This window comes from Lycium barbarum, chromosome 11 (assembly GCF_019175385.1).
Source record: "Lycium barbarum isolate Lr01 chromosome 11, ASM1917538v2, whole genome shotgun sequence".
Taxonomy (NCBI): domain Eukaryota; kingdom Viridiplantae; phylum Streptophyta; class Magnoliopsida; order Solanales; family Solanaceae; genus Lycium; species Lycium barbarum.
In genome coordinates this window covers 41,876,394-41,948,482 of record NC_083347.1, presented here as the reverse complement: position 1 = coordinate 41,948,482, position 72,089 = coordinate 41,876,394, and the positions used below count along the sequence as shown (strand labels likewise).

At 39.4% G+C, this 72,089-nt stretch overlaps 2 protein-coding genes and 1 long non-coding RNA gene across 12 annotated transcripts; 2 read left to right on the top strand and 1 right to left on the bottom strand.

The window, feature by feature from the left end:
* Positions 1-34,528: 34,528 nt before the first annotated feature.
* LOC132616735 (protein WEAK CHLOROPLAST MOVEMENT UNDER BLUE LIGHT 1-like) lies at positions 34,529-42,147 on the top strand. 10 transcript variants are annotated; one of them, XM_060331353.1, is made up of 6 exons: positions 34,596-34,673; positions 34,891-34,917; positions 37,141-37,194; positions 37,303-37,688; positions 38,837-39,807; positions 39,933-42,147. In XM_060331353.1, exons 5-6 carry the CDS (start codon positions 38,872-38,874, stop codon positions 41,799-41,801), a joined length of 2,805 nt encoding a protein of 934 aa, XP_060187336.1. In that variant the 5' UTR covers positions 34,596-34,673; positions 34,891-34,917; positions 37,141-37,194; positions 37,303-37,688; positions 38,837-38,871; the 3' UTR covers positions 41,802-42,147. The 10 variants fall into 10 exon arrangements, with proteins under 10 accessions (XP_060187341.1, XP_060187339.1, XP_060187336.1 ...); XM_060331350.1 differs by lacking the exon at positions 34,596-34,673 and having other exon boundaries at positions 34,711-34,917; XM_060331352.1 differs by lacking the exon at positions 34,596-34,673 and having other exon boundaries at positions 34,711-34,917; positions 37,270-37,688.
* A 6,332-nt stretch (positions 42,148-48,479) lies between these two features.
* Positions 48,480-50,630, bottom strand: LOC132617137 (photosystem I chlorophyll a/b-binding protein 5, chloroplastic). The gene is made up of 6 exons (XM_060332064.1): positions 50,360-50,630; positions 49,703-49,835; positions 49,486-49,598; positions 49,286-49,390; positions 48,883-48,971; positions 48,480-48,809 (listed from the first exon to the last, which is right to left on the bottom strand). Exons 1-6 carry the CDS (start codon positions 50,572-50,574, stop codon positions 48,667-48,669), a joined length of 798 nt encoding a protein of 265 aa, XP_060188047.1. The 5' UTR covers positions 50,575-50,630; the 3' UTR covers positions 48,480-48,666.
* An 8,880-nt stretch (positions 50,631-59,510) lies between these two features.
* On the top strand, positions 59,511-62,479 carry LOC132617200 (uncharacterized). Its single transcript, XR_009573654.1, has 2 exons — positions 59,511-59,671; positions 60,170-62,479. It is a non-coding gene; the product is annotated as an uncharacterized LOC132617200 (long non-coding RNA).
* Positions 62,480-72,089: the final 9,610 nt, after the last annotated feature.

Sequence of the window (72,089 nt, the reverse complement as noted above, 5' to 3'; positions counted from 1 at the left end):
CAAATCTGTACTAAGTTCATTGTATACCATTATTCTACCCGAGTAACTGTTCTCAGAAAATATCATCAAATCCATTAGAAAACCCTGACAAAGCTCGGTAAATCGGTCATACCTCAAATCTGAGCCTAAACGCATCGAATCCTTAATATCTTCCTGGAAATATAATCATAGACCTTTAAGCTTAACTCGAATAATGTTGACCCTAACTGAATGCGCAACTCTCGAATATCACCGATAGTCAATAGAACTGACGCTGAATTTCGAAACCAAATCACAGTCGTACCCTGCATAACAAATCCTATCTGTCACCCTCGACTCCACAAGTTAAGTCTAATCCAAGTTATCAACTTAGTACTGAACAGCTATACCTTACGATTTCAATCTTCATATTTCTCAACCTTTACCCGATACGCGAATCCGATACAACCCCGAACTTTTCGACACAAAACCCGAAGCCTCATATAATATAATAATTATATAACCATTGAACCTCTCATAGTATCACCTCGATATACTCATAAATTTTCCGAGAGTATCCAGTCTTACAATTGTCGATCTAAATCACACGCATTTACTGCCAAGTCCTTAATACCCAAAAGAGCTTACCCAAACTGTCCAGTCGATATTACTTGCAATCACACTATATTACCACGAGTAGGGTCCCACCCCAAAAGTATAACTTGAGCCTCACATGATAGGAATTCCACAATCCTTTCTCTCAACGCACGCTAACTCATCCACTGTAAAATGTTACAAACTTTTCAACGGTGTACCACCAAGCCACTTCTTATAAATCTCAACATATAGATTCACTGAAATATGCTTATCACTAGCTGCTGATCACGAATGTCGCGCAATTTTCCTCATATCACTTAGTCTATTTCTGTAGACTTCCTTCCTTAAGCTCACACAATCACACCCGATCTGAAATATGCAAGAAAACAACACCACAAACCATACTGGCCCAAGAAATCCCTAAGATGTACCTTTTTCTTATCGATTCTCAATCAACTATACCTTTTCTTGACTCTTCAATTCCCCAATTTCTATCAGTTCACATACACCGTCATTGTCTGACAATTACTTGAACCCACTCAGTAGTTTATCACATAGCCATAAGTCTCGTACACTAGCTGAATCAACACCTGCAGATAATGGTAGGCCAAACACTCTATACATCATTGTTTCCCCTTAACTCACTCAACTCTAAACTGAAAACTCTCCAAAACCAGCGTATCACACAAACAGTCTCACTAATATCGTCATGTATCTCACTGAAGCATCCTTGCTCGAATTGTCTTACTCAATCTCTAAAATGTTATCCCGAACTTAATCCTGTTAACCAGTCATTGATCTACCATTTCAAGTATCCATGTTTACTAATCCCTTACTCAAATCCTTAACATTACTAGTCCTCGAAAAATCACCCCTTACCTCAATTATCAAATCTGAATACCTCTAACCACTCGCACGACTATCCTTTTTTATTCAGTCCCATAAGCCGAGTAATAACACCGCTAGTAGAAGGATCTAGCCAATTTACACAATGAATAAAAGGTTCACACCCTTAGTCCACCACTGACCTCTATTAGTCTATGACATAACTGAACATACCCGCTCATCCATAAACTCTCAAGTCCACTCTACACTGTACAATCGCAACCAAGCTCTCACGTCACTAACTCTTGTTCAACGATTTCCTTTCTGCCCTTGATCTAAAAGACACCAATCAACCTCACTGGTCACACCCCTGACTACACGTCATGATATAATAGCCCCACAGTCCAAACGCGACTCGAGTACCCATATTATCTCACCTCAAGTCTTATGAACCTTAATCCCCTAAACCCGATAGCAAGATGTCTCATTGTAATCATTGAATCACTATATACCAACAAACACTCAATCCACTCAATCAACGAACCACAACAATATCAATGCTTCTTCTCGAATCTAAGTAAAACAACAAGTAACTCCTCAAGCCATTAACTTCATCGCATACGCCTGTATTTTAAGTCTTTTCCATCAATCAATTACCAACTCCTCGAAATTCTACAATCCATACAATTTACCAATCAAACGATGTGCCCATGGCATACCCTTAATAACAGAGTAGTCCTTCAACATCAACGAGCTTATATCAAGAATAACCTTTAGTACAATATACCAAAAATATCACGTGAACCTGTAAGTATGAACATTACCAAACCATGCCTAATTATTCCCACAATATTCGATACCTATAATAACCATAGCTCAGATGACCACTTCCATCTGTGCCATTCTGTCATGCCGAACCCTCTTTACCTTCCACAACCGAACATGAAATTTGCTCTCGCATCAACTTCATCCTTATCCTGACAACCATGTCAGTTCCCAATCTCACAAAAAGTATCCATATCCAAGACATTCTAAGGAGTCTACTTCGCTACACGCTTTCCACAAAAGTCTTCCCTTATGTCCTTATTGTCAACTTCTTTTCTTTATTACACCCGATCACAGTACGTTTGCCTAAATTTGATGGTCATTACTGAACTTACACTTGTCCTTACATACTAACGTCTAATACTCTATCGCTGCTAAATCATCGACCAATCATTGGTACACCAGTGTCACGCACACCATCATAAAGCCTTGACAAAGTTGAAGTTTTTCCCAAACCGATCATATCGTCGAGCAACCCACTATTGCTAAGCCGTCAATGCACTTATCACTTCCGAGCAACCCAACGCTAAAAAACGAAGACCATGTAACCCTCCGAACTATCTTTCCCATTTCTCACGAACTCCTACAATAAACGAGTCTAATCGTGACTTCATACAGCAACCGAGTCCAATCGCGACTCCACACAATCAAAACCTCGGGCTATAACTAGTGACTGAACTAGGTCACGCGTCCAAATCATAATAACACATCTCGTACCACACCATAACACGTTGTAGATCAACCATTCGCGTAAGAATTTAAGAACGGATTTTCATCTTCCGAGGATGATCAAGATAAGAAGATTCAGATACTAATTGGAATCGACCAGATACCAATTTGAATAAAGTCCATGAGAGAATGAAAGAATTGAAGTTTCCTAAATGCCTTATATCCTCTCGCAGTTAAGTACGGAGCTCATCGTACCGATCCATATGACTCTACTAGACACGCTCTTGTATTATAGATCGGTAACCTAGGGCTCTGATACCAACTTGTCACGACCTAATTTAGGTAAGTCGTGTGGGCACCTACCTTTTCCACCTTGATAGATGAACCCTTATCCGAACAATCTCAAAACATGAAATAATAAAAAAATAAAAAAATAAATAAGCGGAAGAGATAGAAATACGTAAGTCTGACATAACAATAGATAGAATATGAGGAAATACATTGAAACCACCCCAGAAATTTGTCTACTCATACAAGAGCATCTAGCTAGAATCTACAAGTCTGGAAATGATAATAATACATCAATAGTCTGAATATGTCTTGGAATATCAAATAAGACATAAAATAAAGGAAGAATCTTCAAAGAGGCAGACGTCCCCGTGTTCACCCTGTAAGACTCTAAGCAGCAACTCTCGTACCACTATCAGTCACGAGAAATAGAGGTAGATCCCAGCTGGAACTCTGCATTCATAAAGGAATGTAGCAAGTGCAGGTCAGTACAAACAATAAGTACTGGTAGGTATCATAGGCCGACTAAGTTTAGCTAACACATATAAAGGCAATAAAGTAAGATAAATAGGTAAATCAACAAGGTATAAGTCAAACACGAGCCAGAATACAAGTACACGTCATCACCTATGTTTAGCATCTAAACCCAAATATGCCAAGTCTCAAAATACTCAGTCCGAATCCGTATATCACAAATATATCACAAGAATATCACAATAGAAGCCATAGTGCAATGCAATGCAATAATGTATGAAATGTGAATGCAATGCATACGCTGTGTACATCAATGTATCAACAGTATATCATGATGGATGAGAATGCGTGCAATGTATGAGTTCAATGTCAATAATCAAATCAATATCACAAGTACCACGCATGGGCACACCAACAATATCATGAAAAAAACACACAATAAGCCATAATAGAACATTATCCTCGTATCAAATGTCAACAAGTAAGATACTAGAATATCATAATCAAGTTATATCAATAGTCTCCAATATCTACTCTCTCCACGTGGCATCAAGCCAACAACAATAGAACAAGATAAGTCACAACACAACGGGGTGGCTAAGCCCAATCACACAACAGGGCCCAATAATCGAAAAAGATAAGTCACAACACAACGGGGTGTAAATTGAATTTCAAAGAGCCTTCTTTCCAATAAAACAAACCGTTCGGTGATATCATATCAGAGTAGAAAGTTATGGATGTTTCAAAATTAGCCGTCAGAAGCCTATTCGAGAACGCGAAGGGCAATTTTTAAGTCGGTGGAACCGACTTTGGCAAGTATAAAAGGGCCCTCTTGGTCATTGTTTTGATCATTTCCCAACTATAGAACATTCTACAACATAGATACATGTTGCTACAAGTCCATATGCAAATTTTGGTCATAAAGTGTTAAAGTTAGCCATCAACGAGGTTCGGAAGGTGCGTATAAGCTCGTAAACTTTGTTTTCATGGTGGTATTGTGTTAGTGAAGGTGAATTTTGGGTTCAAGCTAGTGCCAAGGACTATCCCGCTATATTGAGGTAAGATTCTTTGGTGAATCTCGCTAGAATTGTCTCATATTAAGTTAAATTGGTTAAAAGACGAAACAAACCTTGTGCTGGATGTTGTTGATGAAGTAATAAGAATGATGATTATATGTTATTGTTGTATATGTTGAATTGAGTTGGTTTTGGAGGATTTTTAATGGTTTAAAGTGAAGGAAAAACATATTATAAAGGTTGTAGTTTGATATGTTGATGTTGTTGGCTTATGGATTGATTTTTTAAGGAAGTTCTGGACGGATTTGTATATGATTGTCATGTAGTATCTTGATTATGTTATTGTTGATCGTATGCTATTTCATATGATATCTATTATGCTTCTATATTGATGTTGATCATAATTTACATACTCAGTATATTCTTCGTACTGACGTCCTTTTGTTTGTGGACGTTGCGTCATGCCCGCAGGTGCACAGGGAGACAAACTTGATCCATAGCTGCTTATTCAGAGATTGCATAGCAGAGCTCCATTTCTTTCGGAGCCGTAGCTTTTGGGTACTTATTCTTTTGTGTATATAATTATGGGCATAGCGGGGTCCTGTCCCGCTCATACGATATGTCATACTCTTAGAGGCTCGTAGTCATGTGTATGTGGGTAGAGATGTTCGGCCATGTCGGCCCATGTTTTGTATGTCTTTTGTTAGCCACGTCGGCCTTGTACTTATGATGTGGCATAGATGCCTATGATATGTTAAATGATGATGGTCATCTAATGGGATCAATATGATTAATGATAAGAAAAGCACGAATTGACTTATGGTTCACCTAGATGTTATGATATGTACGATAAGGGGGTGCCCGGGTGGGGTAGCACCGGGTGCTCGTCGCGGCCCCCTAGCCGGGTCGTGACAAAAGTGGTATCAAAGCAGTTCAGTCCTAGGATGTGTCTACGAGCCGTGTCTAGTAGAGTCTTGGTTATGGGTGTGTTGCGCGCCACACTTATAAACAAGAAGCTGCGGACATTTTAGGAATATATGACCTTCTTTCTTCATAAGAATCGTGCGATAGAGCTATGATGTAAGAAATTCTTGTTCCTCAATCGTGTGTAGTGTATTTCAGAGATGCCTAAAAAGAAAAAGGCTACAGCAGCCCAAAAGGGCAAGACGGTGGCAGAAAAGCGGGCTGAAAGAGCACCGCCACCGGTAGTAGAGGAAGATGAGTCCCAGCGTGCGGCTCAATCTCAGTCTTCCTAGACAGTGCCTATCACTGAGGAGCGTGAGGGAGCCTCAGCCCCAGCTCCAGCACCTCCAGCTCCTCCACCAAACGCTTCGGGTCAAGATGTCAAAGAGGCCATTAATTTGTTGACTCAGTTGGTTGCGGCCCAGACTCAGAGGTAGAGTTCAGGGCATGGTGACAGGGTTGTTAGTGCAAGGGCCCGTGACTTCATTGCTTTGAAACCCCCGGAATTCTTTGGGTCGAAACCGGAGGAGGATCCCCAGGACTTTATTGATGGTATGCTAAGGACGCTCTGGTTGATACATGCTTCAGACACTGAGTCGGTAGAGCTAGCGTCTATAGATTGAGGGATGTCTCAATCAAGTGGTATACGGTTTGGATGGCTTCGCGGGGAGCCAATGCACCTCCACCGGTATGGCAAGAGTTTGTTGATGCTTTTATCCGTCATTATATGCCCCCAGAAGTTCGGCGAGCTAGGGCCGATAAATTCTTGAATCTGAGGCAAGGTAGCATGAGTGCTACAGAGTATAGTCTCCACTTCAATTCCTTGGCTAGGTATGCTTCGGCCATGGTAGTGGATATGGGCGATCGGGTGCACCGGTTTGTGAAAGGCCTAGGGCCACACTTGATGGATAAATGCTTAACTGCGTCCCTTCAGGATGGCATGGATATTGCACGCATTCAGGCACATGCTCAGGAATTAGAGGAACACCTATAGCAGCGGAGAAATGAACGTGAGCAAGATAGGGGACATAGCAAGAGAGCTAGACCTTCGGGTTCGAAGAGCGAGTCCAAGGGTGGACACAGACAGCAGCTTCCCAGCCATTCAGGCTATTCTATGACCAGTCCACCTCCACGGTTTTCAGGCCAGGGCCTTGATAGATCTGCTCGTTCAGGGCCGAGTCCGAGTTATACAGGACCTCAGTTCAGAGGTGATTTGGGCCAGTCAAGGCCACCCGTACCATCGTGTTCCCAGTGTGGGAAGATGCATTGGGGTCGATGCCGATTTGGTTCAGATGATTGCTATTCATGTGGTCGGCCAGGCCATATTATGCGTGATTTCCCCTCAGTACATGGTAGAGGTAGGACCCAGCCATCAGGGTCAGTAGCCGGATCTTCGGCATCTGTACGCCCTATGGGGCCAGGTTCACATGCGCTAGTCGGCCATGGTAGAGGTAGAGGCAGAGCTCCCAGTACTAGCGGTCCTCAGCACCGTATTTATGCTTTGGCTGGATGCCGAGATCTTGAGTCTTCTCCTGACGTGGTCACAGGTATATTATCGGTATTCTCTCATGATCTATATGCTTTGATTGATCCGGGCTCCACACTATCATATGTTACTCCATATATTGCGGGTCGATTTATAATTGAGCCGGAGTCTATCAAACCTTTTGAGGTGTTTACACCCGTGGGTGACTCGGTAATAGCTAGTCGAGTATATAGGAATTGTGTGATTGTGATTTGTGATCGTCGTACCATGATTGATTTGCATGAGCTAGAACTGGTAGATTTTGACGTTATTATGGGCATGGATTGGTTGGCTTCTTGTTATGCCAATGTTGATTGTAGAATGAAGATGGTTCGTTTCCAGTTTCCGGGAGAACCAGTCTTAGAATGGAAAGGGAATGCGGCATCACCAAAAGGTAGGTTTATTTCCTATCTAAAGGCAAGGAAGATGATCATGAAAAGGTGTATTTATCACCTAGTGCGAGTTCAAGATGTAGAAGCTGAGTCGCCGACTCTTCAGTCAGTTCCAGTAGTGAATGAATTTCCGGATGTGTTCCCGGAAGAGCTTCCAGGCCTTTCTCCCGAGCGGGAGATTGATTTTGCGATTGATGTGTTGCCAGACACTAAACCCATATCTATTCCTCCCTATAGAATGGCGCCCGTAGAACTGAAAGAGTTGAAGGAGCAATTGAAAGACTTGCTTGATAAAGGCTTCATTAGGCCTAGTTCGTCCCCGTGGGGAGCACCCGTATTGTTCGTCCGGAAGAAGGATGGCTCCTTGAGAATGTGCATTGATTATCAGCAATTAAATAAGGTGACGATTAAGAACAAATATCCTCTTCTGAGGATTGATGATCTATTTGATCAATTGCAAGGTGCCAAGTGGTTTTCAAAGATCGATTTGAGGTCCGGGTATGACCAAGAGTTAGGGAGAAAGATATCCCTAAGACAGCTTTCAGAACAAGATACGGTCATTTTGAGTTCCGAGTGATGTCGTTCGGGTTAACTAATGCACCGGCAATGTTTATGGACCTAATGAACAATGTATTCACACCTTTTCTAGATCTATTTGTAATTGTATTCATCGACAACATCTTAGTGTATTCTAGATCCGAGGACGAGCATGCAGATCATTTGCGAATTGTCCTTGGAGTTCTTCGAGCTCGAGAGTTGTTTGCAAAATTCTCCAAGTGTGAGTTTTGGTTGAACTCAGTGGCATTTCTAGGCCACATTGTTGCAGCTAACGGTATTCGAGTGGATAACCAAAAGATTGAGGCAGTGAAGACTTGGCCAAGGCCCACGACCCCTACGGAGGTTCGTAGCTTTTTGGGCTTAGCAGGATATTACAGAAGATTTGTTGAGGGTTTCTCTTCTATTTCTGCACCGCTTACAAAGTTGACTCAGAAGTCAGCTACGTTTCAATGGACAGATGCTTGCGAGCGTAGTTTCCAAGACTTGAAAGACCGATTGACTTCAGCCCCAGTCTTGACACTTCCAGAGGGATTGGAGGGATATGTTATTTATTGTGATGCTTCATTCGTCGGGCTAGGTTGTGTATTTGTTACATCCGGCATTTTTGCATGTTCGAAAAAAAAAATTGAGATAATTTGACTTGTAATGAATAAGGCCATATTGGGACCTTACTTGGTATGAATGTGTCGGCTATGAATATATTGGTGTGGAATAACGAAAGGAGGCCAAGGGCAAAATTGGAATTTTGAAGATTTGCTTCATGAATTACAAAATGTAACCAATTGGACTCAAAAAAAATATAAGAGAAATGAGGCCCAACAAAGGGAGCCCAACCGGCCAAACAAGGGCCCAAGTCCATGGAATTAATTAAATTTCCATGTGATAATTACAAATAAGGGAGCATATTATATAATGAGCCTTATCCTTTAGAGCTTTCAAGAAACAAGGAGAAAGAACAAAGCAAAAACAAGAACAAACATAAGGGACCATTCGGCCCTCTCTTGAAAATTCAAGACCAAGATTTAGCCATCAAAAAAATTGATTCTTCAAGTAAACTTACTAATTCAAGGGTGCTAAGTAACGTGGAGTCGTTGTTTCGGACGATCGGTGGTTCGCTTTCTCTAGCTACCAACTTGGGTCAAGTTAAGAAGTGAAGAATAAAGGTGAGTTTGAATCTTGTTTTATGTGTTATGCATGGTTTGGAGATGTTGTAGTAAGCTAAAAAGGAAGAAATTCATGATAAAAATAATGTGGAAGTTTGGCCGTATGTATGTACATGTTGTATGTTTATGATGACTTGAATTCATGTTGGAATCTAGTTGTGGTTATGGTGGAATTTGTATTAGAAATGAAGGTCGAATGAATTAGTGAAAGTTGGAAATTATAAGGTATGGCCGTGTGGTGCTATGTGTAGGATGGAATATGAACTAAATTCCATTAGTATGTTAATTGTGTTATTGTGAAATGAATGGATGAATAATGGTTCTTGTTGTCATGGAAAAATGGTTGCTATGTTGTTATAAGAAATTATGCAAATTTATTGTAACTTATGTAAATGTGGAAATGAAAGTAGGAAGATGCAAATTATGATTATCATTGATGAAGTTGGAAGATAGAAATATGTCATGAATATGTTTGCTAAAAGATTGGAAGTTGTGGGTGAATTATGCCTTTGGTAGGAGACTTGTATATGGTGTATACTTTATGTATATTTGGTGAAAACGATATGATATGCTTCCGAATTATGTTGTAGTGATCTTGATAAGTGATGAATATGAAAATGGTAAGATTGGTTTGGAAGTGTAAGGTCGGAATGAAAGATGTTATGTTAAGCCGGAAAGATGGCTAGTTATGCCATATTATGTGTTTTGTGATATTTGATGTTGTTATCGATGTTGTTGTTGAATTGTTGGGTTGCTGTGTTGATATATTAAGCCGAGCTAAGTCTCGGGGATGCTATATATATAGGGGAAATGCTGCCGAAATTTCGGTAGGCAATTATGTGATTAAGTATGGAATCCTAAAGGCTTGAATTGACAATTGGTAAACTTGACCATTTGTAGATTTTGGACGAAATTGGAATCGACGCCAAGCGAGCGTAAGGCGCTATCGAGGTATGTAAAGCCTACCCCTTCCTTCTTAGGCATGTTCTGAACATAATAGGCTCGGCCGCGAGCCTTAAGTACGACTCCGTTCCTCGGAATTCGAGACGGAAAACCGCTCCAATTCCTTCAGTACAATTGAAACCATTTTCTTACAAGTTGCCTTTAAAGCGAACTTTTGTACGAAACTTCCCTAAACGGAGTCGGAACACTTCCAAACGATTATGGATGACCTCATAAGGTCTATTATCCGTAATTTACATATGTTGCCTCGAGTTGGTCCGAGGCGGGCCCACAAGGCCCGATATCTTCTGTATAACTTTAAACACTTCCGTTTTGTCCGATTTTCTCAGAAAACATCTGGACTATTATTTTGGTTATGATATGACTATTTTTATGCAATTCTTACAAAATGACTTCTGAACATCTGAGAATCTGATTCTGATAATAATCTGTCGTGCCTTCCCAAGTAGGATATAGGCGCATATTATGAATGATATCCGAATACTCTGATTTGACTCGCCATTTGGCCTACTTCAGTTTGATTGGGTCTGTACAATGATCCGTATGTATATGGTTTCTCATTAATCAGTTCGTGCATGTGCTATGATTCCTTTCACCGGATCCCGGGCCGGTTTATATCGTGCGGATGGGCCGCCGAGTCCCTTGTCGGGGGCCGGGTCCCACGTATGAATTCCAAAGTATGATGTGTCCGGTTCCGGGGTACTGTGGTATATGTCGCCCCGGTTACCGTGTATATGTTACGGAGTATGATGTGTCCGGTTTCCCGGCGTGTGATCTGTCCCCGGGGTTACCGTGGTTATGATATGATGTGTTATGTGACGGAGATGTTCGAAGGTGTGAAATCTTCTGAAATATGATATGTTGTGGCGCCAAAGGCAGGAGTGGCGACCACGTTCTTGTGCCCTAATATGATTCTGTCTGTCTGATTGGATTCTGATTATGTCTGTCCGTATGGATTGTGATTCTGTCCGGTATCCTTCCGTCTGTCTGCCTGGACTACCACTCTGTCCGGTATATCTCTGTCTGTTCGTTGGATTACGATTCCGTTTGCTATATTTCTGTGCTTCCGGTTCAGACTATGATTATGTTTGTTATGTTTCTGCTTTACATACTCGGTACATTTTTCGTACTGACCCCCGGTTCTTCGGGGGCTGCGCTACATGCCCGCAGGTACATACGCACTTAGAGACACGCCGCCAGTCTAGGGCCCAGATTCTGCTATTTTGGAGAGCTCCTTTGATCCGGAGCGTGTACTTTTGGTATATATATCTTCTGTCTTCTGTATATTCTGTATGTATGGCAACTCCGGGTACAGCGGGGCCCTGTCCCATCATATGACTCTGTATGTCTGTTAGAGGCCTGTAGATATGTTTGTGGGTTAGGGTCTTTCTGTACGGATGTGTGTATATGTTGTGTTTGGGGCGACCCCATTCGCCGCGGCTGCCGGTCCGCATACGTTTATAGGTTGCTTTGTTGGCCGGTGTGGCCTTTGTTGGTATTTTCTGTGCGCAGGGTTATTTTGGATAGTCTGTAAAACAAAGGAAACTCTGCCAAAATCTTTCTGGAAATTATCTAAATTTGAAATATAGCCTTGACGGCTTCTGCTTTATACTTGAATGCGTTTGATAACAGTTGAGATAGCATTGGATATATGTGTTTGGGTGCCCAGATCGGGTACTAGTCACGGCCTACGGGGTTTGGTCGTGACAGAAGTGGTATCAGAGCGGTTATTCCTCGGTATGTCTACAGGCCGTGTCTAGTAGAGTCTTGTTTATCGGTGTGTTGTGCACCACATCTATAAACAGGAGGCTACAGGGCATCTAGGATGTTACCTCTCTTTGAATCTTAGATCGTGCGATAGAACTGTATTAGTAGGATGATCCCTTCCTGACGATTTGTTATGTTTTCAGCGATGCCTCCAAAGAAGGCAACAGCCGCCCAGAAGGGTAAGTCTACAGCGGCAGGTGAGACCAGCCGAGCTCAGGTGACTACTAGGGCTCGTGCCCAGATTGAGCCAAATGTTGTGCCTTCGACGGCTAGTTCTATTACGCCACCAGTATCGGAGGGACTTGGAGCAGCCACAGCTGCAGCACAGGGGGCGGCTCCACCGCCAGCTCCAGCAGCACCAGTACCTGTACCTCCGGCCCCCCAGTCAGGGGCGGAGGACAGGGCCATGCGAGATGCGGTTCAGTTATTGACCACACTGATGACAGAGCAGGTTCGCAGGCATGGGTTTGGGGGTGGCCGTGCGGACAGATATGAAAGCTCACGGGCTCGCGAGTTCTTGACATGTAATCCTCCAGAATTCTCCGGGACAAAACCCGAAGAGGACCCCCAGGAGTTTATTAGAAAGATGGAGAGCACGATACGGTTGATTAAGGCGTCGCCGACTGAGTCCGTTGAATTGGCCTCGTATCGATTATATGAGGTAGCGGCGAACTGGTATGAGTCCTGGCAGCTATCTAGGGGTGACGATGCTGCCCCAGCAGTATGGGCCGAGTTTACTAAGGGCTTTCTTGATCATTTTCTACCTCCAGAGCTACGGAGAGCCAGGGTTGATCGATTCTTGCATCTGAAACAGAACGGTAGGAGTGTTCGAGAGTATAGCCTAGAGTTCGACTCGTTGGCTAGGTATGCACCCACTATAGTAGCCGAGATGGCCGATAGGGTGCACCGGTATGTGATGGGGCTAGACCCTTATTTGATCGATGGTTGCCTGGCGGTGGCTTCTCAGCCAGGGATGCATATTGCCCGGGTGCAGGCACACGCCCAGGGCATGGAGGACCGGCGTAGGGAACGTCGGCCTGATAGGGGCCATGACGGGAGCCGGCCTAAGAGAGCCAGATCGGCCGGGTACCCAGGGGGATTTCAGAGTGAGTTTCCTCAGCGGCAGGGTAACAGGTATTCGTCCCAGCCAGCACACAGTACGCCCCCACAGTTCTCGGGACAGGACTCCATGGCTTCGAGTTCGCAAGTAAATAGGAGTTTCAGTCAGATGGGACCATCCATACCTCGGTGCCCTTATTGCAGGAGGCGTCACCCTGGTGAGTGTTATCGTGCCACTGGTGCCTGCTTTTCTTGTGGCCAACAAGGCCATACGATGAGAGAGTGTCCGTATAGGGGTGGTCCAGGTGGTTCAGCCAAGCTTACCGGGTCAGTTGCTGGCTCGTCTTCTCCTTCGGCAGCCATACGCCCCACAGGGCGGGGATCACCAGCACCAGCGCCAGCACCAGCGAGTCGTGGCCGAGGTCGAGGCGCAGCTTCTGGTTACAGTGGTCCTTCGAACCGCGTATTTGCTTTGACCGGCCGGCAGGACCCAGGAGCGTCTTCAAGTGCACACCCAGGTATGTTAGTGATGTTTTCTTGAGGGATATGTGTATGGATGGGTATATACTCTATTACATTATGTGACTTTCTTTTCTGCGCATTAGTAAGGGTAAGGTAATTTTTAACCTAATAGATACTAAGGATTCGAAAGGGCGATATAATAATTGTATGGTTTAGCCCGGGTTGGGACCCACTATGAGAATTTTTCGAAAACTTACTAAGATCCCGATCTGCCCTAAATTACGTGACGAAGGTCGTGCGGGGCAGTCGACGAAATTATACTGGCCTTAATGGGTCCAAACGCATGAAAGTTTCGAAGTTCAGCGTGCTGGAACCAGAGCAATTCTAGGATGGGTGACCCCCCTGGGAAGTATACCCAATTTTCATAGATATTGCTATAAAAGACAAATAGGAACTCTGGAGTAACCTAAAGAAAAGGAAAATGTATGGAGTAGTCAGTACCCTTACAGGGGTCGCGCAGAGCGAAGCAGACCTATGGGTGAAAAGAAGAAAACGCAATATCGCTCGGGAATTTGGGGCGAGGTTGATCAACCGTCGGAAATATTTGTAAGTAAGATAGTAGCGGGCGTATATATGTGTGCAATTCTCACCTGGTGACCAAACTAGCTAAGAAGTACGTTCCAGCAACAAATGTTGCAATATACGGAAGGCATCAATGAAAGTGGTCTGACTCTGACTATTATTCTGTATGTCATACTTCTGCGCCCCTGATATGGACGAGGCTTTGTCTCTTATGCTTTCGTACTTCTGAATCTGATCATGTTTTTGTCCGATATGCCTCTGTACGTCTGACTCTGATCTCGGATCTGTCTGATACCCTCCCATATATCTGACTTTGACTACGAATCCGTCTGCCATAGTTCCGTACATTCGACTCCGATTTCGAATCTGTCCGATACGCTTCTACGCGTCTGATCCCAGTTATGAACCTGATTGGTATGATACGGGAATATGATAATGTGGTAAGGGACCGAGGAGTGTAACAAGAAGTGATATTGATTATGATGTTTGAAAAGCTTTGAAGGAAAGCAAGAAGGGACACAACGTCTGTGAAAGAGCGAAAAGCATTCATCCGTTACTAGAATATAGTTCATGGCCCAATGACTGTGTGGGATATGAGACAATACGTTATGAAAGCATATGAGTCAGTAATGTGAAGAATTACTCCATCATTTTGGTAAAGAATCCATATCGGAAAGTCAACAAAGGATGATTATAAAAAGAACCCTCCCGAAGTAATATGACGCCCCATGAGGTCAACTTAACATTCGAGGACGAATGTTTTAAAGGGGGGGAGGATGTTACATCCGGCATTTTTGCATGTTCGAAAAAAAAAATTGAGATAATTTGACTTGTAATGAATAAGGCCATATTGGGACCTTACTTGGTATGAATGTGTCGGCTATGAATATATTGGTGTGGAATAACGAAAGGAGGCCAAGGGCAAAATTGGAATTTTGAAGATTTGCTTCATGAATTACAAAATGTAACCAATTGGACTCAAAAAAAATATAAGAGAAATGAGGCCCAACAAAGGGAGCCCAACCGGCCAAACAAGGGCCCAAGTCCATGGAATTAATTAAATTTCCATGTGATAATTACAAATAAGGGAGCATATTATATAATGAGCCTTATCCTTTAGAGCTTTCAAGAAACAAGGAGAAAGAACAAAGCAAAAACAAGAACAAACATAAGGGACCATTCGGCCCTCTCTTGAAAATTCAAGACCAAGATTTAGCCATCAAAAAAATTGATTCTTCAAGTAAACTTACTAATTCAAGGGTGCTAAGTAACGTGGAGTCGTTGTTTCGGACGATCGGTGGTTCGTTTTCTCTAGCTACCAACTTGGGTCAAGTTAAGAAGTGAAGAACAAAGGTGAGTTTGAATCTTGTTTTATGTGTTATGCATGGTTTGGAGATGTTGTAGTAAGCTAAAAAGGAAGAAATTCATGATAAAAATAATGTGGAAGTTTGGCCGTATGTATGTACATGTTGTATGTTTATGATGACTTGAATTCATGTTGGAATCTAGTTGTGGTTATGGTGGAATTTGTATTAGAAATGAAGGTCGAATGAATTAGTGAAAGTTGGAAATTATAAGGTATGGCCGTGTGGTGCTATGTGTAGGATGGAATATGAACTAAATTCCATTAGTATGTTAATTGTGTTATTGTGAAATGAATGGATGAATAATGGTTCTTGTTGTCATGGAAAAATGGTTGCTATGTTGTTATAAGAAATTATGCAAATTTATTGTAACTTATGTAAATGTGGAAATGAAAGTAGGAAGATGCAAATTATGATTATCATTGATGAAGTTGGAAGATAGAAATATGTCATGAATATGTTTGCTAAAAGATTGGAAGTTGTGGGTGAATTATGCCTTTGGTAGGAGACTTGTATATGGTGTATACTTTATGTATATTTGGTGAAAACGATATGATATGCTTCCGAATTATGTTGTAGTGATCTTGATAAGTGATGAATATGAAAATGGTAAGATTGGTTTGGAAGTGTAAGGTCGGAATGAAAGATGTTATGTTAAGCCGGAAAGATGGCTAGTTATGCCATATTATGTGTTTTGTGATATTTGATGTTGTTATCGATGTTGTTGTTGAATTGTTGGGTTGCTGTGTTGATATATTAAGCCGAGCTAAGTCTCGGGGATGCTATATATATAGGGGAAATGCTGCCGAAATTTCAGTAGGCAATTATGTGATTAAGTATGGAATCCTAAAGGCTTGAATTGACAATTGGTAAACTTGACCATTTGTAGATTTTGGACGAAATTGGAATCGACGCCAAGCGAGCGTAAGGCGCTATCGAGGTATGTAAAGCCTACCCCTTCCTTCTTAGGCATGTTCTGAACATAATAGGCTCGGTCGCGAGCCTTAAGTACGACTCCGTTCCTCGGAATTCGAGACGGAAAACCGCTCCAATTCCTTCAGTACAATTGAAACCATTTTCTTACAAGTTGCCTTTAAAGCGAACTTTTGTACGAAACTTCCCTAAACGGAGTCGGAACACTTCCAAACGATTATGGATGACCTCATAAGGTCTATTATCCGTAATTTACATATGTTGCCTCGAGTTGGTCCGAGGCGGGCCCACAAGGCCCGATATCTTCTGTATAACTTTAAACACTTCCGTTTTGTCCGATTTTCTCAGAAAACATCTGGACTATTATTTTGGTTATGATATGACTATTTTTATGCAATTCTTACAAAATGACTTCTGAACATCTGAGAATCTGATTCTGATAATAATCTGTCGTGCCTTCCCAAGTAGGATATAGGCGCATATTATGAATGATATCCGAATACTCTGATTTGACTCGCCATTTGGCCTACTTCAGTTTGATTGGGTCTGTACAATGATCCGTATGTATATGGTTTCTCATTAATCAGTTCGTGCATGTGCTATGATTCCTTTCACCGGATCCCGGGCCGGTTTATATCGTGCGGATGGGCCGCCGAGTCCCTTGTCGGGGGCCGGGCCCCACGTATGAATTCCGAAGTATGATGTGTCCGGTTCCGGGGTACTGTGGTATATGTCGCCCCGGTTACCGTGTATATGTTACGGAGTATGATGTGTCCGGTTTCCCGGCGTGTGATCTGTCCCCGGGGTTATCGTGGTTATGATATGATGTGTTATGTGACGGAGATGTTCGAAGGTGTGAAATCTTCTGAAATATGATATGTTGTGGCGCCAAAGGCAGGAGTGGCGACCACGTTCTTGTGCCCTAATATGATTTTGTCTGTCTGATTGGATTCTGATTCTGTCTGTCTGATTGGATTCTGATTCTGTCTGTCCGTATGGATTCTGATTCTGTCCGGTATCCTTCCGTCTATCTGCCTGGACTACGACTCTGTCCGGTATATCTCTGTCTGTTCGTTGGATTACGATTCCGTTTGCTATATTTCTGTGCTTCCGGTTCAGACTATGATTATGTTTGTTATGTTTCTGCTTTACATACTCGGTACATTTTTCGTACTGACCCCCGGTTCTTCGGGGTTGCGCTATATGCCCGCAGGTACAGACGCACTTGGAGACACGCCGCCAGTCTAGGGCCCAGATTCTGCTATTTTGGAGAGCTCCTTTGATCCGGAGCGTGTACTTTTGGTATATATATCTTCTGTCTTCTGTATATTCTGTATGTATGGCAACTCCGGGTACGGCGGGGCCCTGTCCCGTCATATGACTCTGTATGTCTGTTAGAGGCCTGTAGATATGTTTGTGGGTTAGGGTCTTTCTGTACGGATGTGTGTATATGTTGTGTTTGGGGCGACCCCATTCGCCGCGGCGGCCGGTCCGCATACGTTTATATGTTGCTTTGTTGGCCGGTGTGGCCTTTGTTGGTATTTTCTGTGCGCAGGGTTATTTTGGATAGTCTGTAAAACAAAGGAAACTCTGCCAAAATCTTTCTGGAAATTATCTAAATTTGAAATATAGCCTTGACGGCTTCTGCTTTATACTTGAATGCGTTTGATAACAGTTGAGATAGCATTGGATATATGTGTTTGGGTGCCCAGATCGGGTACTAGTCACGGCCTACGGGGTTGGGTCGTGACAGTATTGATGCAAAATGGTAAGGTGATTGCGTATGCTTCTAGACAATTACGGAAACATGAACAGAACTATCCAACCCACGATTTAGAATTAGCCGCAGTGGTCCATGCATTAAAGATATGGCGACATTATTTATATGGTGTCCATGTGGATGTTTATACAGATCATAAGAGCCTTCAGTATATCTTCAAGCAGAAAGAGTTGAATTTGCAATAACGACGATGGTTGGAGTTGCTAAAGGATTACGATGTTGATATCTTGTATCACCCCGGAAAGGCTAACGTTGTGGCTGACGCTCTTAGCCGCAGATCCATGGGAAGTCTAAGTGATGTACGACCAGAAAAGAAAGAGATGGCCCGTGAGCTTCAACAGTTAGCGAGCCTAGGAGTCCGAGTAGTGGACTCAGGTAGCAGCGGAGCTACTATTTAGAATTCAGCAGTTTCATCGCTAGTAGCGGAAGTAAAGGAGCGACAATATGAGGATCCCATGCTAATGCAGTACAGAGATACACTCCCTCAGAAGGAGGAGTCATCATTTGATATTTCGGAAGACGGAGTTCTCCGATGTCGAGGCAGGTTATGTGTTCCCGATGTAGTAGGTCTACGTCACCAAATACTGAGGGAAGCTCATTGTTCCCGTTACTCCGTTCACCCCGGAGCGACAAAAATGTATCATGATCTTAAGTCTATATATTGGTGGAATGGGATGAAGAAAGATATAGCGGAATTCGTAGCTCAGTGTCCAAATTTCCAACAAGTGAAGATCGAGCACCAAAAGTCGGGTGGCTTATTGCAAGCTATAGAAATCCCAACTTGGAAGTGGGAAGTGATTAATATGGATTTCATTACAGGGTTACCCTGTACTCGACGTAAGTATGATTCCATATGGGTGATTGTGGATAGACTCACAAAGTCAGCTCATTTCTTACCAGTCAGGACGACCTATGTGGCAGAAGATTATGCAAAGCTTTATCTTAAAGAGATAGTGAGACTCCATGGCGTTCCGGTATCTATTATCTCCGATAGAGGGACTCAGTTTACAGCTAAGTTTTGGGAGTCCTTCCAAGAGGGTCTAGGGACCCAAGTACGCCTAAGCACGGCATTTCACCCACAGACCGATGGGCAAGCTGAACGTACTATTCAGACTCTTGAAGATATGTTACGGGCATGTATGATAGATTTTGGAGGAAATTGGGATGACCATTTGCCACTCATTGAGTTTGCTTACAATAACAGTTATCATTCTAGCATTCAAATGGCACCGTATGAAGCTATATATGGGCGAAAGTGTAGATCCCCAATTGGGTGGTTTGAAACCGGAGAAGCTAAGTTGATAGGGCCAGACTTGGTCCAGCAAGCAATAGAGAAAGTTAAGCTCATACAAGATCGGTTGCTAGCGGCTCAAAGTCGTCAGAAGTCCTATGCGAATAATCGCCGAAGAGACTTAGAGTTCGAAGTGAAAGATTGGGTATTCTTGAAAGTGTCGCCGATGAAGGGCGTGATGAGATTTGGCAAAAAGGGGAAGCTCAGTCCCCGGTATATTGGGCCATACGAAATTGTGCGCAAAATAGGCAAAGTAGCTTATGAGCTAGATCTACCTCCAGATTTGGAGTCAGTCCATCCAGTATTTCATGTCTCGATGCTTTGGAAGTGTGTTGGAGATCCTACGAGATCGTCCCAGTGAATGATATTCAAGTGACAGAAAAGTTAACTTATGATGAAATACCCATTGCCATATTAGATAGGCAAGTACGGAGGCTTCGAAAAAAAGAATTGGCCTCAATTAAAGTTCTGTGGAGAAATAACAATCGAGAGGAAATGACATGGGAAGCGGAAGAGAATATGCGATCCAAATACCCACATTTATTTCAGCCCTTGGAAGAAGTCCAAGATGAGACGTCAAAATCATAAGGTATGCATGTTTTCCCTTTTATACATTCAGGTCGTGTGTGGCCAAATTTCTAGTGTTGTTGTATTATTGCCCTATGAGGCATTGTTATTGTGGGTTGTTGTGACAGGGTGGTAGTGCCACATTACAGAGGAAACTCTGGCGAAATTTTTATAGAATTCCCCAAGCCTTTAACATTCGAGGACGAATGTTCCTAAGGGGGGGTAGAATGTTACACCTCGGAAAACTTTCCGTTGGTACGCAAGAGAACGAACTAGTGATGAATATGAGTGCATGATGTCCATGAGCAAGAAACGACGTTTGATGACCTTAGGCGAGATTTCGAAAGTATCCGATGTGAGACGAGGAAGTTGGCTAAGTTAAGATGAGATACAAGGTGAGCAATGCATGTGCATGGACGGGGGTGATTGAAATGAGAAGTCTAAGAAATATGGGAAGTTGCAGAATTTCAAATGCCCAGTGGTCGTAAATCGCAAAATACGGACCGTAAAGTGAAATACGGTCCGTAAACTGGCAGTCGTAAACTGCCATGCAAAAGCTTCAGCTTTCTGCCCAGTGGTCGTAAAGTGCAAATACGGACCGTAAACTGGTATACGGTCCGTAAACTGCCAGTTCGTAAACTGGCTTGCCAAACTTCAACTTTCTGCCAGCCGAGGAAATGGTTAAATACGACCAGGTGGACGGGCCGTAAAGTGATTTACGGCCCGTAAACCATGGTCGTAAACCACCATGAAGGCAGCCCAGCTTCTGGTTCTGGAAATGGTTAATTACGCCCATGGAGGACGAGCCGTATAGTGGACTACGGGCCGTAAACCTCCATGGACGACCACTGTTCACCCAGCACAGATTTTTCAATTCATTAAATATGAGGATCAAGACTTGTCTTATTTCATTACAACATTACACCACTTCTCTCTAAAAATTCTCTCTACATTTATTATATGAGTTTTCAAGGATTATAAGCCATCAATAACATTAAGACAAGTAAATCAAGGATAAGGGAATCATCAAGGATCATCCAAGTCAAGACATCCAAATGGAGAAAAGCTAGGGTTTTGCTCAAAGAGGAGTATTATCAACCAAAACTTGTTCCTACAACTTCTAAGGTAATATTCATGATTTTTACAAGATGTTTAAGGTATTGGAGAATTAAAATACATGGATTGTAGAAAATGTGATCAACTAGGTCATGAATGGTGAATAGTGACATTTTGAGGAATAGTTGGAATTGAATTATGAATGTTGTTGTGTTACGATATGAATGTATTATAAATGGTACTAAGATCATGAACTCGACACGTTAGACGAATGGACGAAGTTTGAGGTCATGACCATAAATATGGGAGAATTAGAAGCAAATTGAGAAATCTAGATAATGTGGGTGATGTGAATGACTAATGGTCATTGTTATGATATTAATGAAGGTATAGACGCTAGCATTGGAAGGGAACGTGCAAGTGTAGAATAGTTCGACGGAAAGGTATGTAAGGCTAACCCTTCTTTCATAAGGCATGGTTCTTGGCCAAATTCCTAATTCCTTTATATGAGTATGTTGTCTTCACATGGTTGACATTCCGAGCTCATAAGCTCACGACCCTTGATATTTACTATGATTATACTATGTTCCTCGTATGACGAGTAAGACTATAATATAGATGTAAGAATAATGATGAGGATAGTAATGATGATGAGAGTAAAATGAGATTAGAGATGCTTACGAGCTATGATATATGTATATGTATGCCTATGAAGGGCTATGATAAGACCCCGAGCTTATGATGCTGGGTAAGACTATATGTATATGACTATGTATAAAGTATGTATACGATTACGAAACGCGTGCACACCTCTGCAGATGGTACGGATAACCCTGACGCCTTGGTAGGGCCAGGTATGTATGATCTTGAGCCTTGGTTAGCCAAGTATGTATGACACACCGATCCTACGAGGTTGGGTATGCTATGTAAATACTATGTATATGATATGACCATGTATATAATATAAATATGAGTGTGATAAGACTTAGTAAGGGCATGTATACGAATATGAACACAAAGTGGTATGGCTATTATTATGGGATACGAACGACGATGTATGCAAGTAAGCGACATGATGATGAAGATATTACTGTCTCCCCTCCTATGCTATTTCATATGATATCTATTATGCTTCTATATTGATGTTGATCATGCTTTACATACTCAGTACATTCTTCGTACTGACGTCCTTTTGTTTGTGGACGCTGCGTCATGCCCGCAGGTGCACAGGGAGACAGACTTGATCCATAGCTGTTTATTCAGAGATTGCATAGCAGAGCTCCATTTCTTTCGGAGCCGTAGCTTTTGGGTACTTATTCTTTTGTGTATATAATTATGGGCATAGCGGGGCCGTGTCCCGCTCATACGATATGTCATACTCTTAGAAGCTCGTAGTCATGTGTATGTGGGTAGAGATGTTCAGCCATGTCGGCCCATGTTTTGTATGTCTTTTGTTAGCCACGTCGGCCTTGTACTTATGATGTGGCATAGATGCCTATGATATGTTAAATGATGATGGTTGTCTAATGGGATCAATATGATTAACGATAAGAAAAGCACGAATTGACTTATGGTTCACCTAGATGTTATGATATGTACGATAAGGGGGTGCCCGGGTGGGGTAGCACCGGGTGCTCTTCGCGGCCCCCTAGCCGGGTCGTGACAGAAACCCCCTTACATTCGAGGACATTAGATGTTATACCCTGTACTAGACATTATATTGTGGCACTACTCTCACGATTTGTCTGTTTCATCAGTTGGAGTAAGTTTGAGGAAAACATCTTCCCTTGAGGATTATAAGTAAAGCTGGTCTAGGAGCAACTAAAGACGGCTTAAATCGTCAAAAAAAAAAATACTATTCAGAAGTACAACAACGAGACCTAGAAATTCCAGTTAGCAATGGAGTATTCTTGAAAATGAAAATATGGTCTGTGAAGGGCGTTATGAGATTCGGTAAGAAGGAAGAACTCAATCCGAGATTCATTGGTCCTTATAAGATCCTTCAAAAAGTCGGTCAAGCAGTTTATGCACTGGGATATTCGACAGAATTAAAAGCAGCTCATCTCGTCTTTCATATGTCTATGTTAAGGAAACACGTTGGAGATGCTCTAAGAATTGTACCATTAAATGTCATGTAAGTCACGGATAGTCTAACCTATGAAGAAGAACAAACTTCCATACTTGACAGGCAAGTCCCCAGACTCAAGAACTAAAGGTATGACTTTCATAAAAGTGTTGTGAAAAAGCAAGGGGCAAGGAGGTAAATGATATGGGAAGCCAAAGAGGAAATGAAGTCCAAACACTCTCACTTGTTCCATGCTAATGGTATCTATTTGTCGAACGTCCCATAATTTTTCCCTCAATAAAGTCAGCTTATATGTATATGCCAAGACCAAATGTAAATCTTATTCTATTAATGAGACATCTATATGATTAGATGGGAGTTGTATTTTATTTTCCCTCGAGGTAAGAAGTGGAAAATATACGTGTCACGACCCAACTAGAGGGCCATGACGGGTACCCAGAGTTGACTACCGAGCACCACTCGTTATGCTGTCTATCATACTCAGCCTGAACATACATCATTCTCAACACCAGACTCATCATGAAATAATCTCCAAACATCTCTCAAGCATGGGTGCATACATAGGCCCATAAGGCTATAAAATGATATACAAAGTATAGGCTAAAGAAGTCTCATAACATCTATTACCCACACATAAGTATCTACGAGCCTCTAACCAGAATACTGAAGTCATAAGGATGGGACTGGACCCCGCCATGCCCCAAATATGTACACAAAAGAATATACCAATAGGTTGCACCTCCGGAGTAGTGGGGTGCTCCTGTACAACTACTGAGTAAGCTCCTAAGCGTCTGCACCATCTTCCCGTCTACCTGTGGGCATGAACACAGCGTCCATAAAAAAAAGAAAGGACGTCAGTACGAACAATGTACTGAGTATGTAAGGCATATATGGTAACATAATAAGGAAATATAGAAAGCATAAGAACAAAAGATAATTGTAACTGCTTGCCTCTTGAGGCGGAATCATGCATGCTCACTTTTACCTTTAAAACCAAAGTATAACACATATATACAGATATGAGTAAGCTGTCTGAGTCATATGTAATCACTATCCCGCGTCCGAGTATCCTGCGTCCGGGATAGTCATCTCACGCCGCCCACTAGTGGTGCTGCCCGTGCCATATAGACACGGTGTTATTATCATTATCCTTAAGCCGCCCACTACGCCCAGCGTAGTGGTGCTGCCCGGTCGTATAGGCGTGGTGTAATCATACATATACATAATATGAGGCATGCATGGGAGCTCAAGTAAAAGCTATAACTCTATCGGAGTGACGTAAGGTCGCGAACCTCCGATTACATTATGGAATAATCATCATTGCTACGTCTCACCTTGAAGGAACTAATCTCATGAGGTGAAACAACAACAAGAAATAACATCAATGAAATCATAAACATAGGATTATCAAGCTCGTGAAAGCATCATTATCATCATCACTATCATAGAACATATCTCATAAGAAGCTCTTAAGAATCTTTAACTCTCATCTTTTGGAATGTAAGAAGGTCATGGGAGTATAAAAAAGAAATCATAATATAGAAGTCATGCCTTTGAAAGAAGGGGACTAGCCTTACATACCTTTATGTCTTCTTAATGACCAAGCTCGCGATTCTACATTCAAGAGAATCCATACAAAATTAGCTCATTGAGAACATGCTTAATTCTTGACTAAAGCGACTAAAAGGCTAACGAAAATTGGGCAGCATTTGCTTTGTTCCTACAACTTTCTCCATATAATAAACAACTCCCAAATATCATTAACAACACCCAAGACATCATAATCAATAAACTTCTTCAAGTTAAACATTATTCAATTCCCCACATTCCTTTTCAAAGTCACCCATAACCATAATTGCAACACAACTTCATAGTCATTATCATATAATACTCTTTAATTTCATTTGCATCATTCACAACAATATTACACTCATGGTATGTCGAGAACTATGATTCAAGTCAAGTTACCATTCAAGAATGGCACTATTTCCATATTTGAACCTCATACTATACCTTCTTCCCTAATCCAAGTCTTAAAACTACTCAATATTCTTAGTAACATGAATTAAATGTGAAACTCACCTTTGATCATATAGGAATGGTTTTTGGATGAAAATACTCCACTTAAGAAAAGCCCAATTTCAACACCCAATAGATTCTTAGCTTCTATCAACCCTAGTGAACATCCACACGCTTGATTTCCCTTGATTATTGGTGTTTGTTCTTTGATCTCTCTTCAATTTGTGTGGGTATGGTGTATAGAATATTCTAGAGACTTCAAGAGATGTGGAGAAAGTGAGAAAAAATGAAAAATAAGAACTTGGGTCTAATATATATACTTGCAAAAATCTGACCCGCCATGGTTTTATACGGACACTCATACGGTCCGTATAAGTCCATCAGAGATTGACCCATCCTGTGATTGTTATACGGACCGTATAAAGTTATACGGACCGTATAGTTGGTCGTATAACTCACCCTTTCAAAAACTTGCTCTCGTCGATTCGTTTGATCTCTGATCCTTATGGAACCTTCTTAACACTTGTTTAACACTTCATTAACAATTCAAGGAACCTAATAACTATCCCTCAAGACCATACTACATAATCGTTAGCTCGATAATTACAGAACCTTTCCCAAACACAACTTATACTTCACTTTCCTTTGACGATCTTAGTCTCACCAACTCATATAACTCCAAATTCTTATCGCATACACTTTAAAGCTACCAAATATCCTTCTTATGGTCATAAGATCTCCATGCTCACCTTATGCTCACTCTAGTCTACTCACAGTACGACAACCCAAATTTTTGAGGTGTAACAATACGTATGTGTTTAGATATGATCCTTGAGTGTAAATATGCCAATGATTTACGAGCAGAAATAGGTGAAATAGGAATTATAGAAATGGAAAGAGTATCGGTTATAAAGATGATGATGCGTAAAGTTTTAAAAAGGGATATGATTAGTTAGAAAAGGCAAAAGAGCGATGAATGTCGCTCAATGAGACAGATATTGACGAGGTACTCCTTATTATATAGAGTATATTGGCAAGGGTGTTATACAGAGATATGAGATTCATGTATCCACATTTGTTTTCCCTTCCGAAGGTAAGACATCACAACCTTCAGATGTGCATATGTTGCTAGTTACTGTCAATAGTCGTGTGGGGCCATGGTTGTTACTGCTTGTTGTTGCCCTGAGTGGCATTGTGTCGTTGGTTTGCTGCGTGATAGGTTGGTGGTACTACAATCACAGAGGAAGCTCTGTCAAAATTTCTATAAGATCTCTGAGAGTCAAAAATTCGAGGATGAATGTTTTTAAAGGGGGGAAGAATGTTACATCTCAAAAAATTTCGTGTCGTTCGCGTCGTAAGTAAACTAACGCAAGCTCGGAGAGGTCATGGAACCCTTATAAGGTTAAGAAATACTTTTAATAAGTGTTAAGCAAGTGTTTAAAGGTTTCGGGATCAAGTGAAATGAAGGAATTATGTTTGTTAAAATTTTGGGAAAGCTTGGCAGAATTTCGGACAGAATTTTTGGTCCGACTTTAGAGAGGCATATCTCCTAGAATATGAAGAGTTATTGTTACACCTCGTAGTTTTGTATGTTGAGATTCGTTAGGTATCAGTTGTCCTAATTGTGGAAATTGGAGTTATCTTCTAGGATATATGAGATTATATGTGCCTACCTTATGGTTATGAGGGTTTAAGTTCATGAAATAAGCAAAGGAGGGATTTGAGAACAAGCAAATTAAGGAAATTAAGTTTGTCGGAACTTTGGGAAAACGTGGCAAAAGTTTAGATAGGATTTCTGGTCCAACTAGAGAGAGGTATATCTCTTAGAATATGAGGATTTTTGGTGTGTTTTTTCTATCCAAATTGAAGTTCATTGAGTCTAGTTTCCAACGCAACAAACCGTTCATCAATGTGACATCGGAGTAAAAAGTTATGGGTGTTTTAAGACAAACTGCTCGGGTAGAAAAATTCGACGGATCAGTTTGATGGACCTGCGGCCCATCAAATGGAATTTTTCCCAGCATAAAACAGTTCCAGTGAGGCCATTTTGGGTGCTCCATTTGATGGACCAATTTGATGGAGCGTCAAATATTCTGCGGTCCGTCAAAGTTGACGTCAAAATGCCTAACGGGATTTTAAGTAACGCTTTATATATTTCGTTTTACCTCATTTGGGATTATTATTTCCCCAAATCAGATCGTAGAGCTCTCCAAAATCCTCTCTTCAAGCCCATAAACTAATCCAAGCCAAATCCAAGAGAATCAAGAGATTAAAGTGCTAAGAAGCTTGCTAGGGTTTGGGGAACTCAAGATTTCCTTTGGTGTTGATGTTGGGGTTTTCACTTTAGTGGAGTAAGTTGATCGAAGGCTTGTTCTTGTGTGATTAAGGTAATTTTTTTACATCTTTTGCATATAGCTAAGGTTGTTTGATTGTTATACTATGTGGTTGAAGGAAGAAAAGTGAAAAGTGAGTTCAAGTGTGAATGTGGGGATATTATGAACTATAAGTTAACTTGAATTATAATTCTTGGCATGTTATGAGTATGATCTTGTGGTGGGTGATATTAATGATGTTAGGGAAGTGTCATATGTAAGTATATATGGTGTTGTGTTATAGCTATTGTTATGAATGATCATGAAAAGGAGTTTTTGGGGATTGGATGATGCTTAACTTGAATGAAGCCTCTTGATTATGGTATTGTTAATAATGTCATTGTTGTTTGGGAGTTGTTTTGGAATTTGGTAGAAGTAGATGAAATAAGGAAAATGCTGCCCAATTTTTGATAACTTATGAATTATACTAGTTTGAACTTAAGGGTGCCTTTGAAGCCTAACCTTGGTATGAACCTCTTAAATATAGATTTCTCGGGCTTTGGAGGTGAACGTTAAGTAGTTAAAAAGACATAAAGGTATGTAAGGCTAGCCCTTCTTTCTTAAGGCATGATCCCATTGTTGTATACTTTCACGTGCAATCCATAATGTCTTCCATGATGACTTCAGTCCTAGAATCACTACAGCTCATACTTCTTGATACTTTCATGATGTCATTGATTCCATCCTATAATAATTAATCCTCTAGAGAAAGATATAGTGAAAAGGATGAAGATGATGTTTCTCTTACTTATGTAACTCTATATGTATAAATATATAAAGCTATGTACAACACCGAGTCCTATATGGCCGGGTATGATATTTATTGTGCACACCACTGATCAGTTGGGTATGAATAACATTGAGTCCCATCGTGGCTGGGTATGCTTCATACCAAGTCCAATTATGGCCGGGTATGTTACACACCGAGTCCTATTAAGGCCGGGTATGTTATAATGATGATGCTAGTTATATATGTATGTATATGTATATGTATGGAAGGTCTTCTTTAGAGAAAGGGATAAGTAAATGTGATGAACACCTCAAGAGGTATACATGGCTCTTCTATCTCATGTTATCCTTTATGCTTTTATTATGTTATTACTTATGCCTTACATACTCAGGACATTGTTCGTACTAACGTCCTTTTGTTTGTGGACGCTGTGTCATGCCGCAGGAGAACAGGGAGACAGACTTTACTCTTAGGTTGCTTATTCAGAGACTACATATAGGAGCTCCATTTGATTCGGAGCTGCAGCTATTGGTACTATTCTTTTGTGTACATATATGAGGATGGCGGGGTCCTGCCCCATTTTTATGATGTTACATACTCTTTCTAGAGGCTCGTACACAGTTGTGTATAGCTAGATGTCTCTTAGCCTTGTCGACTCATATTTTGGTATATCATTTTGTTAGCCTTGTCGGCTTGTGTATATGTATATGGGAATTGTTGATGATGTTGATATAAAAGTGCCTTAGCCCAATGAGATTTTCATTGCTGATACATAGGAATTGCGAATTAGCTATGTGGCTCACCTAGACATAATTGTGAGAGTATGATGAGAGGTGCCCGGTAGGTTAGCTCCTGGTGCCCGTCATGGCCCTCCGGTTGGGTCGTGACAGTTATGAAATGCATAATCTATGTAAATTGAAGTTCAGAGAGTCTTCTTTCCAATGCAACAAACCGTTCGTCGATATCACATTGGAGTAGAAAGTTATGGACATTTAAAAATTGGACGTCAGAAGCCTCTTCGTGAACGCGAGCCAAGGCCTCGCGAACGCGAAGGGAAATTTTTAAGTCGAGGGAACCGACTTTTGGCAAGTATAAAAAGGCCCTTTTGGTCATTTTTTTGATTATTTCCAGACTCTAGAACATTCTACAACATAGATACATGTTCCTACAAGTCCATACGCAAAGTTTGGTCATAAAGTGTTAAAGTTAGCCATCAACGAGGCTCGGAAGGTGCGTATAAGCTCGTAAACTTTGCGTTCATGGTGGAATTGTGTTGGTGAAGGTGAATTTTGGGTTAAAGAAAGTGCCAAAGACAATCCCGTTCCATTGAGGTAAGATTCTTTGGTGAATCTCGCTAGAATTGTCACGTATTAAGTTAAATTGGTTAAAAGACGAAACAAACCTTGTGGTGGATATTGTTGATGAAGTAATAAGATGTTGATTATATATGATTGTTGTATATGTTGAATTGAGTTGCTTTTGGAGGATTTTAATGGTTTAAAGTGAAGGAAAAACATGGTATAAAGGTTGTAGTTTAATATGTTGATGTTGTTGGCTTATGGATTGAATTTTGAATGAAGTTCCGAATGGATTTGTATATGCTTGTCATGTAGTATCTTGATTATGTTATTGTTGATGTTTTTAGTGATGTTGGGAGTTGTTTTGGAATTTGGAGGAAGTAGATGATATGGGGGAAATGCTGCCGGAATTCTCGTAACCCGAATTATCCTTCGATATACAACTTATCTAAGTTGATGTACGAACATGATGGAAATATGATTAAGGATATATTTTTCAATATAGGTTCGGGTGAAGGGCAAACATCGGAATAAAGGACTCCTTTGAGTGGCGGCTTGACGAATAAGGTATGTAAGGTGTTCGTTTCCCTCTTTCTTTGGCACGAATCCAACTAGAATATGAACACGAGCATTCCATAATGATTCACTCCATTCCTATGCTTTGTATTTCAAATTTTAATGCCTTAATTATTTGATTGATTCTTGAAACATTATCATGTTTATCACCATTAAGTTGTTTCTTTGGATTCGATACGAATTCCATAATTCATTCGGAGGTTATGTCACTCCGAAAGGCCCGATGATAATTCATTGACTCCTCATGCATTATATATATATATATATATATATATATATATATATATATATATATATATGTATTGCACTGTTTTACTACATCGCGCCACGTTATGGTCGGTCGGGCAGGCGCGTACACACCACTGTATTGGCCAGGTTATGATGTTACCCCATACGCGGGAAGCCCCGGACGCGGGATGATGATGATAACACCGAGCCTAAATGGCCGGGCAGGATACTATATATACGTATGTATAAAAATGATTTTTTTTATCATGCATTGCATCTTGTATGATTTGCAGATGTCCAGGTTTCTCTTATCCTCATTTATGCTATATTATGTCTTACTTATGTCATTATTTCCCTTCCTTACATACTCAGTACTTTTATCCGTACTGACGTTCCGTTGCAAGGGACGCTGCATTTCGTGCTGCATGTCCTAATAGACAAAGCAGAGGAGCTCTTCAGTAGAATTGACAGCTCAGCGACGTCAGCAGGTTCCATTCCTCTAGACTTGCTTATTTTGGTACATGCTATGTTCACATGTTATGCATATGTATCTTTTGGATATGACGAGCCCATGTCCCATCCAGTATGTCATGTATACGTACTCTTGGAGGTTCATAGACACGGTAGGGTATATAGATGTTATGTCTAGCCTCGTAGGCCCTATTTTGGTTATGATATTCTCTTGATAGCCTTGCCGACTCTATGACATTTATGATGTTGCAGCGGCCTTGTCGGCTCGCCTATGTGTGTGTGTGTATATATATGTGTGTGTGTGTGTGTGTGTGTGTATGTGTGTGTTGAGTTATTGCATATTTCTGTATTTGGGCCTTTTCTGCGTGCAGATATCCCTCGAGCTATATTATATGATAACCATAGTATATGTTACGCCAGGTGGTATCCGACCTACAGGTTGGTGCCCATTATGACTCTCGGTGGGGTGTGACATAAATCCACCAAATAAACAAGGTTTTATCATCATAAGATCATTAGAGAAGAAACCCACAAAACCCCTTTTTTTCTCTTACCATTTAAGAGAAATCTAGGCATGGATTATTGATTAGGAAAAGCTAATGAATGATTTAGAGACAAGATTGTTACCATAGAGAAAAAAATCAGTGAAAACCCTCCAAAATCGCCTCCTTAAGTCTCAAGAATGAGTATAGGAAATGACTTAATGTCTAAGGGTTTTAACACATTAAAAGGCATCAAACTCAGCTAATACCGCTTTTGCGGTATCGGGACCACTGCAGAGGTCCTGCCTCGCCGGCCACTCAGACCGCCACGACGGTCCACTCACAAATGCCCTTAGCTGCTTCAGCGGCCAGACAACCGCTGTAGCGGTGCCGCTGATGCGGTACTGGTGCCTCTATAGTGGGCACCAGAACCAGATTCCCCAAAATAGACACAATCTCAATCCCGAAATCTCGACTAATACCCGAGGCCATCTGCTCACAAACCACATACACAGACACACATAAAAACACGTTACGAACGCACATGTGGCCTCGAAATTCCCAATGGACGTCTCATTGACCAAGTCAACCCCCGAAACCTCAATTCCAACTTCCCAACTCAAGTCCCAAAATGCACCCGAGTGCATTGGGAATCGAACTAGATATGCACACAAGTCCTAAATGACCATCCAGACCTCTTGGAATCGACAGATTCCCAAAAAAGGTCCGTTTACCTAAAAGTCAACTTTGACTCAACCATTTTTTGCTTTTAAGCTAAATTTCCCCAAAACTTACCCAAATCAACTCCGATGACGTCGGGAAATGTGCCAACGGTCCCTGTGGTCAAATATGAGCTAAGTAAAGCTCGGAAAAGAATCAAAAGGGTCGGAAACGCAATAACGACCAAACGGGTCGTTACAGTATATGTTAGATTGGCTATTTCAAGTATGTCTAGTGTTGAGTGGAGGGTATCACGTGGCATATCTACGGGAAAGTTGATTTCATTTATGAAGGCACGACGTACGGTGAGGCAAAGGTTGCTTGGAATATCTTATGTTTGTTGGGGATACCAGTATGGTGTGACCCCCAAACTTGATAAGTATTAGGATGTGTTCCGGAAGATCTATCGGGTATTCGGCCTGATAGTGATATTTATTTTTGTATTATTACATTATAGGTACAAAAATTATCTCTATTCCACCTATAGGATGGCTCTTGCAAAGTTAAAGGCGCTAAATGAGCAGTTTTGGACTTGTTGAACTATTAGTTTGTTATGCCTTGTGTTTCTCCTTGGGATACTCCCATATTATTTGCGAATAAGAAAGATGCATTTATGCGGATGTGCATTGACTAATAAAAATATAATCTACGTTACTATAAAGAACAAGTATCCATTACAACATATTTGGTGACTTATTTGATCAGTTGCGGAGTATTATGCTCTTTACAAAGATGAACTTGAGGTCTTGTTACCATCAATTAAAGATAAGGGAGTGGACATTACAATTATGGACTTTAGGACTCATGATGGACACTATGTGCTTCATATTATGTCACTTGGGTTGATAAATTCCTTAATATCTTTTATAGATGTGATGAACCGAGTGTTTAAATCTTATCTTGATATCTTTGTGATCGTGTTTATTGCTAATATCTTGGTGATCCTGTAGTAGGGAGGAGCACTAGTATATCACTTAAGGGTTGTACTGCAAACACTGCGACAACACCAGTTTTATGTCAAATTCTCAAAGTATAAGTTTTGACTTAAGACAATTACTTTCTTAAGTCACCTGGTATCAAAAGTGGGGCATGATCCCAAGAATATGGAGGTAGTGTAGAGTTGTCCAAGGCTACTGCACATACAAAGATGCAGATATTCTTTGATTTGGCCGGCACTACAAGCATTTTGTTCTATTGCAACCCTACTGACCTGGTTTACTCAAAAAGGGGTTCAATCTGCTGTTAGATGCATGTGAGGAGAGATTTTAGAAGCTAAAGACTATTTTGACCACAATACCAATTTTTACATTGCCTACATATTGTGGAGAATTTACAGTGTATTGTGATGTGTCACAGATCGAACTTGGTTTTGTGTTGATGCAAAATCGTAAGGTAATTACACATGCTTCCGGGTAGTTGAAGTTTCATGAAAAAAACTACCTATCCATGATTTAGAGCTAGCAACGGTTGTGATTGCACTTAAAATTTGAAGGCATTACTTGTATGGAGTGTCGTGTGAGATCACATAGACAACCGTAGCCTATAGTACATATTCAGTAGACCGACTTGAATTTGAGGTAAGATAACTTGATAAGGCAATTTATAGTCACATAAATATTTATCACTTATAAAGGTGCAAATATACCCCTCAACTTTGCGATTTAGAACTGATATACCCCTTGTTACAAAAGTGATGTATATATAACCCTGCCGTTACAAAATGGTGTAAATATACCTCCGCCGTTACAAAATCATGCAAATATACCCTTTTCGCTGACGGAGTTTTTTTTTTTTTTTAAAATCATTTAGGTTATTTTTTAATTAAAAAAAATGCCACGTGACTTTAAAAAAAGTCTACCTATTTTTTTTAAGTAGACATATTTTTCTAAAGCTATGGTAATTTTTTTTCTGATGTATCAGGTATGGTCCGTTTAAAAAAATATCTCTGTGACTTTAAAAAAAAAGTCTACCTATTTTTTTAAACGAACCAGACCCGGCCCATCAGAAGAAAAAAATTACTATGTGGCTTTAGAAAAGTATGTCTACTCAAAAAAAATGGGTAGACTTTTTCACGTGACATTTTTTTAATTAAAAAATAACCTAAATGATTTTCTTTTAAAAAAAATCATCAGCGAAAAGGGTATATTTGCACCATTTTGTAACGGCAGGGGTATATTTGCACCATTTTGTAACGGCAGGAGTATATATACACCACTTTTATAACAAATGATATATCCGCTCTAAATCACAAAGTTGAGATGTATATTTGCATTTTGTCCTATTTTTTATCATAAATTTTAAATTTTGTTTTCTTAGTTTTATACTCGCTGAAAATATTATCGGGAGAATAGTGGGGCATGAGAAGGCCCAAGGACGACAAATGACAATGAAGTGCTTTGTTACGGAAAAGTCTTCTCAACCAGTCTTGTTCCTTTCCACTCTGTCCATTATTTGAATTTCTTTTAGTTTTCTTTATCATCTTTATTGATTTGTTTTTTTCCATTGAAAATTCTAACCCATTTTATAAGCAAAACCCCATACATTATGTGGGGATGGTTTGTTTCAAACACGCGCGAGAAACACAGCGAAAAAGAAGAGCTCTCCTTAATTGGCGGTGACTTTTAGATATTGTAATGTTTTATTTTGAAAAGTTGACATAATTGGAAAATGACAAAAAGAAAAAAAGAAGGTAGACGAAGAGGATCTCCTTCTTCTTCTTCCTTCTTTCAAACCACAATTATTTTCTCAAGAGTTAATTATAATCAATAATCTAATACCCTTTTTCTCATTTGTTTTATTACTAAACTCTTTTAATTATCTTTCTTTGGAAGAATATCAAGAAACAGAGATCATTTCTGGTAATTCTTGCAATCCCTTATTTTTTTTTTTCTGTTTATGTTTTCATCAACTAATGATCAAGAATTATGCTGTACATATATTAATCTGTAATATTTGGAGCATGGATAATGTTTCTTGTTTAATTATTGAATTTAATGTTTGATGATTGGTTATTCTTGTTTTTCCTTGTATGCATATGCTTCCTTTGACTGCTGAATTATATTATGCCAAGGAACAATCTTTGCATACTGAAAGTGTTATATGTAATTAAAACCAAGTTTAGCTCACTTTTGATCCTTTTTTTTTTTTTTTTGGTCAATGCCACACTAGGGATCATGCTTGTGGGCATTAATTTTTTTTTTTTTTGGATAAATTGTGGGTATTAATTGTTTTGCATGTTTGTCATCCCTGTTTGATGAGACCTTATTATGTTCTACGAGGGAACTTGTAACTTATCTCGTGAAAAGGTTAATGATTTATTATATGAATAAAAATGGAAAAGCAAACGAACAAAAAGATTATATGTGGAAGTTAATAAAATGTGAAGCTCTTAGAGATATAAGCGGTCGTGTTCATGGTTTTAATTTTAAACATTTGCTAGTTGTCATATATCTATGTGTTGTTTCTTGTACTTTGATTATCTTATTTATTTGTGGTAGCTACTGCTCCTTTTTTTCAGACTGGTTTATCATGGCTTATTCGCTTTCGTTATTTCTTTTATATTGCTTTGAATTGCTTGTCCATATGCCGAGGGTCTATAGGAAATAGCCTCTCTACCTCCCAAGGTAGGGGTAAGGTCTACGTACACTCTACCCTCCCTATATACCCCTTTGTGGGATTTCACTAGGTATGTTGTTGTTGCTAGTTGTTATATGTGTATGCGTGGTAAGGAGCCTCAATCAGCTTAATTAGATGTGGTTAAGGTGTCAAAAACCAGAAGTAGTCCTACTATTTTTGTTGTCAACTGTTAATATCATGTTTTTCTGTCTCTTAAATATATTTATCTATGAGATTTAATGCAACATCATATCTTTAAGATAACGTTGTTCAGGGTCTTCAATAACTATTAAGTCCTAAAATTTAGCGCAACTCAATCGATCACCAAGGACAAGACTGATGTTGTGGACAAATATCTTCATGAATCTGGAATCTGACTGTGAATGGATAAAATGACTAGCTAGCTGCTTAGAGTATAGGATGTGGATGTGATTAGTTAAACATCAGGCCGAGTTAATTGAGTTGCATTTTGAGCTACCAATTGTTAAAATACTTGTTTAAGTATTACTACACCATGAATTGCAGAAAAGTTGTATCTGTTAACTGGACTGTAATTTTTGTTCCTGCTGGTGTATGGTTGTGCGTGCTTTAATTGGTATCAGCCTCATTGACAAAGTTAGTTGTCATCTTTTATTATATTTGAGCTACACGGCGTTCTCTAGGTACTAGATTTTATTCCCCAGCTAATAAACTAAATCACTGCACATTTTAAGTTTGCGTATTTAGCATTCATAATTTTTTATGATTAGTTGTGTGTTTTCTAGATTTCAAAGCCAAATGAAAGACTATCTGCTATCTGATACCCTTTGTGCATATGGCTAATCTAATCGGAGGATGAAGCTTCACATGATTTCTGCACATGCTGCTTTAGGATTCTTGCATATCTAACATATCAGTTTGAAAGAAGTGAGACCCAAATTCAAGCTGCTTTCATATTTTTATTGGTTTAAAGACTCATCTACTATACCTGGTATTAATGTGCTAAGCTGCAGTTCTGCTAAGCTCCAAGTGTAGGCATTGTGCTCGTCATGCATTAATTTGCTGATGAAGTTTACTGACGTTTATGACTTTGACATTATCTGCTATGGTGATTACTGAATGAAGAATCTTCTGGTGATGGAAAAAGGAAGATTCAATTATTTAATGTTTCCCCGTCAAGTTGATTTTTGTAATTCCTTATCTATATTGGGGGCCCGAAATAGAACTTGTTACATTCTTTCTACATGAATGCTAATGAGTGTATAAACTACTATAAGGGTTCAAGTTCTCTATGTAGGAGTATTTACCATGTAATTTCTTTTCAATAAAATTTACTCTACAAACTCGAGTTTTATCACTTCGGAAACCTTGAAGGATGATTTTTCCATGTCTACTTCTACTGTTTCATCAGTATTTCGTGAAGCAGTTTGCTGCACGAAATGATATTGCAAAGCTACTAGGCACTGACTGCTTTTTTCTAAGTGCAGCAACCATACTATCAGCATGTGCGTTAGTACAAATAGATAGAGTAGACATTTCAGGTATTTCATCCGATTGTTCTTTCAACCTACTGAGTTTGATGTGTGATGGAAGTTTCGTATATCTTGTATTTGTAGTTTCATGAGAAGTGTCTACCAATGTTGGCACAGGAACTGAAGTTCAGAAAGTTTCGTTGAAAGTTTGCTTATGTCCCTGCTCTGAGCAAACACAAGTGGAACATTTGGTTATATGGAAAAACTGATAGGCCTTAGAAGATGCGCATTGGGAGGAAAAAAAGGGAGTTCAAACAGCTTTTTATTTTAAAAGGTTCCTTGTGTCCCCGCTAGGAGCGAGGATATACAATCCAAGGAGTTGGTTATATGGAAAAACTGCTAATAAGCTTTGGAAGTTTAGGTTTTACATGGACAATCCTAAACTAGGAGTAATCTCACCATAGAATGGTGTCTCCTTATTCCTTAATGAGAGTACTGAAGAAGAGAAAATTTTAAAGGATGACAAAAAGTATCACAGATCTATGTTTTGTGATGCTGACTGGGTACTTTTTCATTTCTCATTTTCCTTGGTTTTGTGTTGCTATTTTTTTTCCCTGGGTTTTATTTTGTTGAGTAGGAAGGGGGACGGAGCAGGAGACGAGCAGCTGGATATCTTTTTTATTATTTCCATAGTATGCATATGTAGTGAGTTGTAGACCACAACTGGATCTTAAATAACCACATAAGCAGTAAGGACTGTACCTCTCTAGTGTGATCTTTTACTCCTCCTTTTTATGCGATTCATTGATGAAAATATTAGGAAAATATCAACCCTCAGGGGTTGGCCTGGTGGCAATTGACTTGAGCCTTGGGGTGCTCCCTTTCAAGGTCTCAAGTTCAAAACCCGCTAGGTGCAAACAATTTCTGAGGGCCATCGGACTGGGGAAACCCTGAATTACCCGTGGTGCACTTGCGGGAAACTCCTTGCCGAGGGCCTGTGCTCCCCCGGGATTAGTCGGGGCTCAAAGAGACTCGGACACCCGGCGCTAATAAAAAAAAATAAAAAAAATATTAGGAAAATATCATGATCAGTTGATTTATAAATCTTCATTTGATAAGTTAAACTCAAATAACAAATGCACTTGCTGACAAGACTACTGGTTATTTGATCATCAAATTCCTAGTACTTCTCTTGTTGAAATTGAATAGCTTGGTTGACTTCTCTTCTTCTATAAGTAAAAACTGTCTCATAATTCTTTATTGAGTGGGAATTCAAGAAAAATTACTTGATGGGAAGTGCGTGGGATAGTCCGGGTTGTTTTGGTCTGTTTCGCTGGCAATGTAAATATGATATTGCATTAACTAGTGGTATAGGACAAGTATTCCATTTACAGAAAAGATTATAGCTTATTTGGGAAGGAGGAACTCATTAATATTCTTAGTAAGGCATGTCGCTCTAAACCTTCTCGCAAAATTTAACTTTCTTTTTGCTGATTCTAACTAGCAATCCTCAAATGAATGAATGATCGTGTATATGCTGTAGTGCAGAAACTTCAAAATAGGAAAAGTGGGTGCAGTTGCTTAAGTTTTACAGAAAAGCCGTTTGATATCTCCAATTCAGTAGTTCACCTCCTGGTAAAATGGTTGGAGGTGTTTGTTTACTGAAGAGGTTATATACCTCCTTACTTTTCTATGCCAATCTTATTTTTAGGTTCCCAAGTGGTTCATCTCAGCTCTTAATTGGAAATGGAAGATGCAAAAGATGTGAAGGATAATTCTGCCCAAGAATCTGCTCCTGAACCTAAAGTTTCTGTTCCGGAGAAGGATCAATCACATGGTGCAACTCTAACTAGGCAACATATGAATGAAATATCAAACTCCGAAATTCAGGAGTCAGCCGTCGATACTTCTCAGCATTCAAAAGAATCTTTTGACAGATTTCGGATGGAAGATAGTCAAACTCATCCAACAGGAAGTTTAATTTCAGCATCTTCCATTAAATCTGATGGAGCAGGCGACTTTTCAAAAACAGGAACTCTTCAATCAGCTGTGCCAACAGTTCAGCAGGAAGCCTCACCTAAACTAGTAGAGGATGTGAAATCGTTGGAGCCTCCAACAGCTCTCTCAGAAGCCAGTCCATCATCTATATTGGATGCAAAAGCAAGTGATGTATTGCAGCAATTCGATGGTGGTTCCAGTGGTGGTCTTTCGAATCATCCAAAAAATACTGCAGACGGACCAACAGGAGAGAAAGATGCTTCACCTTTATTAACCATGAATTCAAATTCAACATCCCTAAAAGAGGAAAACCAAAAAGAATCTTCTGAACATATTCAATCTGATATTTTAGAATTGGAAAACAATAATGCCTCAATACTTCAGCAAGATAATTCTCCAAGTATTACTCATGTTTCTGCTGATACACCTGCTTTATCCACTCAAGAACAAAAACCTGAAAATAATATTCATGTAGAGGCACCTAACACTGGTCAGTCCCTAGCGAAGGCTTCCAATCTCACAGTTGAGATTCCCGAACCCAGTACCCATTCTAAGCACCCTGAAAACTCTGATATTAACAGAGTTAAAATCGACACTGCAGCACCTATTGAATCTGTAAAGCAAGCGGTTTCCAAATTTGGAGGCATTGTTGACTGGAAGGCTCATCGTGTACAGAGTGTGGAGGTAAGCTCGTGAACCGTTAATATACTCTTTGAATCTTGACTCAGGAAGCCATTTGGCATTCATCTTTTGGACATCTGTCCCACTATGAATTTCTCAACTTAGCTTTCCATTTCTGTCTAATGCAGAGAAGGAAAGTTGTCGATCAAGAACTAGCAAAAGTGCAGGAGAAGATCCCATCGTACAAGAAACAGTCTCAGGCTGCAGAAGAAGCAAAAATGATGGTATTGAAGGAACTAGATAGCACTAAAAGACTGATAGAAGAGTTGAAGCTGAATCTGGAGAGAGCACAAATAGAAGAGCAACAAGCAAAACAGGACTCGGAACTTGCCAAGCTCAGGGTAGAAGAGATGGAGCAAGGGATTGCTGATGAGGCTAGTATCGCAGCCAAGGCACAGCTTGAAGTTGCTAAAGCCAGGCATGTGGCAGCAGTTTCAGAGCTAAAATCTGTGAATTCTGAACTAGAAGATCTTCATAAAGAGTATGACGTATTGGTGTCAGAGAGATATGATGCCATGCAAAAAGCTGAGGAAGCGGTTTCTGCCTCAAAGAAAGTTGAGAAAGAAGTGGAGGATTTGACTATTGAGCTCATCACTACAAAGGAATCTTTGGAGGCTGCACAAGCTGCACATCTGGAGGCAGAGGAACACAAAATTGGAGCAGCAATGGCAAGAGATCAAGACACTCTAAATTGGGAGAAAGAACTAAAGCAGGCAGAAGAGGAGCTTGAGAAGCAAAACCAACAAATACTGTCTGCGAAGGATCTCAAAGCAAAATTAGACACTGCTTCATCTTTGCTACTGGATCTCAAAGCTGAATTTGCTGCTTACATGGAATCAAAGATGAAACAAGAGATGGATGAAGAAGGCAATTTTGGCGAACTATCAGAACCAGAGAAAAGAACTCATGCCGAGATACAAGCAGCGGTGGCCTTGGCTACACGGGAACTTGAAGAACTGAAACGCAAGATTGAGAAAGCAACAGATGAAGTAAATTGCTTGAAGGTGGCCGCAACTTCATTGAAGGAAGAATTAGAAAAAGAAAAATCAAAACTAGCTGCCATCCAGCAGAGAGAAGGCATGGCATCAATTGCTGTAGCATCTCTTGAAACTGAGTTGAAAAGGACCAAGTCAGAGATTGCCCTTGTACAGATGAAAGAGAAAGAAGCAAGAGAAAAAGTGGTGGAGCTTCCCAAGCAATTGCAAGAGGCTGCCCAAGAAGCCGATCGGGCAAAATCACTTGCACAAACAGCTCGTGAAGAGGTGAGAAAGGCAAAGGAAGAAGCAGAGCAAGCAAAGGCAGGAGCAAGTACTATGGAAAGTAGACTACTTGCTGCTAAAAAGGAGATAGAAGCTGCAAAAGCTTCTGAGAAGTTGGCGCTAGAAGCCATCAGTGCTCTGCAAGAGAGTGAATTAGCTCGAAGCACCAACGATGAAGATTCCCCATCTGGAGTAACACTTTCTCTGGAAGAGTATTATGATCTCAGCAAGCTGGCCCATGAGGCAGAGGAGCAAGCTAATAAGAGGGTGGTTGCTGCTATCACCCAAATCGAAGTAGCCAAGGAATCAGAGCTGAGAAGTCTAAGCAGGCTGGAGGAGGTTAATCGTGAGATGACTACTAGTAAGGAAGCTCTGCAAATTGCAATGCAGAAGGAAGAGAAAGCCAAGGAAGGGAAGTTGGCAGTAGAGCAAGAGCTGAGGAAATGGAGGGCTGAGCATGGGCAAAGGCGGAAAGCTGGTGAATCTCTTCCACTGATAAACACTACAAGAAGCCCGACAACGAGTTTTGAGGAGAGTAAAGCATCAAAAACCTATGAGCGTGCACCAGAGGCTGCTTCACTACATCATAGGTCAAGCCCAAGAGCATATGAGCAAGCAAGTAATACTGAAACTGATACATCTCCAGAAGTGAAGATCCCAAAGAAAAAGAAGAGGTCCTTCTTCCCAAGGCTTTTGCTGTTTCTGGGAAGAAAGAAAGCACAGGCCAAGACAGCATGATGCGCTTTGTGGTTTTAGAGAATCTCGTCATTTTATATTATTGTTCCTACGTTTTTCTGGTTGTTTGTCTTGGTTGATGGAGTGTAAATTCTCACTGCTTTTCTATGTACGTCCCGAGCATTATATATTGTAAAATATCAAAATACTTCTCTCACCTTTTGGATTGCTGTTTATAGAACAGAGTAGGGTTGTTATAGGTTTGGCCACGGAGGTCAATAAAGTGATTCTGTAAGTAAATCATCCGCTGGTTCAACTGTTTAATCCTGCTAGTTCTCAGATTCTGAAATATTGGGTTTCTTGGCAGTATGGGTTGTATAATTCAAGTATTTGTGAGTCTTGCGTATCATTTGGTATGCCATTCGATGTTAAACACCTACCCATTAGAATCTTTTATTTGCCATCGCCATAGTATTCTGCTTGTTTGACCTATGTTTTCCACCTAGTGTCATGCACTCCTGATCGAATGCTGTAATGAATAGAGACAATGTGCGTATTGACCGGTTCAGTTGAGATGCTTTTGTTATTTCAAGCACTTACACAGTTATCACATCGTCACATGTGAATGCACGTGTTCATTGATTTGGCGCAAACACCTGGTGTGGATAATAGGAGTTCGGAACCAAAATGACCCCAAAAAAAACCATTTGAACCAAAATAACCCAACAAAAAGAAAAAAGTTACCATAGTACCTTTAACGAAGTAATTTACTGTGTTAAGGACTTAACCGTAACGGCGGGGTTAAGTCCTTTAACGCAATAAATTACTACGTTAAAGGAGCCCCCCCCCCCCCCCCCCCCCTTTTTTTTTCTTTTGGTTAAACTCCTCTTTCTTTACACTTTTTTACATACTTTAGTCATAGATTAATCATGCTTCGGGATTCCGAAACTTCAATATTTTATATAGAACCCTACTTATTTTTGTGTGATTAATAAGGTAGGTTCAATACATCAAGGATAAGCAAAACTTCGGATTGTCGTTTTAGTAGTTGAAAAGTGCTCGAACTCCATTTTTTTTTTAAGACTTCATGTCATTAGCTTTAAGTTATAACAATATGAAAATACTTAAACTTGTTCATTAATAACAAACCGAAAGTAGAAAAAATACAATCATCAAAGAAAGAAAAAGTGTAAAATACATTCATCAATTCATGCCCTTGAGTTGATGCAAAACTAAACATATTAATATTCTTCAAATTAACAACATCATCATAAATTAAACATAAAACTAAAATCACAATATTCTTAATCATCATCAGAATAGAAGTCCTTAATATCGTCCTCAGAACAATATTTTGGGTTTCTTAAGACATTTTTTTTTCTGTAGATGTTAATTCTCTACTTGTTGATGATGCTTGCTTTTCGGCCAACTTTAGCATGTAAAATCTACAACGTCTTGCTAGCATCATATTATTTTATTTTCTAATCCTTTGTATGGCAAGCTCGCATGTTTCTGGACCTATTCGAGGCATGGTTATTGAGTACCTTGTTGGGATCTGAGCGTTGAGATTTTCCAAGTCACGAACAAGACGTTGTGATTTGGCGGTATCAATATGCCTATTCTCGACGTAAACCACAATAACATTCACGTGGATCTGAATATTTCAGCTCGCGAAAATCGTCATTACGCTCTATTAAAAGGTGAGGCTTGAAATCATCTAGCACGAATTCACTGTTATCGGTTGAGGAATCACCAGAATAGTTGCTTTGATTTGAGTTGTCATCACTACTGCTATTCGAATCCTATGGAAAAAATATCGACCAATCTATATTTCTACTATTCGGCATTGAATTTTAAGTAGATACTAAGTAGCAAAAGGCTCTTTATATAGGTATCGAACTCAATAGGTTGTGGGATCATGACTATGACCCCACCAACTTTATTTAATACAGTACAACTATTAATAATATCATGGGGAATCATGGTCAACAGACATCTCACAGTCTGAATCCCACTTGGATCTGAATCTGAAGTAACTATGTTGACAATATTTTACCCTGAGGCAACGTATTTTCATCCAATTGTTCTCTTCGCGAAATTAGTTAAGAGCAAAATTCAACTCTTGTGGAGTGCCACGAGGCATTGACATAGCATGTCTTTTTGGGCGTTTAAGCCCTAGTGACCTCAAGTTTTGTTCCAGTGCTGCAGCCTCCCTAACACACCTATTCCACTCATCCGTCATCATATTGTTGTATCATTGATTGTATATCGTTCGGGTTATTCGAGTATTCAAAATATTCACCCAATTCCTATGTCCTACCCATTGCGTCGAATACGTCTCCTGGAGAGAACGTTGTAATACGACTAATATCTCCAAATTGGTTAAAAAATGACATAATAACTCAATTTTGTGTGGTGGGTAGTTATTCGTCAAATACATTATATAACGCTCGCTAGCATCAAACGCAAATTTTAGATTCAAATTATGACGTTTTTCTGTATGACAACTCCGATTGACAACATAGGGTGCAGATAGCGTAGTAATTTACTACATTATGCCTGCGTTATATATTAATAACACTGTAATTTACTGTGTTATTCTAGCATAACGCAGTAAATTACTGCTCTGTGTCAGAAAAACGCATTAATATGCTGCGCCATACTGACGTAACGCAGTAAATTCATGCGTTATGCAACACTCCGTACTTAATTTGACCTGACGTAACACTGCAAGACACTAATTGCATGCATGCGTTGATTGAATATTCAAACGGAAGATGTTCTAAGTTTCATCCAATTTCTGTATTTTACACAAACTCTAAGTTTCATCCAACTTTTACATTTTGTACTCCTAAATTAGTCAAAAAATGGAAGATGTTCCAAAAATGTTTCTTTATTCTGGGACAGAGAAATTATATTCGAGGAAAATAATTTGCGTTATGACTCCCCCAAAATACCATGTTAAGTTTCCCCTTAACTTAAAATTCTCAAAACTACTCCAAGCCTTGTATAATAGACTACAAGTGAGTAGCAGTGATTTTGATTTAAATATAATTGGAAAATATCCAATATCATTTACGCCGCAAGGCGTAGTTAGTTATGGAGAATGGTACATTCAAGACGATGATTCTTTGACGGATTATTTGAAGGCGCCTTACGATTATATGGAATGCATAACTTTAAACGTCCTTTAAATGTACGTACAGAAGGTCCCCATTAATCGACTTGAAGTCATAGATATAGCTCCTCGAGAAGTCCGAAATAGACCTCGTCAGGCAACTCCATCTAGAATTCAGGCTGAAGTTACTGAAGCGGAACCTACCCATGAACACAATTACCTTGGCATGAACACTTATGAAGGCATTTGAGGAGTCAAATGCCTCTGGAAAGTTTAAGTCTGCAATTTGATGGGCAGTGGTAAATTATTATTATTATTATTATTATGTGTAGTAGCATATGTGTATTACTTGAATGCTACTAATGATGTTGATTATATTTTTTAGGGGTTATACACCTACTCAAAATGATGGTCCTTCCTCAAGTTTCGGTGCAGTTGATTACTATCAGTACATCTACTTTTTTAACATCAATAGTATTATTTGATGTCTAGTAGTTAAAATACTCTAGTTTCTTATGTTGGGAGAATGTGGTCGTTGCACCAAATTATAGGCAAAGACCTGCTCTGGATGGTCTGGATTATCCGAATTATATAGTGACATCATCGAGTGATAGTGAGGAAATACCTAATGTGGAAGAAAGTGAAGACAAAGAAAGTAAGGATGAGGTTGAGGTTGGTACTAATCCTCAATATCAAGTAGAACTGTTGCAAGACATGATGAATAGTCCGGCACACCAGGAAGAACTGAATTCACAGTACCCATTTGAACAGCAAGCGCCTATGCCGCAAAGCCAATTTCAACAGCAAGAGTCGACTCCGATTCAGTGACATTCCGATGAGATCCCCTATCTTGATCATCTTCAAGATTGCCCCATGCCTTTGTCTTTACTAGGGATGATGATCATATTCGGTGAAGTTTGTGGAAAGAGCCAGTGGATCTTGTAAAACAGAGGTTCATATTGAAAAAGGCATGATTTTCAACTCGAAAAAATCGTTGCAAAGGGTTGTTAATATTTATTTTATCCAGGGGATGAGGGAGTTCAAAGTTGACGATTCCACTAGAAAACTTTGGCGATTGGTCTGCAAGCAAAAAAATCAAGGTTGCCAATGGATGCTCCGTAGTACGGGGACTGCTGAAAAGATTTGGACTATTTCAAAGTTCTACACAAGGCACACTTGTGATACGGGTGACCTCCCAGATGATCATTCCAATCTAGGTACCAATATGATTGCTGCTGTGTTAGTTGGCGACATTGCAAAAAGCCGAAGGTATCCCATTCACCTAAATTTATTTTAATTTTGATGTTAATACGATGTTCCTCGTTGCTATATGTTGATATTTGAACTTATCCAGGCACATTAAAGATTGTATTACAGCCATCCTGAAAGTATATCGCAAAACCGTTAGTAGGCAGAAGGCGTATCTTGGGCATAGGCGTGCACGTGAGATAGTCTACGGCAATTGGGAGGGCTCTTTCAGGACGTTACCGAAATACATGATGGCTCTACAATACTTCAATCGTAGTACTGTTGTTGAATGGAAGCTCAAATCGAAGCCTGGTGTGCCTGGAAATATTTTTGAGTTTGTGTTTTGGGCATTCAAACTATGCATTGATGGTTTTGCTCATTGTTGGCCAGTAATATCAATAGATGGAACAAATATGTACTGTATATATGACGTAAAACTGCTAATTGCAGTTGGAATAGATGCAAATGGATCTATATTCCCTCTAGCTTTTGCAATTACAGCTAATGAGAGCACTAATACATGGACTATGTTTTTGAACTACTTGAGGCAACACGTTATTAAGGATAGTATGGGCATATGTGTTATATCAGACAGAAATGCCGGCATATTGAGCAATATGTTTAATTTGCATAGGTGGCAGCCGCCCTTTGCCTACCATCGTTATTGTTTAAGGCATTTGAAGGCAAACTTTCAAAAGGCATATCGAAGCCCAGCACTTTGCAATTGGATGTGAGCGGCTGTAACAGAGCATCAGGAGAAGAAGTTTCACCCGCAGATGGAGATTATTAAGCGGGCGGATGAGGAAGCCTTCCATTGGTTGAATAAAATTGATAAAGAGAAATGGACATTACACCAGGAAGAAGGTAGCTAGGCGATGGGGAATGCTGACAACAAACAACTCTGAGTCATTCAATGTCTTGTTGAAATTTACACGGGGACTACCTGTCACCGCAATGGTGAGAATGGCTTTTAATCAGGTTGTGGAGCGGTTTGTCACTATATAAAAAGAGGCCAAAGGACTTGCGGCAGACGGTCTACAATGGATGCCAAAACCTTCACAATTGTTCGAGTATCACAAATTTAAGGCTCAGCAACATGACCGGATAGAGTACAACTATGCAGAGCGCATATTTGAACTCACAACAAGTGTGCACCAAGGTAAATGAGGTAACATCCACACAATTTATGAGATTCCAAGAACATGCACATATGGCAAGTGGCAATCATATCACATGCCATGTTCTCATGCCTTCAAGTGTTTTATCACAATGGGAAAGAATGCTTCCACGTACGTGGCTAAGGAATAGAGAGTTAAAAATTATGCAAAAACGTATGCTGGAAGGTTCTACCCACTTGGTAGTGAGAGTTATTGGCCACCGGATCCATTTCCATGGTTGCAAATAAAGCATTTATCCGTAAATTAAAAAAGAAAGCATACTCCCGTATTCCTAATGAAATGGATGTTCCACCAGGGAGATGCACTCGAAAATGCTCATTTTGCAATTATGTTGGTCATGATAAGCGTAAGTGTCCCTTACGGCATGGTGGTCAAAATACATCTCGCAGTGGAAGTACCACTCGTGGCGGAGGAAACTTTCGTGGGGGTGGCAGATCTAGTGGTGGTGGCAGAAGATCAACTCAAGGGCATGAATTGATGAATGTATTTTAAGTTTTTTCTTTCTTTGATGATTGTATATTTACTACTTTCGGTTTGTTATTAATGAACAAGTTTAAGTATTTTCATATTGTTATGAATGACGCAATTTAATATTTTAAGATTGGTATGAATGATGCAATTTTGACTAAAAAAAAAAAGCACGCTTAAATCTAAACCCTAAAACATAAATAACTTAAAGCTAATGACACCAAGTCTTCAAACAAAAATGGAGTTCGAACACTTTTCAACCACTAAAACCACAATCCAAAGTTTTGCTTATCCTTGATGTATTGAGCCTACCTTATTAATCGCACAAAAATAAGTAGGGTTCTATATAAAATATTGAAGTTTTGGAGTCCCGAAGCATGATTAATCTATGACTAAAGTATGTAAAAAAGTGTAAAGAAAGAGGAGTTTAACCAAAAGAAAAAAAAAAAAGGGGGGGGGGGGGGGGGGGGGGGGGCTCCTTTAACGTAGTAATTTATTGCGTTAAAGGACTTAACCCTGCCGTTACGGTTAAGTCCTTAACACAGTAAATTACTTCGTTAAAGGTACTATGGTAACTTTTTTTTGTTAGTGTATTTTGGTTTAAATGGTCTTTTTTGGGGTCATTTTGGTTCCGGACTCGGATAATAGTTCTCCTTGACGTGGCCTAAAGATCATCCTTAGATCAGCCAGCATTTGATCTTTGTGTTTAAACCATATGATACCATCCTCTATCCCATATGCTAGCGTATTATTTCCTCCATTGACCATTGCTCTCTACATGTCCTACTATTATATTGTCAGAAATGGAAGGACATGATTGATACACAGAAGTTTCTTATACAAGGTTGCTTGCTTTACTGAGTGGCCTTTGTATGAATACATTTAAGTATGCCATGTTTTAAAGAAACTCCAACAATCAAGAACTCGATGTAGCAATAGTTTGAAGAATTGTTTTGTGCCATGGATTGGAGAGATGCTCGATCAGATTGTCGATAGGACCAACATGAGTAACAGAAGCCTGGACGAAGATACCCAGCATAGCCACCATAGCTAGCCGTCCTACAAAACAGAGGGAAGTATAAATATTGGACAAGACTTGAAAGCACTAAAAGAATGATGCATCTTAACAAACCGTTTTTAATCTCTTTCAGCTTCCAGTCTTTAGCATTCTTGATATCTTTTGCAATTCCAAGAGGATTCAATATAGGGCCACCAGGATATCTGCTAAACGTCAAAGATTTCGGCTATGCTTAGTAGGAGCATAAGCACGCTCAGAGGTGAATCCAAAATCTAAAGTCTATGCATTCAGAATGAGAATCCAGAATAAATGTACGCTTATTATATGTATATACATCTTAATTTAGCATCTGTATACGTAATTTGAACAGAAAACAATGGGTTTAGTTGAAACCATAGAAGCTGCCTGGATCCATCTATATCATGCCTTCTCTACTCCCGCACTAACAAGGGTGCACGGGATAAGCCCTTTTAGTATATGGATACCATTTTTAGGCAAACAAGAATATGTAATTTACCCCGGTTCAAGGCCTTCCAGTGCGGCTTCTAGTCCAAAAAAAGATCCAGTCTTTGCTTGAGAGCCAGGATTAAGAAAATCCATGTACCTTTTTGTTTCAACGAACCTGTACAAAAAAGAAATCAGATAGAGGGAAAGTTACTGGGGATATTATATAGATTGTCCAGAATCAACATTGTGCTAACAGGTTAAACATTTTACCCCATTAATAATAGTTGAATAATGAGCAGAGTTCTTGTGCTGGCAATATTAAATTTTGTAGCTCCTGCTTCATACCACACTGGCAAGTCCCTTATTCCCGTCACACGAAGCAACTAAAAAGAAAATCCAACCAGAAATGTTAAGCTACAGTGTGACATTTTCCAAGTGAATTTTTTTTTTAAAACTTTGACATATCTAGAAGTATTAGATGACTTACATCAGTTAAAAGAATTCCAGCAACCCCAGCCATGGCGAAGCGGGCATGAACAAGTTCTGCTTGTACATACCATCTCAAACTTTCAGGATCCTCTCCAAGTCCTAGTGGATCAAAACCAAAATCTCCAGCAAGACTATAGAAGAACTAAAAAGTATCAGCCACTAAGGTACGAAAATTCATATCTCATAGCCGGTCGAATAAATTGGTGATCTCTTTGGGTTCAAGGCTAAGAATGACAAAGCTTGCTGGGTTTTTAAAAGATGGGGCAGCAAAAACCATTGGAAGATTGTTAAAAGTGTCTCTCAATAATTTTACTAAACATAAAAAGGCTTTAAATAGCCAACTTGAAAACATAATCTCCAGAAAATCTTCATAACAATAATTCAAAAAAGCTACAATATCTCAACAAACTAAAACAACCTAATAGAAATTTAAAATTCAAAAAACTAGATTCATCCTAAAACTAACCAACTTATTATGCTAAAAAATTACTACAGTAACTGAATCAATTTCCAACAAAGCTCCTAGTAAAGGAGCGCCCTCCCTTTAGTGGGCCCTACGTAGCATGAAATTAGTCGGGCGAGTAAGCAATGAATACTAGACGGTTAAACAAATAAAAAAAAGAAGCTAATATTTATCCAATTGCAAGGAGCTTACGTTCCATCAAGATAAGGTGGAGGGTCAAGCCCAGGAAGCCATGTTGGCCTTTGTTGAGCTTGAACCACAGTTGTGCATGGCCTTAGAGAATGTCCTGTTCTAGCAGTCCAATTAGTGCCTTTCAAAGCAACAGAAGTTTTACATATACTCTTTCCATGGAAAGATGAACCATAGAATGCCAGAATTTGGAAACTTCTCCCCACTGTAATGTCCATATCTTATTCTATCAACTTCCAATAACAAACTGATCAATTGGTCACGGGGGAGTAAGCAAAGGTCCATAGTACAGATAATATCCAAAAGTTAGCTTTGCAGCGTTACAAATAAGATAGGAGGGGGCCCACTTAACCCTTTTCTTCTATGTCACATGTTTGATGAAATAAAACAATTTTTTCTCAAGGTGTTTGAATTGGCCTCATAGCCTTTAATCAGCTATTAAGTGACGGATTGTTGTGCTTTCACGTAAATTGGTTCGTTGTTAAAAGAGACGGGGAATATAGCAATTGACCAGAGAAAATGCCAACCCCTACAATTTCTAAGATCATGATTCCAATGAATATACCAATCTATTATTGCAATAAAATTCACTACTTTGAGGGGAGATTATCTTATATGGTCATCCAAGCATATATAACAAAGTCATTTATCTTTAGTTTACATCAACAAAGTCACTCAAGTTAGATCTACCAAGTCATTATAACTAAAAATCTATAAGGATAATTTCATAAACCTCCTCTCAAGTTTGGTTTTGTGACACTGACTTTCATTGTAGTTAATAATAGTTTGTTTACCTCCCTTATTTTAATTTTCTATCACACCCCAACCTTGGGGGGGGGGGGGGGGTGTGGCCCGCACTCGGCATCCGAAGGCCCGAGCGAACCAACCATGGCATCTGTGACATGTAATATGAATAATGGGCCGACAAGGCCGCTATATGACACTAACAAGAACCAAATGTATCAACCTGCACGCAGAAGAACCCAACAACAACCTATATATATATATATATAGCTAAGGCCAACAAGGCTATATCATGGTCATGCCAACTGTACAGGGGGACCGACAAGGCCAAGCAAAACATATATACACTGACAACTGGTCTGCAAGCCTCTAAAAGAGTAACACAATATCAACAGGTCAGGACAGGGCCCAGACATATCCCAAAACTATACATATACATATGCACTGTACCTATGGACTTAGAACCAGCAACTCCGAAGAAGTGGAGTGCGACACTCAATCGCTGATCTCGGTGTCCTACTGCGAAGGAGCGTCGGCCTGTCTATCAGCACCTCGGGGCATGAACACAGTGCACAAAGGGGCGTCAGTATGAAATAGGTACCGAATATGTAGGGCGATAAGCGCAAGCACAACTAATGTAAATAATGTGAGAAGGGATTTAGAAACAACTTGAAACTCTGTTCAAGGCCACTGAAGGTAACCATAACCATAACATAAATGTAAATGTATGCTCGTAAAATCATTCCTCATTGTGGAGGCATATATCATACCATATAACAATAATATATCCCTCTGAGGGGTGAGCTCATCATCACAACATCCTCTCTGCCCAACTGATCAGTGGCGATGCACAGTTATGTGCCTACCCGACTGCCTATAACACGGCTCGGTAAAGAAAGAAACATGTCTAGGTGCACATATAAGTGCCTACCTAGCCGACTATAGCGCGACTCGGTAATGAAAATAAATACATATATAAGTGCAATGCAAGACTGACCTCAAAAGAGATATCATACAAAGAGTCTGAGTGACCTATTGTCGTTATCCTCCGACTATCATTATTGTCGATACGTTCTTTGGTTTCCAATTATGAGACAACCAGCACAAGAAACATGAAAGTTACGTTTTAGGGATTTATTTGAAGTAGACATCATGTTCAAGCTAGTAGTAGCCATGATCAGTATGAACATCGGAGAAAGAACGAACAAAAGAATCCTAGTTCTCTTGAGCGACGAACAAGGAAAGATGAGAATACTTAAATATTCTTCGATGTGAGTTATTCATGAGAAAAGGGCAGATTTAATCATATTTATCAATTTGAATTCGACGAAACAATTCAATAAACGTTCATTCGAGTTCTGGTCATGCCGAAAGATATAGAGAAAGCCCTACGTACCTCGTTGATGGAGTTATACGCGTCTTCCGGGTCCTTGAATACCTTATGAACGACTTACTACACAAAACAAACTATTCAAGATCAAAATCATGTTCATAGCTCATGAAAATCTTCATTTAGACATTTAAGCGAGCAACTCGCGAGCATTAGTTCGTAGGCTCTTTTGTAGCTCAATTTCCCCGCAAAACACTACCAAATTCTACTTTCCTACTCTTCCTCATCAATACGATCCTATCCATATTCCCACAGATTCAAACAACACACCAAAACCATACAAAATAGCTCAACAATCAAACTATGTTCACAAGAGCTTCTTAAGGAATGGCAAGAACATATCTTATGAAATTTTCAACCAATTCATAGGATTAATTACTTGTAGAAGTTCAAAGAAATCAAAAGGGGGTAAAAATATACCTTAGATCATGAAAATAACTTCAAACCCCAAATTACTTCAAAGCAAGGTTTTCCTCCGAAAGGTGAAATATTGAAGAAATCACAACTTCGAAGTTGCCATGTTGTTCGTTACATTGAGGTTGTTTGATTTTCCCTTAGGTGTGTTTATAATTGAGGGAAGATGATTAGAGAGGTTTTCCTAGGGTTTCTATGGTCTTTCAAGGTGAAGAAATGGAGAAAAATTCGTCCCAAGGCATCTATTTATACCTGGGCAAAATAAAGCCACCGACCTAGCACACTGTTCCCGCGGCAGTTTGCATCCCTGGTCGGAAATGCGTATATATCTCTACTCCGATGTTGTTTCGACAAACAGTTAAATGCGTTGGAAACTAGACTCGTAGAGCGTTGATTTGATAGGTAGAACACTCCGTAATCCCAAGTAGATTGAGAGAAAAAAACTTTTCAACATCTTACCCAAATTTCAGTGGAATTTACAAATGTAACTTGCGACGACCTTTGTCGACTTTCGTATCACAACTCGTTTGACTTCAAACTTAACATATGACTATCATACTATTTAAACACCTCAAAACATTGACTTCTTAGCATGTTAGCCACCTTACGATATGATAACGCACGAAAACACGAGGTGTAACATTTTCTTTGTAACAATTCTTTTTGACTCAATTATTATTAATATAAAGTAAAACGTTATGCCTTCCCCTAACAAATTAGTGTTATAGTAAGTACCAATAATCCTTATTTCTAAATCTTTCTTCACAAAAACTATGTCACCCTGAGCAAGAACATGAGCTTATATCCACTTGCCGCCTTGTCAACTCATAACATGTCATGATCATTCACCCGATGTGATCATCAGAATAAGAGAAGCACATTGGCATCATTGCATGAATATATACCATCCTCACGAGATAAAATTTGGAGCTCATTACCAATGAAATTGTTTAAGGATTCATCAATGGGATACTACTATGAAGATGAGAAAGAGAAGAGAAAGTAAGCGTAAGAGAGAGAATGTTTATTTCTTGTTTATTGTGATTACACCGAAGTGTCCTATTTATAGGTAATCCTTAACTAACTAAGTTACAGAAATGACTAAAATGCCCTTCTAGCCTATTTTACTACTTTCGTCAGCACTCTTCCTCAAGTTAGGTGGCATAATAATATTAAGCAATCCTAGATTGGATATAACATACTCATGTTAAAATCTATTCAATCCCTTTGTAAGAAGATCTGCAGGCTGTTAGTTGTGCGAACGTATTCAATCTTGATCAGTCCTTGTTGGATTTCTCTCTTGAAAAATGGTAATCAATTTCGATATGATTTTTCCTCTCATGAAATATTGGATTGACTGCTATCTGAATATCTGCTTTTCTGTCACAATGTATACTCACTGGTAATTGTATTTGAACACCTAAGTCTTTAATTAGTCCAGTTAACTAAGTTAACACTAACACTGTAGTGGCAATGCTTCTGTAGTCAACTTCTACTAAGATTCTTTAAATGGTTGTTTGTTTTTTAGACTTTCAACAAACTAAGGAATCACCTAGTTTTATTAAGAATCTTGTCATTGATTTCCTTGGAAATGAGCATGCTTCCTAATAAGCATCGCAAAATGTTGTGATTGTATCTTTCTTATTACTGGATAGCAAAACTCCTTGTCTTGGATGTGCCTTGATATACCTAACAATTCTCAATGCAGCTTTTAGGTTGTTGGAGAAACTGACTCAATGTCTGCACACTATAGGCTATATCAAGTCTTGTAACCGTTAAATATAATAGTTTCCGTGTTAGTCTTTGATAGGCTCTTTTGTCCTTTATCAATTCTTCTTCTAAGTAACCTATTTCTTAGCCTATGTTATCCATTCTGCTTACTGTTGGTTTTCTTGATGTGTTGATCATACTCTCTAGTGGTCAATTTGATATTAGTGTCCATAGGTGTTGCAGCTGATTTAGCATGACTTAGTCCATATTCTGATATTAACTCTAATGCATATTTATTCTGCTACATTAGAATTTCCTTTTCTGATCTTGGAAATTCAATCCCAAGAAAGTACTGCAATTTCCCTAGATCTTTCATTTTGAATGCTTTTTGCAATGATGATTTTGTTTCAATTATTGACTCTAAGTTGACTCCAGTTATTAGCATATCATCAACATACACTAGAATGGCTATGAACCCTTTGTCTGTCTTCTTTGTATATTATGAATGATCATATTGATTTTGAATAAACTTGAATCTGAGAAGAGCTTCAACTAATTTTGCATTCAATTTCCTTGGGGCATGTTTCAGTCCATATAAATGATTCAGTGAGTATGCAAACTTGCTTAGTGGCCCCCTGACTTTTAAATCCTTGTGGCAAGTCCATGTAGATCTTATCATATAAATATCCTTGAAGAAAGCCATTATACACATCCATTTGACGTATATGCAACTTTCTAGTAGCTTCTATAGCCATCACAGTCCTAACTGTTACAATCTTTACCACTAAACTGAAGGTTTCTTGGTAATTCAACCCTTCCTGTTGACTGTATCCTTTTGCCACCAACCTTGCTTTATATCTTTCTATTTCTCCACTGGCTTTATACTTGATTTTGAATATTCATTTGCGGCCAATTGGTACTTTCCCTTCCGTAGTGAAACTATCTTCCAAGTATTGTTTTGTTCAAGTCCATCTACTTGTGCTTTCATAGGCTCAACCCACCTTGTATCTTTAATTACTTCTGCATATGTAGTAGGTTCAGTAATATTTGATACAGCTGAAATGATCATAAGCAATGTATTTAGACAGTGCATACGGAATGCCATCACGAACATTTAAAGATACAAACTCCTTCATCCAACATGGTGAATGTTTGCCTCTGGTAGACTTCCTGGTTGGTTGTTACTGTATTATTTTGAGCTTCAATTGTTATTTGTTCTCCGAGTTGTATATCAAGTTGTGTACTGAATGGTTGACTACTATCAGTTTCTTGTACAATTTCTTCTTCACATGATGTACTTGTCCCACCTTCATTTCTTGGTGATATCTGTGCTATACTTGAACCATGATTAGTAGACAAAGGTATATATATAGTAGTATTTTCAATGATAGATCTGGGGGAGGAAATAATGTGACAGAACTAGTAGTGAGTTTAGTAAAATATGTCCTCCTTAAATATTACTTCTCTATGCACAAAGAAGCATTTGTTATTGACACCATATAGGATATCCCTTTTGAGTTTCAAAGTAGCCCATGTAAACAACATACTGCTACTAGATTGTAATTTATCTGTTTGATGTAGTAATTTGGTAAAGCATAAAAATCCCAACACTCTTAGATGCAGAAGAGAAAGTATTTTTTGATTTAACTTCTCATAAGGAGACATGTTACCAATCACATTATATGGTAATCAATTAATAACATATATACTACAGCTTGCACACAACGTCCCCAAAATCTGATAGGGATATGGAGTTGAAATCTTATAGCTCCAGTTGTTTCAAATATATGTCTATGTTTTATTTGAGCCACTCCATTTTACTGTGGAGTCTAGGGACATGACTTTTGATGAATAATCCCTATGTCAGTAAACATCTTTAGTAAACATCTTCAGAACCCCACCCAAACTTTTGAGCGCGCCAAAACCCAAATCCATCTGAAGCTCTTCAGAACCCCACCCAAACTTGTGGACAAGTCTAAAATCATCATACAAACTTGTTGGATCTTTAAAAACATTGACACCGGATCATCTTACCCAGATGCTGACCGTGCTCAACTCTATCTCTTTAACTTAACTAGTTCCTCTACCAATAACTCAAATCACACTCAACCTTTCAGGAATCAAATCAATGACTTCACTAAGTCATAAGTCATACTAACAGGACTCCGGAAAGGGTCAACAAGGGTAAATGGATCAAAACACTATAATGACCAAACATGTTGTTACATTTGCTACCAATTTACCAATCGCTCGTCCTCGAATGAAGAAGGGGAGTACGAAGGCTGACGGTGACCTCAGGATATGTATTATAACCAGTCGGAAGCCTCTACGGTAATAAGTGCGCTAAAACACTGCCCGTTCACCTTATCACTCAAACTTTGTTTTTCCAGCTCAAGGATCCAATTGCCCGTATTCCCCACACCTCAAATTTTCTCACAACTGACCTCCGAATACAAGAACTGTTTTTGCTGAAATTCTCTGTTTCAATATAGCCATACCTCTGAACGTGATCAATAGGTCCCACAACATTTCTCAGGACAGCACATGACTTTAGATATAGACACAATCATAGCCCACTCTGAACCGATAAAATAATCTGATTCCGCTAACCTTTCTTTCATCCCTAGAGCCGTTTTTCGCACCACGATTTCTTAGAAACACATAAACACGCACCAACAAGTTCGAAACCATGACTTACTCTTGCCAGAAAAGAATCCTTGCTCCATCTAAGAGCTCTACGCAATTCCATCAAAACTGATCTCACTTACTGCCGACTTAGCTAGTTCCAAATCTTTTTAGACCTTCAAATCACAATACAGGAACATAACACTAGATACCTCGCCGAGCCAAGCTCGTAGGAATCCATCTGATCATTCTAAAGACCTCTCGCAACCATAGAACCTCCTCAAATCATTACAAGTACCGACGTAACCCATTATATCTGTCCGAGTAGCTACTCTCGGTAAAATATTATCAAGTCCACTTGAAACCCAAGTATGCTTAGAGAATGATGAAGGGAAGTGATAAGGGTTTTAAATTAGAAAGTAAGAAGAAAACTGCCTGTTATCCGCTGCAGCAGTCGGACCTCCGCCACCGCGGGTTTACTGCAGCGGTAGAACCTCCGCTACAGCGGGTCTGCTACCGCTATCCTGGTGACATTGCGGTGGGCACCAGACACCAGAATGTTTCCTTGTTTTTGACATGCCTCAACTCGAAATCCGACTATCGCTCAACAGTTCCTTGAGTACTAAAAACTTTATACTTAACCATTACTAAGTCATTTAATTAATCACTCTCTTGCTCACGGCATAACCAAACATAACAACTCAGCATTGAGCCCTTATGTCCATTCTACCTTGCATGACCTTAACATTACCCTTGAATCAACTAGCCATCGATTCCATGATACCTTTATCATTCCTCCAAACATGAAGAAACGGTGAACATACCCTTTACTGAGGGACTAGTACCACAGCTGCCCAACACCTTTAGTCTCCATTCGTCACAAGTAACATCTCTTCCAGATCTAAAACTGATGATCACCTTCCTGAAAGAACCCACAAACCACTACCATATAGTCATGTCGAAACCCAACTTAACTTTGCTCACAACCGAATACACAATCCACTCTCGTACAACTTGCAACCTTAATATGACTAGCATATTAGGTACCAATTGTTCCCTTCCTAATAGGTGAGATTAATCTGTCAAAATCCTTTTCCTTACGCCTCCGCCCCATTAACATGAAATTATTCATACCACAATACCTTAAGAGATCTTACTTCGCTACATGTTTCCCACAAATGTCGTCCTTCATTTTCTTATTCTCGAGTTCTCCTCTTTATTACACACGATCACTACACCTTTGGCAAAACTAGCAATCCCTTCCGAGCATTTGTTTCCATATAGTGACATCTGTACTCTGCCATTGCCGAACCATCTACTTGCGGTAGATACACGCATGCCACACAAACCATCATAATACACTTGACGATGTAGAAACTTTCCCAAACCAACCACACCTCGAGCAAATAATTCTTGTTAACCAATAAATGCACTTCTGCGACTTTCGAGTGTTGACACCCAATTTTGTCCCGCCTTCCCTAAATGTTTATTTACATTTCTAGATTTTGGAAAATTTAAGAAATAACTGTTGATATTTCACTATAATTATTCGCTTCTTAAATACCGGTATTTCATTATCCTGTTATAGTCACATCTGTTATTTTCTTTTATTTTATTACCGTTACTACTACCATTATTATTGTTATTATTATTGTTATTATTATTATTGTTATTATTACTATTATTATTATTGTTATTATTACTATTATTATTGTTATTATTATCATAATTATTATTATTATTACTATCATTATTGTTATTTATTGTTGTCACCAATATTATTATAATTAGCATTTCTTATCATTTCAGCGTTTTTACCAGCCTATGCACGTGCATTGAATTTATCTTCGCATAATTAAATAACAACATTTGTTTATTGTTGACTTTCAAAAAAATATTATGGCACGGCTATTACAACGTCATATAATTTTGTCTTTATCTGAGCACTAATAATTACGTGTTTCTATATTTAATAATATTTTGGCACACGTTAGCGGAAGGTCGTTTATTCAATTTTAGAAAGCCCCATATTTTAATCCACAAACCTTTTTAGACCAGTCTATTAATGACTAGCCCATACTTTTAATCAACAACCCGGTTGGCCTATTTTTAAAATTAATTCGCCCAGCCCACATATTATTCATCCTACTACTTATTTTAAACAACCAGCCCATAAGCCACCAGCCCAATACCCGGTCCATTAATTCGACCCGCCTCGGTCCATTCATTTTATTTCACAAACCGACCCTATCTCTTTCTCACTCAGCCGCGCCTCCGTTTCTCTTTCTTTCCTCTCTCTCTATTTCTCCTCTTTAGAAAAAAATGGAAAAGGCACAGAACCCTTTCGTTGAACACAGGTCACGCGTGGCCATTTGAAGTTAGGAATTAATGATCTTGTCCTTCTCCTTCAGATTTCCATACCGTTGAAGCAGGTAAAACTTGTTTTCTTCCTCTTTCTTTCTGCTCGCATCTGAAACAACTTTGATGGGTTTTTGTCAAGTTGTGATTTCGAATCGTTCCTTTTTATTTTTGGGTACGAAGGGTTTTAATGGTTTTATTGTCTTTCTCTGTTGTTTCCGATTCAACGACCTCCTCGCGTTGACTGGAAAAGATTTGATTTTCAAAAGCCCACCCATTTTTATTAAAACCCCAGAAAACCCTAGGTTCCCCCCCCCCCCCCCCCCCCCCCTATAAATAATCGTTTCTAGTTTTGTTGAAGGCAAGTTTTTTCCAGCCGCAGAAATCCCCCCTAAAACTTAAGCAAGTCTTTCAGTCGCAAAATCCCCTCTAAACAAAGCATAAGTTTAAGCCGCCTGAAAATTCCCTAGAAAGATTAGTTTATTTTAGCAGTCGTAATATCGTTTGATATCGAGTCAAAAATCCAAGTCATTTTTTGTTTTTGCCCCTTGATTCTGTTTGGGTCCGAGGAGATACTAACTCGGAGAATTCGAAGTGTTTCGAGGTATATCGGAAGCTCGAGCCCCACTTCGCTGCACCCGAAGAAGGTCATCCTATTTCCCTCCTTTAGTATATTGTTAGTTTTTTTTTTTTTTGCTTATCTGCACTAAAGTTGATTAGTTATGATATGTGTTAAGTGTTAGTCTTGTTTGGTTATGTCGTCCTAATTGCTAAGTTTAGTCATGTTTAAAAAGCATTTGAATTCTTGTTTATATGTTATTATCAGTTTAGGTTTTTGAATCAAGCATGCCAAATAATTAGTTTAATCAGCATTATGCCTGTTTTAGCTCCTGTTCAGCATGTTTATTAGTTTAAAGTCTTGTTTAGCTGCACCTCTCTACTATTTTCTTAATGAATCCACCCCTATTATGCTAAGAATATGATATCAATAGCTCTTGGACCATGTTTAGATAGTATCTCTCCTGTATAGCTCTATCTGTGCTATAAAAATTCATTAATGCAGAGTGTGATGCATGCCTAATGGTCATTAGTGGTTTATACATTACTGGTAATTTATGTAGGTTGGATTAATGATATTTAAAGGGGTTTTGAGCCATCATGTGACTAGTATAAGATCTGTTTTGCAAAGGGATTTGCTAGTTAGATAAAGTGTGTTGTGTTCTTGTCTCATTTAAATTTAAACTTGAAATTTGGTTAAGAAGTAATGGTAGATGAATGTTAAGTTGTGAACATGATCCTATATGCTTGAATGTTAGTAAGATCTGAGTCATCTAGATTGGTTTTGATGTCTTTGGAGTTGTTTCTTGTGAATATTTGGGTGATAGATGTTCGGATTCAGTCGCGTTAGTTTCGTTCTGTTAAAGCATGTCTACTAACTGACTTAATCAAGCTTCGATTAGTTTTTGACCATTATGAAGTAGCAGCCAGTCCTAGAATGAAACTGTCATCTTCCCTCAAACTTTGGTTTGTTCAAATGGTCGGGGTTGTTTTAACTTGAGTAGTTTCCTGAAAAGAATGAGTTGTATTTCTTAAAAGCGATCAGCAGAAGTGCTTGAAGATCTTTTTTTTTTTTTGTGAAAATGACCAAATGCCAAACTTCTAAACTATTTTTTTTCCTATTTAAACTCATCCTGGCTTTCTAAATACCATAAGAATAGCCGACTCTGTCCATGTTCAGTGTTAAGGCTTCTGCCCGAATAGTTTAAGCTCCCTATTTTTCAGTTATCATTCGGTGAAATGTGATATCCCCTTCCTCTAGTTAATCGATGAAGCATGCTTTTATTTTTACTTTTGGGACAGTGATCAGCCTACCATTCTTTAGTTTTAATTTTGAAAAAAGGAAAGAATAATTTGTATGCCTCTTTGCCATATTTTAGTTAGTGTTTGTCGTGCTAGTTGATTTCTTATGGTGTAGTTTCAAACCGGGCTGCTAAATGAGGGAGAAGTTTAAGTTCTAGTCTCTCATCTGTTTAGTGTATGGTCTCGTGGTCGTTCCTGTTCAAATCTATGTCCATGATGAAGGCCCTCGTGCTAAGTAGATGACATTGTGGGGAAAGACTTAAGTATGTGAAATCTAGTTTGAGTCGTGTTGTTGACCTTGTTAAGTCGCCTCATGGCCACTGGGCTGAAATGTCATTTTTTTACCATATTCCCCTGCTGGGCTGCGAAGGCCCAGTGATATATATGTGTGCACCATCCACCATTTTGTCCGTGAATTATATATGTGTATATTAAATATACACAATGTATATATATAAATCATTTGTCTGTTGAGATTGCTCTATTAAGTTGGCATGACAAGGTTCTACTTTTGTTTATTATTCACGTGGTGGCTTCATTGTGTTACGGCTATTTGCTTTCTTTTTTTTTACATTTATTTGAGGAATGGGTCTTGCAAATCCTCATTGTACTAATCCTTTTTCTTTCATTTTTTTTTTGCATGAACCTCGCATACGAGTCCGAGAGACTCGTCTTCCACATTCATTGTTGGGCTAAAAGCCCAACATAATATTATCGAGTCATTCTCTGGGCCGAAGTCCAACAGCAGCAGCCACATATAAAAATTTACTGGGCCAAAGCCAAGTAGCAAATGGAACGCAGCAACAGTCCCTAAGAATGGGCTGAACCCATTTCACTTATTTATTCCTCCATTTTACTCTTTTCATGCATTTAATTTGTATTGCAACTAACTCTTTGTTTGTTTTGTTTTCTTAATTTAGATAAATCCTAATGAATTAGTAGTTTTTAAATGGGTAGTTAGTTTAGGGAAGACTAACAATTAATTCCATAAGTTTATTATCTTCTTTCCATGATTAAAACTATTTACAATGTCTAATATTTATTTTATTTGGAATAATTGATTTGCAAAATGACATGATTATATATTTAAGCTAAAGAGAGTCATGATTTATACTTACTATCTTAAAAATTTCAAGACGTCACTAATATGCAAATAATAACTTAAGTATATTTCATAACATTGTTTCCAAGATTCATTCAACCATACATATTTTAGCCAAGCCTAGTTAAATAAAGTTAGGAAAATAGAAAGAAAATTCACCACCCTTTGCATTCTATTTATATAAAAAAAAAAAGTTTAGATTAAACAAAGCATATCTAATCAATAGAATTTTTTAGCAATGTTTATAGTTTATAGCATTTGAAGTCTCTTTTGTGCAAATTATTCTACAAGTCCTATTTAAATAGCATTATTAATATTCTCTCTCTAAAAAAACTCTATAAGTCTTATTTTAAAATAACCTTTAAAGTTCTTCTTTATACAAATTATTATATTATTGTAAATCTTATTTTAACTAACATTATTTTCCTTTAAAACTTTAGCAATGGTTGTAAGCCATTTTCTAAAATTTAAACCCTATATTTAGCCTTAATTAATTAACCTAAGTTTTACTGGTAAACTGTAGTTAACGGATCCTAGAGGATGCCTAACCCCTTCCCTTTAGGATAATTAGAACCCTTACCTAGAATTGAAAATTAAGCAGACCATTAACGGAGGTTTAGTTAGCTTTACCTTAGTTAATAAATTAGGTGCCCTAATTCACCTTAAAATCAATTAGGTGGCGACTCCTTAAAATATTGCAAAATAGGAATCACCAATATGTTGTACTCCTAATTTAACCCGTTTAAATGGGGTATAACAGCTTGGCGACTCTGATGGGGTATAACATCGAGTAACTAAACACTGAGAACATGGGGATCACGCGGTCCCTTGCATTATCACTCCCATCCTTCTAAGAATATGGCATAATAGCCGGGTCTTAATTACAACCCACATAACTGAAACTTCAAGTCATAACTGGAACTGAACTTAGTTATGCTTCGGGATCAAGAAGACACATCTCGTACCATACCAAACCATGTCATAACACAAACCGCTCGCATAAGAGTTTAGGAAATGAGTTTCCACTATTCGTGGAAGAATAAGACAAGGAAGTGTAGATACCAATTGGAATCGACTGGCTACCAATTTGAACGAAGCAGCATGAAAGAATGAAAGAATTGGAAGTTTCCTAAATGTCCTATAGCCTCTCGCAGATAGGTACGAAGCTCATCTTACCGATCTGTAAGACTCTACCAGACATGCTCTTATACTGGTAATGTGACGACCTAAACCGATGAGCCACGATGAGTGCCTGATCTGTAGTGACAAAACACCCCCATACTCATATCTGGACAACACCACACAATAAGGGCCCGCAAGCAACTCAATTTGGATTAAACTGACTCATGGGAGAATAATATCAGGAACTGTGCATCATGCATATATATACACTAAAGATAACAATGCAAGCCAACTAGGCTGCCATATGAACTGTACACAAAAGAATGGGAGCCGACAATGCTACGTCACAAGTCATCTACAAATAACTGTCTACAGACCTCTAATGGAATAAAAGTTGTAGAAAGGACGGGACAGGGCCCTGTCATACCCATATACATATACATTTCAAAAGAATGGCATACCAAAATAAACCGTAGCTCCGGATCAAGTGGAGCGCACTAACCACTGTTGGATGGGAGTCCTATTGAGCTGGACCGCCTGTCTATCTATCTGTACCTGCGGGCATGAACGCAGCCGCCCGAGCAATAGGGAAGTCAGTACGGACAATGTACTTAGTATACAAGGCATAAGAGTAACTATATATATATATATATATATATATATATATATATATATATATATATATATATATATAAGAATCATGACAGAAATCTGAAACTCATAAACAAACTGACTGTCTGAATGCATCTATATGACTGAAGACACCTCTGCGGTGTACGATATACATAGATCATAATATAACTGATAATGCAGTGGCACGTACAACCCGATCCATATACCATATGATAGTGCCGAGGAACGTACGGGCTGATCCATATCTCATATAATCCCGCGCCCGGGACGATAATCATCTCACGCATCCCACTAGTGTGCTGCCTGGACATATAGGCACAGTGTAATCATACATCATCATCCATATGCTGCCTACCGTAGTGGTGCTGCCCGGCCATGTACGCACGCTGTAAGAAAATAACTGTTCATATATCTTTATATATATATATATATATATAATGCATGAAAGACTCATGAAAGATATACTCCGAATTACCCTAGATACCAAGATATCTCTAGAAGTTATGGACACGAACATAAGGAATCAAGGATACCATGAATCCTGTACCATCTAAGAGTAGAGTCTTTAGAATTTGCTTGCTCACTTGTTCGTTTGGATAGTAAAAATCATGCTTAAAGAACTAAAGGGACGACCTTAACATGCCTTGAAGCGCATCTAATCGTCCAACGTCTATTTCTTGAACTGGTAAGTCTACAACCAAGATAAAATAGGCCACAATTAGACTCTTTATAACACTTAACATCCAATTCAAGTGAAAAAGGGACTTAACGAAGTTCGGACAACATCTCCTCCATAACTCACTAATTCCTCAATTCCAATTTAACTTAAATATTAACAACAATACTAACAACAACCATATCAATACTTACATATCAAAATATAATCAATTATACTCCAAATCATCCCTCAAAATAGCCCTCAAGTCCAATTCTACCCTTAATCAACTTACAACTTCCATAACTGTAATCCGCTTTACTTAAAACCACTAAAACTCTTGGTAATTAGCTTAAACACAAAGGTAGGAATTATATACATACCTTGTGGAGTATAGGCTTCCAAGAATGAAAGTTCAACTCCAATTCCAAAGCTTAACAACTCTAATAGAACCCTAGGAGCAACTTTTCCTTCACAAGCTTGGGTTTACGGGGCTCGGATCTTGCAAAATCTTCACTATGATGATGGAAAATATTGATAGGAATATTCCAGGACTTTATCTGATTTTGGAAGTGGTAAATAATGAGAATAAAACGTGGGAGTCAAATATATATAGAGGGAACTAGAAGGTTTCAGTGGTGCGGGTCGACGGCTCGTCGACGTGCTCTGTCGACCTGCCACCTGAAACTTCAGAGGTGGCGGAGCAGGGAAGGTGTACCACAACAGCTCGTGGCCAGTCGATGATGACTGATTTCTGTAGACTCTCTTGAGTCGCTCCAGCGTGCATCGATTCGATTCACTTAGCTTCAAATATTATCAAATCGTAAAGAGCATATACTTATACTCTGGTACACGCGGGGTAACGCACTTATAAGGGTCTAGACCACCCATAAGCTAAGGACTTCTTTGTGACGAAAATGAGAGGTGTAACATTCTCCCCTTTAGAAACATTCGTCCTCAAATGTTTATACAAGTCATGGGCTATAAAAATTTTGGCAGAGTCTTCCCTGTAAATATGCCAATCTATCTTGTACACAACAACCCAAAATAAAGTCACACAGGACCACGTGCCAAAATATAAAACACAATGGCCTCACACGACCAATCACCGTAACTGTAAATGAAATCAATACCTGGAGAAGATGATGCTTTCGACTGAGCCTCCTGAGATGACGGAAACAAATACGGGTATCTAGGGTTCATTTCTTCTTCAACTTCCCAAGTCATTTGTTCAATATTATTATTTTTCCAAAGAGCTTTAACAGAAGCCACATCCTTGGTTCGCAATCGACGAACTTTCCTGTCTAGTATAGCCACTGGGATTTCCTCATATGCTAACCGCTCAGTCACCTAAATATTATCTACCAGTACAACTCTCGAAGGATCTCCTATACACTTGCCAAGCATGGACACATGGAATACCAGATGCATTGACTTCAACTCAGAAGGTAGTTCTAGCTCATATGCCACTTTACCTACCGTATGAATAATTCTATATGGCCCAATGTATCGAGGGCTTAACTTACCCTTTTTGCCAAATCTCATCACTCCCTTCATAGGTGATACTTTCAGGAAAACCCAGTCGCCTACCTCAAACTCTAACTTGAGCCGCCGATTATCTGCGTAGGATTTCTGTCGACTCTGCGCCGCTAGTAATCTTTGTTGAATAACTTTAACTCTGTCAACTGCTTGCTGTATTAAATCTGGGCCTGCTAAATAATTTTCTCCAACATCGAACCATCCTATAGGTTACCTACATCTCCGCCCATATAAAGCCTCATAAGGAGCCATCTGAATGCTGGAATGGTAATTCTTATTATATGCAAACTCAATAAGAGGTAAATGATCATCCCAGCTACCTCGGAAGTCAATCACACAAGCTCTCAGCATGTCCTCAAGTGTCTGTATAGTACAGTCCGCCTGTCCATCTGTTTGTGGATGAAATGCAGTACTAAGACTCACCTGAGTCCCCAATCCGTTCTGAAAAGATTTCCAGAAATTAGGTGTGACCTGCACCCCTCTATATGAAATAATGGCTGTAGGAACACCATGAAGTCGTACAATCTCATTAAGATAAAGCTTCGCATAATCTTCAGGTGAATAAGTAGTTATGACAGGTAGGAAATAGGCTGACTTTGTAAGCCTATCAACGATGACCCATATTGAATCATATTTTCGCGGAGTACGGGGAAAACCTGTAATGAAAATCCATATTGAATACCTCCCATTTCCATGTTGGAATCTCCATAGCCTGTAACAAACCTCCGGGCTTCTGGTGCTCTATCTTGACTTGTTGACAATTCGGACATTGAGCGATAAATTCTGCTATGTCTCTTTTCATTTCGTCCCACCAATAAACTTTCTTGAGATCATGATACATCTTTGTTGTGCCCGGGTGAATAGAATATCGAGAATAATGAGCTTCTCCCATAACCTGCTAACAAAGTCCTGCAACATTAGGAACGCATAATCTACCTCGATAGCGGAGTACTCCATCCCCTGTAATTACAAAGGGTGTCGTTTCTTTCTGAGGTGCCGTATCTTGGTAATGGACTAGAACAGGATCTTCGTATTGACGTTCTTTTATCCCTGCTACCAAGGATGACATTGCCGTATCCTGGATCATAATTCCTGCATCTGCTAAATCTAATAGCCGAACTCCAAGGCTGGCTAGTTGGCGAACTTCGCGTGGGCTATCTCCCTTTTCTCCGACTGCACATGTGACAAACTACCCATGGATTTTTGACTAAGAGCATTAGCTACTACATTAACTTTTCCGGGATGGTACAGAATATCCACGTCATAATCTTTCAGCAACTCTAGCCATCACCTTTGATGTAAATTCCAGTCCTTCTGCGTAAAGATATACTGGAGGCTCTTATGATCAGTATAAATATCAACATGGACACCATATAAGTAGTGTCTCCACATCTTCAAGGCATGAATCACCGCCGCTAACTCAATATCACGAGTTGGATAATTCTTCGCGTGCTTCTTCAGTTGTCTGGAGGCATAGGCGATAACCTTACCGTGCTACATTAATACACAGCCCAAACCAATACTTGAGGCATCACAATATATCACATAGCCCTTTGTTCCTTTTGGAAGAGTCAAGACGAGTGATGAGGTCAACTTTTCTTTCAATATCTGAAAACTCCACTCACATGCATCCGTCCATTAGAACTTAGCTGATTTCTGAGTCAGTTTGGTCAATGGGGCTGAAAGAGAAGAAAATCCTTCCACAAACCTTTTGTAATATCCTGCTAGGTCCAAGAAATTATGTATCTCCGTTGGTGTCGTGGGCCTTGGCCAATTCTTCACAGCTTCAATCTTTTGAGTATCCACTCTAATTCTTTCATCCGAAATAATGTGACCAAGAAAAGCCACAGAGTTCAACCAACACTCACATTTGGAAAACTTTGCATATAACTCTTTATCTTGAAGAACTCTAAGCACTGCACGTAGATGCTCTGCATGATTAGCCTCGGACGGTGAATAAACTAGAATATCATCTATAAACACAATGACGAACAAATCTAGGATGGGTCTGAATACACGATTCATCAAGTCTATGAATACAGTTGGAGCATTAGTTAACCCGAATGACATGACACGAAATTCGTAGTGCCCATATCTAGTCCTGAATGCCGTCTTCGAAATATCTTCCTCCTTCACCCTAATTTGATGATATCCTGATCTCAAATCTATCTTCCAGAAATATTTAGCACCCTGCACCTGATCAAATAAATCATCAATTCTCAGAAGTGGATACTTATTCTTCATAGTCACTTTATTCAATAGCCGATAATCAATATACATTCACAAAGAGCCATCCTTCTTTCTAACAAATACTATTGACGCTCCCCACGGTGAGGTACTGGGCCTAATATAAAACCCTTCTCGAGTCAATCCCTCAATTGCTCCTTTAATTCTTTCAACTGCGCAGGTGCCATTCTATAAGGAGGGATCGATATTGGCTGAGTATCTGGTAATAGATCAATAGTAAAATCAATCTCCCGTTCTAGTGGAATGCCTGGAAGCTCATCCGGAAATACCTTTAGAAACACATTGACTACAGGGACAGACTGAAAGGTCGGTGAATCTGCTTGCACATCTTGAACTCAAACTAGGTGATAAATATACCCTTTTTTGATCATCATCCTTGCCTTAAGGTAGGAAATAAACCTACCCCTCGATGAAGCAGCATCACCCTTCCACTCTAGGGCTGGCTCATCAACAAACTGGAATCGAACTATCTTTGTTCTGCAGTCCACATTAGCATAACAGAAGGCCAACTAATCCATGCCCATAATAACATCGAAATCAATCATGTCTAAGTCAACTAAATCCTCTAGGGTATGGCGGTTACCAACCATCATAACACAGCCTCGATATACTCGCCTAGCTATAACTGGATCACCAACCGGCGTCGACACCTCAAACGACTCAATCAAGGCCGGCTCTATTCCAAACTTGCCAGCAACGAATAGAGTAACATATGATAAGGTGAAACTTGGATCAATCAGTGCGTATACATCATAGGAGGAAACTGATAATATACCTATAACCACATTAGGAGACGACTCACGATCCTGTCTGCCGGCTAATGCATAAATACGGTGCTGAGGCCCACTCGAGCTAGTTGCTCCACTCCTTTCTCTACCACATCCTGCTGATGTCTGAGGAACTTGCCCTGAAGGGCGTACTAACGAAGAAGAACCAGCTACGGACCCGGTGGGCTGAACAATGCCTACACCACCCCTCGACGGACACTCTCTCATCACGTGGCATGGCTGGCCACAAGCATAACAAGCATTCGACCCAAATCGACACTGTCCGGAATGTAATCTTTCGCGCTGGGAACACCGCGGTACAAGTGGTCTGATATGGCCTGACTCAGGTCTATGCTGAAAACCTGATGCTCTAGAACTCTGGCCCACTCCTGAATAAGAAGACCGATCAAATCTATGGCCTGAAAACCGCTAAGGTGCACTCCCTGCTGAATGAAATGAATACCGAAAATGCTACAGTCTCTGTCCTTGTCACACCCTAACACTGGTAGGGCATGACGGGCACCCGACTCTCATCAGAGTCGGGCGAACCCTTAAACATTCGCTTTATCAAAACCTGTCACTTTAATTTTTTTTAAAAACATGAAACTTTTCCAAATAGAAATCATTATCTTTATAACGATTATGAAAACTTTCAATCAAATAAGTACTTTAAACCAATTGAATTCATCTAAAATACATACTCTTTTAAAATCCACAAATGACTCAACTGATATCACTTTGTCGACATCTCGACAAATATACCACAGGACACTGTCTGCAAAAGTCTCTAAGAAGTGAACTGAACATTATGAGTTAGGACAGGGCCCTGACATACCCATAATTATGCATATCTATACATGACTCAGCACAGCTCCAGAATGAGGTGGAACTTTCCAGTCCCAGCTGACGTCCAAGCATTCTAGCTATACACTTAACCTGCCAAACAATCTGGGGCTGCGGGCATGAACGCAGCGTCCCCAGGCAAAAGGACGTCAGTACGGACAATGTACTGAGTATGTAAGGTGGTAACAAATCATAAACATAATTTGATTTAGGAGAGAAAAAAAAATCACAATTTAACTCGACACCTGCAGCCTTCGCTGGAAGAAACATAAATGTGCACACGAAGTCTCAAAATAATCTTTAAGTAAATAATGCAATCCAACACATATGCCGCTTCCGACATCTTAACAAAATAGTCCCTTCGGACAGCCGCTTCCGGCTAGTATCACAATAGTCCCTACGGACGGCCGCTTCCGGCATAATAATGATGGCCCCTTCGGGCAGCCGCTTCCGGCTTAATAATGATGGCCTCTTGGGGCAGCCGCTTTCGGCTTAATATCACAATCATGTCAACACAAACTTAATCCACAAATATCAATACAAAGAGATGATACTATGGAATGTAAACATAAATCGTAAATGAAATGAAATAGTAAAATCTCGCACCCCTTTCAGAGTGGTTTTGAAAATCAAACTTTATGTTTCCTTTAGTATAAAACTAATTTCCTCGAAATCATTAGTAAAGCCATATACACAACTCAACTGGCACCTTATGGGTATTCCCTTCGGAACAGAATAGGAGTACAATATCAATAAGCCATCACAAGAAACATTTAGACCTTACTCGTCTAAGAATGGAATCATATGGAGTACATATAGAATGAATAGCACAAGAATCATGCCAAAGGAAGAAAGGTTTGCCTTACATACCTGTTGACGACTAATTGCACAACCGTTCGCTTTGTCGCTCTTTTAGCCTATTTAACATAAAAGTAACGTTATCGTCAGTAGCTATACTTTCTAGCTCGTAAATCCGTAGCCCATCGCTTTATAGAACTTGTTCTTTAACCTATACATTCTCGTTTAGGGTTTTCCATTAGTTAAGGGCTTAACGAAAATCGGGCAGCATTTCCCCTATATATTCGCCTAACCCGAATTTCCAATTATCCTCCTGTTAACACAGAAATACCAACAACAGAGATATACACGTAAAGTTCTCACAATTCAGCCCATAACAATTCTAACAACCTAACAACCTTTCTAAATCCATCTCAACCCACAATTTCCTATAACATCGATTTCATGCATTTTCTAAATTCCAATTTCGTCCAATCCAATTTTAATCCTTCCATTACAACATCATTAGCATACTTACACCATAAAATAAGAAAATCTTACCAAATTCTTCTCGGAGGAATTTGTACGCTCAATTGCTCCAATTTCACAATTTCTTCCTCCGCAATTCAATATCCAATATTGCTATCACCTCCTTAAACTTGTATATTACTTGGAACTTGACCAATAAGCAACAAAATATTTTTTTTTCCTTCAACCATGGCTGGTCGAGACCAGCCATGGAAATGCTCCCTTTCTTTTCTTAAGTTAATTCCTTGTAAATTCATGAAATGAGTTTAGTTATCAACTTGTTCACAAATTATATATGGTTGTCTTTACAATGACACGTTAGTGCCACTATCCTTGACCACTTGCTGCCATATGGCAGCCCACTTGGTGCCACGTGGCAGCCCATTATTAATATTTTTTTCGGGTGGGGCCCAGAACTA

Coding starts and splice junctions, on each gene's coding strand:
- LOC132616735 (XM_060331358.1), top strand. CDS start 38,872: ATGGAAGATGCAAAAGATGTGAAGGATAATTCTGCCCAAGAATCTGCT. Junction 39,808..39,932: donor ATCGTGTACAGAGTGTGGAG/GTAAGCTCGTGA, acceptor TGTCTAATGCAG/AGAAGGAAAGTTGTCGATCA.
- LOC132617137 (XM_060332064.1), bottom strand. CDS start 50,574: ATGGACATTACAGTGGGGAGAAGTTTCCAAATTCTGGCATTCTATGGT. Junction 48,972..49,285: donor CTGGAAGGCCTTGAACCGGG/GTAAATTACATA, acceptor GACGTTTAGCAG/ATATCCTGGTGGCCCTATAT. Junction 48,810..48,882: donor GCTGAAAGAGATTAAAAACG/GTTTGTTAAGAT, acceptor TCTGTTTTGTAG/GACGGCTAGCTATGGTGGCT.